This window comes from Peromyscus maniculatus, chromosome 3 (assembly GCF_049852395.1).
Source record: "Peromyscus maniculatus bairdii isolate BWxNUB_F1_BW_parent chromosome 3, HU_Pman_BW_mat_3.1, whole genome shotgun sequence".
Classification (NCBI taxonomy): domain Eukaryota; kingdom Metazoa; phylum Chordata; class Mammalia; order Rodentia; family Cricetidae; genus Peromyscus; species Peromyscus maniculatus.
Window position 1 is genome coordinate 55504354 of NC_134854.1, and position 72089 is coordinate 55576442.

Sequence of the window (72089 nt, forward strand, 5' to 3'; positions counted from 1 at the left end):
GAGAAAATGAACTGATACAGAGGCCATGGAGGGGTGCTTACTAGCTTCTTTCATCATGACTTGCTCAGTCTGTTTCCTTATAGCACTCAGGACCACCAACTCAGGGGTGGTACCACTCACCATGGGCTGGGCCTTCCCCATCAATCATCAATCAATAAAATGCACCACGGGGTTGTCCATAGACCAATCTGGTGGGGACATCTTCTCCATAGAGGATCTCTCTTCCCAATGACACCAGCTTGTATCAAGGTGACATAAAACCAGCCAGCACAGCCCTCAATTTTCCCATCATTCTCAGCAATAGCCCAGTAGGACTTCCTGGGATGACAGGAATGTACAAGAATCAGCACTGTTCTATACAGTGGCCATAAGTCAAGCCACTAGTGGCTACAGAGCTCTCAAAATACAAATACTCTAGCCAAAACACTGAAATTTTTATCTTAATTTATTTTGATTAATTTTTTATTTTAAATAACCATGTGTACATGGTGACAGAACAGCTCTATAACATCACATGTTTAGGCTCCCCAGAACAAAAAATACTACCTGAGGTTATCATGTTCACTTTTGGCATAAGTCCCATGAAGATAAGGACCTGGTCTATTTAGGAAAAGTGGAAGACACATTGAAGGTATTATATAGATCATCCATTTTCTCATAACAGACTACAACAAATTCAGAAGCATAACACAACACATTTGTTACCTTGCAGTTTCTGCGGGTCAAGAATCCTAGGTATAGCTTAGCGGGTGTGCCTCACCCGCTCAATGTGTTGGGCAGACCTGGGGTTTCATCTGAAAGCTTGACTGAGAAAGGACCTGCTTCTATCTCACGTGGTTGTTGGCAGAGTTCAGATCTTCACTTTGTTCCAATGAGTCCTCTACTTTGGGGTGGCTTGGAGCAGTCTTCAGCTCCTTGCTACTCCAACATGGGAGCTCATTTCACGACAGCTTGCTTTATCAACATGTGCAAGAGAGAAAGAAAACAGCTCATTAACAGGATAGAGGTTACCATTTCATGTAAACTAATTATGGAAGTGCATCTCATCACTTTTGCTGCATTGTGTTGGTTACTAAGATGTCATTGGGCCAGCTCCATCTTAAGTGAGAGAACCACTCAAAGGGAGGACTGCCTGGAAGGGAGGCTCATGGGGGTCCATTTTAGGAATCTGCTTAGCAAGGCTATTCTAAAACACATGTTCTAAATGAATAAATGGATGGATTAATTAACGACCACCCTAGTCTATCCTTCATGAACGGTGGTGCCCATGTAGCACTTTAACCCTCCATGCATTCAGAATAACTAAGATAGAGGATCTTTCCCAGTGAAATCTGTCTTAGTTAGGGTTTACATTGCTGTGAAGAGACACCATGACCACAGCAACTCTTATAAAGGAAAACATTTAATTAGGGCTGGCTTGGAGTTTCAGGGGTTTAGTCCATTATTGTCATGGCAGGAAGCGTGGTAACATGCAAGCAGACATGGTGTGGAGAAGGAGCTGAGAGTTCTACATCTTGATCCACAGGCAGCAGAAGGAGACTGTGTGTCCCACACGGGCATAGCTTGAGCATATGATACCTCAAAGCCCACCTCCATAGTGACACACTCCTCCAACAAGGCCACAACCACTCCAACAAGACCACACCTCCTAACAGTGCCATTCCCTTGGGCCAAGCATTCAAACACGTAAGTCTATGGGGGCCATACTTACTCAAACCACCACAAAATCTCAAGAGTTCTAGCAGAACAGGCAGATCTTTACCTGACAACTATTTAGGTGCATGGTCCCTGACGTCAAAATGCTTATTCTCAACCTTGCATTTTTTTTTTTTTTACCAGCTGTATACTTGGTGAGTTAATGAATGTGATAAACACCAGAACCATGCCTCACACAAAGTAGGCCTGCAAGGTGTGTTACCTATTGTTAGTATTACTACTGCTGGGGCTGAATTTAGTGTTGAAAACAAAGTTTCTGATTCTGTTACTGTTAAAGTAACTTTCCCAAACATGATCATATCACTCCGGGTTCTTAGAAGCAGTACAACCTTACTCTAACTTAACTAAAAATTGGAACGTAGTTTTTAAAGGGGGCAGGTCCCAGAATTCCTGTGAGAGCTGGACAGAGGGGTCTGAACTCCCTGCTGTGTCACCATCACCTCTGAACCTCGGGCCTAAGACTTGTCCCACCAACACCCTGGCTCCACAGGGCCAGCGGCCACTGCCTCGCCTTGAAGTTCTCACAGTCCCCGCATCATGGGCTCCATCAGACTGGCTTGTCAAACAGAAGCTGGAATAGGACACAGTTGGCATTTTAGTCTTCTGTGGCTGCAGACCAGCTTGCTTCCTCCAATTTCGAATTTTCAAAAACATAATTTCAAAACATAAAATAGCAAATGTCCACTACAGTGGACAGTAATGATTTCTCCTTAATGGACATTTTTTTAGTATAAGATTAAAAATTCATTAAGTTCCTGTGGAGTTCTCTGAAAGATTCACATCCATCATTATAATCCTTTTTCTAGGTTTAAATGGTAATTATGGAGCTGGAATAAAAGAATGGTCAAAATACTAGTTGTTTGACTGATTTACTGTGTTTTCGTTTTTTTAACGGCTTTTCCTTCACCAGAAAATCACTGTGATAATCTATTTCTCCTCCAAGTGTTCTGCCTTTTCATCAGCCACAGACTCTTTTAAGCTTTACATAATAATTATACATATTTGTGGAACACAGAGTGATGTTCTAATGCATGCATACATTGTGTAATGATATAATCAGAGTATTTGGTGCATCTTTCACCTCAAATGTTTATCCACTACAATAAAGCATCCAAATCCCCTATTCTAGTGATTATGAAATGTACAAGTCGCCTCCCTCTCTGAAGAGGATCAAAATCTTATCATCTGGATGCTTTTCCCTGTCTCTCTTTCCTGAGAGACTGTTCTCATCAGACACTTCTGAATGGGTGGCCCGGCCTTTGTGATGAAGCAGCTGAAGCAGTGACTTCAGATGCCACAGTCAAAGACAGATGGTCTTTCAAAAATATAACACCATTTTACAGGCCTGAGGACAGTGACATTGCTTATAAAAGGTAGGAGGGACTCGAGAAGCTTCTGCTTCAATTACTACTCTATTGCTAGTATTTTAGCAATCTAAGGGCTTCCTCCAAAGTCCTTTTTCTTTAGACCATAATTTCCCCTCATATTTTTTGCTGATGTTCCTCACCTGTAGAAGATGGTTCAATGAGTATATGTTTGGCGGTTGGAGCTCATTGCCTTAAACACATACACTCAGCCTCCACATCGAAGGGTCCTACATCCACAGATTCAACCAACCCTTGATCAAAAATACAATTAAAAAAAAATAGCCAGGTGGTGGTGGCTCACACCTTTAATCCCAGCACTCAGGAGGCAGAGGCAGGTGGATCTCTATGAGTTTGAGCCCAGCCTCATCTACAGATGGAGTTCCAGGACAGCCAAGGCTACACAGAGACATCCTGTCTCAGAAAATAAAAGGTAAGACTGTGCTCAAGGGCCAGGGAAAGAGCTCAGTGTGTAAAACACTTGCTATGAAAACATAAGGAGCAGAGTTCTGATTGCCAGAACCACATGGAAGTCAGCTAGGCACGGTAGCCAGCCTGGAATTCCAGCACAAGGAGCAGAGACAAAAAATCCCCAGAGCAAGCTAGCTAGCCTCGCTGAAACAATGAGTCCAAATTCAAATGAGAGAAGTTGCCTTAAAATATAAAGTAGAGAACAATGGAGGAAGACATCCAAAGTCAACTTTGGGTCTTCATGATATACATGCATATACACCTGCCTACACACATGGGAACACATACACATGACGTGTTCCACACACACATACATGCATACACACACAAAAACTGTACTATATGTGCGCAAATTTTTCTTTTCACTATTCTCATAATAATATGGTCTAAAAACTATTTAGACCACATTTTCATTGTGTTACCTATTATAAGTAATCTAACAGGCATATGAAACCTGTGAACAACAACTGTATGAAGCAGAGGATAACTATCAATGTGGTCCGATGCAAAAAAAAGAAAAATGTAAACTTAGTTAAAATATTATGAGCATGGTTTTGTGCACTTTTTTGAAACCCATTTGTGCATTGTTCTCAAGCATGAACTTCGTAGATGATGATCTCACAGTTAATGTCAAAAGCTTGGGCATGCCTAAAAAAATGTGGGAGGACATGCCTAGGGGAATGTGACTACTATGACATTTTACATAAGGAACTGGAGCATGCATGTATTTTGTTATCTGCAGGAGGTTTTGAAACCAATAACCCACAGTTACAGAATAACTATATTTTAACGGTTGAGGAGGATATTGAGATACAATCTACACATCAGCAGGTAAACTCAAGGCATACTATCTTGGTTACTTAATTCAATTTAGTTTGCTTTAAATAATAGTCCTCAACTGTCAGTAATTCTGCCTCTTGGAGAACAATAGCTAATGTCTGAGGATATGGTACTGGAGATGAGAGGCAATGCCCTAGTAGGTAGAGTAGGTAATACCTAATAGTAACTATTAAACACCATGCAATGTATATGACAGCTCCTTGAAACAAGCAATTTTCTCCCCTAAAATGCTGGTAATGCTTCTATATTCTCTTCCTCAGTCCACAGCTGCTCCCTTTCTTGGTTGAAAGACCTATCTTCCAACTCTCAGGTCCATAAAGATGCAAGATTGATCCTGACTGTTCACCCTCATCCTCCAACCTAGGACTAAAGGAGATGAAAGTGTACTCTGATCCCTTCTGAGAATTCTGAAGCATTTGTACTTGTTATGTGCACTAGAACCTGGAATTTTAACAAACTCAAGTCCTGTTCCCACTACTCCATGCTTGTCTGGCCCACTTTTCGCTACTATAGTATTAAAGCCAAGATGAACATCCACTTCCACCACTTATAGCTTTGCAAAGTGAAGGATCTCCCCATGCTTCATTTCCACACCTACAAGATGACATAACAACACAGGCTACTTCAGGTACTGCAGGCCTGGTGTTCAGGTAAAATACTGTAAGAACATTTGACAGTCTATAAAGCAATAGAATATTTTTATCATTATTCTTTTCATCCCCAACTCCTTTCCATACTTTCCTCCTTTACTGTGTGAATATGTGTCACTGTCATTGGGTTTAGTTTGTTTAAAGAAGCTGACTGGCCAATAGCTGGGCAGGTAAAGTTTAGGTGGGGCTTGCAGAAAAAAAGAGAGTGTGAGGAAGAAGAGGAGGTTTCCTCAGTATGGAGGAGATGCAGAAAGAAGCAAGGTGAACATACCATTTTGAAAAAAAAGGTACTACCACATAGCAGAGTGTAGATAAAAAAAAATATAGATTTTTTAAAAAAAGAAATATGGGTTAACTTAAAATACAAGAGTTAGCTAGTAACCAGCCTGAGCTATTGGCTGAACATTTATAATTAATAATAAGTCTCTGAATGGTTATTTGAGAGCAGCTTCTGAGACACAGAAAAACTCTGCCTATAGGCCTCATGTTCAGGTAAAATGCTATAAGAATATTTGACAGCCTATAAAGCAATAGAATATTTTTATCATTTTTCTTTTCCTCCCCAACTCCTTTCCATACTTTTCTCCCATGTAGTCAATATATCTAAGCCTCTGTAACAAACACATTATACAGCATATAAGTCAGGTATTTGCTTATAATACCATAACCTCCTATTATAACATGCATTATTTATTTCTATGGACAATAAATCTCTTCAGGCATGTCTAGAAGAACATAATAGAGAAACAGTTATTATACAATTGAACCTTCTTCAAATTTACCAGAAAAAAAGACATAGTTAAGAATTTTTCTATATGATGCCTAGGAACAGAAAATAAAATGAATCATCATAAAATAAATTTCTCAGAAGAACAATATTATGGTTTGTGGATGAGGAAATTTTTTATATCAAATTTATCTAAGAAATAATAAACAAAAAGAACAAAATTTTTATAATATTTAAAACATAAATATGTTCCTGACTATATATAATCATTATAAATGTATTATACACACTGATGCATATTTTTCCTGATTTTAATATTTATGAGACATTTGTATTGGTGACTTGGACAGTTTGCTTCATAAAACCAAAACTCATGGAAATTTGAATTGTTACCTTGTTTTTCCATTAATAAATTTCTCTAAAGCTCCTAGAATCATCCAAACTCTTCTACAGAACACTACAGCTCAAAATCTTTCAGTTAGAGTTCACTGCAGAGTCCAAACAATTGAAGATTTCCCAAGGTACTTCATTTTCTCCCTGGTCATTGCTGTATAGCATTGAGTAGGAAAATAAATACTGAAGAAATGTGATATAGTTATGAATGGGGGAGGGGAATCAGAGCACTCTGCTATTGAACACAGGAAGGCATTAATGAGCTGACAGTAAAGCACGAAGCTTCATGGACACCCATTCTTCTCTCTACCTTTTACTCTTTCTTCCCCTGGGTTACCTCCCAGAACAAGAGGCACAAAACACTGCTTTAGAGACTATAGAATGGACTAATCTACTCAGAACAAGATGAATTACAGTATTAATTACCCAGCGACACACATTAGTGTCTATTTATCTACATTTTCTAGTAGCTCACATATTGTTTTTACAAAATATGGTTCCTCTTGCCACACACGTGTTCTTTAGTAAGTTAAAAAAAAAGACATTGCAGAACTATTATGTTCGAGAAAGTTATAGATATAGATAGTTTTCCATGTGTGAACTGAATAGCAAGTCCACTTCCTTCCATCTCGAGGCTTGTTTGGGGGATGTTATTCCTGATTTCTCCAAGCAGCTTTACCCTGTCTCTCTACTGCTGCTGTTATCATGGACTCATGAAGAAAGATGTTGTTGAATAACAGTCACCTGATATTCTAGTTTCTTTAAAAAGACCTTTAGTTGTGCCATAGACTCAATTCAATGTGACAAACTTGGCCAGCTACACCTCAGACTCTTACTCCATCAGTCCAATGTACTTCTTCATGGTCCTTTTCAGTCATCGTTGTCACCGGTGTGAAACAGCTTCACATTTGGCTTTTCAGCTCTAAGTTTGGGAATGCAAATTTAACATTTCAAAGATAATGTGTTCCAACCTAGAATGTACCCAAAACTCAGGCACCAGCAAAGGTTAGTACTGGCACTTCTGTGATTCCACATGGGTGTGGGCTAATAACAGAGAAAGCAGCTTGCTTTCTTGTTTATTCTGTTTTCATCTACAGCAATACATTTGGACCTGAATTACTTACTTTTCTGTTGCTGTGATAAAATACCTGACCATCAGCAACATTTGGAAGATATGGCTTAGGGTTCCAGAGAGGAGGTCCCTAATGATAAAGAAAGCATGGCAGCGGTCCAGCAGGAAATGGAATGATCACGTATGGTCATAAAGGAAGCCAAAAGAATAAACTATAAGTGTAGTGAGGTTATGTACTCTCAAAACTGTCCCCAGTGATGTACTTCTTCCACATCCTAAATGTTCCATAATCACACAAACAGTGCCACCAACACGAGATCAGCTGTTCAAATGCTTAAACCTGTAGGAGACATTTCCCATCCAAACACTACAGCTCTTCCTAAAACATAAAAATTATAAAAATTATAAAAAACGATCAGGATACTATGTCTACATAATAATATATGTGACTTAAAGAGAATTTAAGATAAATGGGGAATTGAAGGCTGTATTCACATAGACTTTCTACGTTGTCTTAGTGTTATTTCAGCATGTTGGAAGGGTATCAATAATACTTTATATGTGTGTTTTTCTTCTTACAACAATTCAGCAGGTCCAAATTACCATCACAATTTGCCTTGACTCTTTGCATACTCATTTCTACTATTAGAGTCAGCCCAATCCCTGATTCTATCAAGTCTATGCTTACCTTGAACTTTGTGATTGCTGTTCCATCTGCCTGGAATATTCTGCTGCAGAAAATTGGGCAAGTTGCTCTTTGTCTCACCTTAGATGTTCCCACTCTGACAAGCCTTCTTTCAATACTCTATATAGCTAATGTTGGCCTCCCACAAACACGCCCTCTCAGGCTTCATCATAACACTTAACCCGAGCTGAATTATCTTACTAATTTATTTGTTTATTCTGTTCCTTCCATGAGAGGGAGGCTTGTTTTAGATACTGTTCTATTGCTGTGAAGAGACACCATGACCAAGGCAACTCTTATAAAAGAAAGCATTTAATTGGAGGCTTTAGAGGGTTAGTCCATGATCATCATGGCAGGAAGCAGACAGGCATGGCACAGGAGCAGTAGCTGAGAGCTCTTATATCCTGATGTGCAAGCAGCAGGCAGGGAGAAAAGCAGGGAGACAGGGTTTGGTGTGGACTTTTGTGAAACCTCAATGCATACTCCCAGTGGCATACCTCTGTCAACAAGGCCACACCTACTCCAATAAAGCCATTCCTCCTAATCCTTCCCAAACATTTCCACTAAGTGGGAGGCAAGCATGCAAACATATGAGCCTAGTGGGGGAAGGTGGAGCTGTACTGGCTAGTTTTATGCCAACTTGACACAAGCTAGTTTCTCAACTGAGAAAGTGGCTCCATAAGACTGGGCTGTAGGTAAGCCTGTAGGACATTTTCTTAATGTGATTAATGAAGGATTAATGTATTAGCCCATTGTCTCTGGGACCACCCCTAGGATGGTAGTACTGGGTTCTATTTTGAAAAGGAGACTGAGCAAGGCAGGGGGAACAAGTCAGTAAGCAGCAGTCTTCCATGGCCTCTGCATCAGCTCCTGCCTCTAGGTTCCTGCCCTCTTTGAGTTCCTGTCTCAACGTCTTTCAATAATCATTGAAGGTGATGAGAAAGCATAAACCAAATAAATTCTTTTCTTCTCAAGTTGCGCTTTTCCCCTCAAGTTGTGTTGTTCATGGTGTTTCATTGCATCAATGATAAGCCTAATTAAGAGATGGTCATTCTCATTTAAACCACTACAGAGCGCTTATTTGAAATCATCACTTTCTTCCTGATTCCCAGCACGGTTTGGGGTACTGGATTAAAGTATATGGAATATTTGTTCTAAGTTTGCATTATGTTGAAGATCAAATAGAACTGGGCCTGTTTCATTGCTCCTTTCAACTCAGTCTTTATAAACTTAATGTAATCATCATAAAGTCCCTCAAGTAACCCTATATAGATATAAAATTATAACTTATTTATAAAAAATTAGAAAGTTTATACAAGTATAAAGAAGAAATCAACTACAAGCCAACAATTTGGGGAATATCATAGTTAATATGATATTAACTCTCCCTTTACCCTCCGTTCCCGGGGAAACCTGAAAATGGACCCTCCCCAGAATTCAATCAAACTATCATCTGATCTTAGGCTTCCTGGCCTTCAAAACTATGAGAAATGTATTTTTTTAATCTTCTTGTGGTGATATATTGTGTACCCTAATAAAGCTTGCATGAGGATCAGAGGACAGAGCCAGCCACTAGATTAGATATAGAGGTCAGGCAGTGGTGGCACACACCCTTAATCCTATCATTCAGCAGGCAGAGATCCGTCTGGATCTCTGTGAGTTCAAGGCCACACTGGAAACAGAGCCAGGCAGTAGTGGCACACATCTTTAATCCCAGTACTAGGAAGAACACTTGCCTCTAATCCCAGGAAGTGATGGCAGGGCAGAGAAAGGTATATATGGCACGAGGAAACAGGTCTAAAGCAGTTCAGCTGAGACCTTTTTGGGTGAAGACTCTGAGGCTTTCAGTCAGAGGAAACAGGATCAGCTGAGGAGTTGGCGAGGTGAGGTTGGCTGTGGCTTGCTCTGCTTCTCTGATCGTTCAGCTTTCCCCCAATATCTGGATCTGGGTTTTTTTATTGTAATGCCATCTAAGATTCAAACAACATCTATTTTATTATTATTATTATTAAGAAAATTTCTATTCATTTTACATACCAACCACAGCTCCCCCTCTCCTCCCTCCTCCTGCTCCCCAGCCTTCCCCCCTTACCCACCTCCTCCAAGGCAAGGTCTCCCATGGGGAGTCAGCAGAGCCTGGTACATTCAGGTCCAAACTGAGGCAGGCCCAAACCTCTCCCCGCTACACCAATGCTGCACGAGGTGTTCCACCCTAGGCAATGGGCTCCAAAAAGCCCACTCATGCACCAGTGATGGATCCTGATCCCACTGCATGGGGGCCCCCTAAACAGTTCAAGCTAAACAACTCTCTCACCTACACAGAGGGCCTAGTCCAGTCCCATGGGGGTTCCACAGCTATTGGTCCACAGTTCATGAGTTTCCACTGGTTTGGCTGGCTGTCTCTGTACGTTTTCCCATCATGACCTCGATGTCCCTTGCTCATAGAATCCCTCTTCTCTGTCATCAATTGCACTCCTGGAGCCCGGCCTAGTGCCCGGCTGTGGATCTCTTCATCTGCTTCCTTAAGTTAGTGGATGAAAGCTCTATGATGACAGTTAGGGTATTCACTAATCTGATTACTGGAATAGGCCAGTTCAGGTACCCTCTAGACTATTGCTAGTAGTCTAAGGTGGGGTCATCCTTGTGGATTTCTGGGAACTTCCCTAGCGCTCTGTCTCTCCATATTCCCATGATGTCTTTATTTATCATAGTATCTCTTCCCTTGCTCTATCACTCTGTCCCTGTTCCAGCTCAAACGTCCAGTTCCCCTTTGTTCTCATATCCCATCCCTTGCCTTCCATTACACCCCTCCTCACCTCCAGTTTGCTCATGTAGATCTCATCTATTTCCTCTTCACTGGGCGATCTATGTGTTCCTCTTAGGGTCCTCCTTGTTAGCTAGCTTCTCTGAAACTGTGGGTTGTAGTCTGGTTATCCTTTTCTTTACATCTAGTATCCACTTATGAGTGAGTACATACCATGTTTGCCCTTCTGAGTCTGAGTTACCTCACTCAAGATGATATTTTCTAGTTTCATCCATTTGCCTGCAAATTTCATGATATCATTGTTTGTTACTGCTGAGTAGTACTCCATTGTGTATATGTACCACATTTTCTTAATCTATTCTTCAGTTGAGGGGCATCTAGGTGGTTTCCAGGTTCTGGCTATTATGAATAATGCTGCTATGAACATAGTTGAACATGTGTCTTTGTGGTATGATTGAGCATTTTTTGGGTATATGCCCAAGAGTGATATAGCTGGGTCTGGAGGTAGGTTGAATCCCAATTTTCTGAGATATTTCCATACTGATTTCCAGAGTGGCTGTACCAGATTGTATTCCAAGAGTGGAGGGGTGTCCCCTTTCTCTACATCCTCTCCAACATAACCTGACATCAGTGTTTTTTGATCATAACCATTCTGACAGGTGTCAGATGGTATTTCAGAGTTGTTTTGATTTGCATTTCCCTGATGACTAAGGATGTTGAGCAATTCCTTAAATGTCTTTCAGCCATTCGAGATTCTTCTGTTGAGAATTCTCTGTTTAGTTCTGTAGCCCTTTTTTAATTGGATTGTTCAGTATTTTGATGTCTAGTTTCTTGAATTTATATATATTTTGGAGATCAGCCCTCTGTCAGATGTGGGGTTGGTGAAGATCTTTTCCCATTCTATAGGCTGTCATTTTGTGTTATTGACCATGTCCTTTGCCCTAGAAAAACTTCTCAATTTCAGGAGGTCCCATTTATTAATTGTTGCTCTCAGTGTCTGTGCTACTGGTGTTATATTTAGGAAGTGGCCTCCTGTGCCAATGCATTCCAGACTACTTCCTACTTTCTCCTCTATCAAGTTCAGTGTAACTGGATTATGTTGAGGTCTTTTATTCACTTGGACTTGAGTTTTGTGCATGGCGACAGATATGGATCTATTTGCAATCTTCTGCATGTTGACATCCAGTTATGCCAGCTTGTTGGAGATGCTTTCTTTTTTCCATTGTACAGTTTTGGTTTCTTTGTCAAAAATCAGGTATTCATAGGTGTGCGGATTTATGTCAGGGTCTTCGATTTGATTCCATTGGTCCACATGTCAGTTTTTATGCCAGTACCAAGCTGTTTTTATTACTATAGCTCTATAGTAGAACTTGAGGTCAGAGATCGTGATGCCTCCAGAGGTTGCTTTATTGTACAGGATTCTTTTAGCTATCCTAGGTTTCTTGTTTTTCCATATGAAGTTGAGTATTGTTCTTTCTAGGTCTGTGAAGAATTGTGTTGGGATTTTGATGGGGATTGCATTGAATCTGTAAATTACTTTTGGTAAGATTGCCATTTTTACTATGTTAATCCTACCAATCCATGAGCATGGGCAATCTTTCCATTTTCTGACATCTTCTTCAATTTCTTTCTTCAGAGACTTAAAGTTCTTATCATACAGGTCTTTCATTTGCTTAGTTAGAGTTACCCCAAGATATTTTATATTATTTGTGGTTATTGTAAAGGGAGATGTTTCTCTGATTTCTTTCCCAGCCCGTTTATCATTTTATATAGGAGGGCTACTGATTTTTTTGAGTTAATCTTGTATCCTGTCACATTACTGAAGGAGTTTATCAACTGTAGGAGTTTCCTGGTAGAATTTTGGGGGTCACTTATGTATACTATCATATCGTCTGCAAATAGGGAAAGTTTGACTTCTTCCTTTCCAATTTCTATCCCCTCGATCTCCTTTTGTTGTCTTATTGCTCTAGCTAGAACTTCAAATACTATATTGAATAAATATGGGGAGGGTGGACAGCCTTGTCTTGTTCCTGATTTTAGTGGAATCACTTTGAGTTTCTTTCCATTTAATTTGATGTTGTCTGTAAGCTTGCTGTAAATTGCCTTTATTATGTTTAGGTATGTTCCTTGTATTCCTGATCTCTCTAGGACCTTTGTCATGAAGGGATGTTGGATTTTGTCAAAGGCTTTTTCAGCATCTAATGAGATGACCATGCGGTTTCTTTTCTTTCAGTTTGTTTACATGGTGTATTACATTGACAGATTTTCGTATGTTGAACCATCCTTGCATCTCTGGGATAAAGCCTACTTGATCATGGTGGATAATTTTTTTGATGTATTCTTGGATTTGGTTTGCTGGTATTTTATTCAGTATTTTTGCATCAATGTTCATGAGGGAGATTGGTCTGCAATTCTCTTTCTTTGTTGCATCTTTGTGTGGTTTGGATATCAGGGTAACTGTAGCCTCATAAAAAGAGTTTGGTAATATTCTTTGTTTCTATTGTATGGAATAATTTGAAGAGTATTGGTATTAGCTCTTTGAAATTCTAGTAGAATTTTGTGCTGAAACCATCTGATCTGGGACTTTTTTTTGGCTGGGAGACTTTTAATGTCTGTTTCTATTTCCTTAGGGGTTATTGGCCTATTTAAATAATTTATCTGGTCTTGATTTAACTTTGGTATGTGGTACCTATCCAGATAATTGTCTATTTCTTTCAGATTTTCCAATTTTGTGGAGTACAGGTTTTTGAAGTATGACCTGATGGTTCTCTGGATTTCCTCATTGTCTATTGTTATATCTCCCTTTTCATTTCTGATTTTGTTAATTTGGATATTCTCCCTGCCTTTTGCTTAGTTTCAGTAAGGGCTTGTCTATCTTGTTGATTTTCTCAAAGAACCAACTCTTTGTTTCATTGATTCTTTGTATTGTTCTCTTTGTTTCTATTTTTTTCATTTCAGCTCTCAGTTTGATTATTTCCTGGCATCTATTCCTCCTGGGTGACTTTGCTTCATTTTGTTCTAGAGCTTTCAGGTATGCTGTTAAGTCACTAGTGTGAGATTTCTCCAACTTCTTTATGTGGGCATTTAGTGCTATGAATTTTCCTCTTAGCACCACTTTCATTGTGTTCCATAAGTTTGGGTATGTTATATATTCATTTTCATTGTATTCTAGGAAATCTTTAAATTTCTTTCTTTATCTCTTCCTTGATCCATTGGTGATTCAGTTGGGCATTATTCAGTTTCCATGAGTTTATAGGCTTTCTGTAATTTGTGTTGTTGAAATATAACTTTAAGCCATGGTGGTCCGATAAAATACAGGAGGTTATTTCAATTTTTTTGTATCTGTTGAGATTTGCTTTGTGAATGAGCATGTGTTGATTTTAGAGAAGTTCCATGGGGTTCTGAGAAGAAAGCATATCCTTTTGTGTTAGGGTGAAATGTTCTGTAGATATCTATTAAGTCCAGTTGAGTCATAATGTCTGTTAGTTCCCTTATTTCTCTGTTAAGTTTCTGTCTGGCAGACCTGTCCATTGGTGAGAGTGGGGTGTTGAAATATCCCACTACTAGTGTGTGGGGTTTGATGTGCGATTTAAGCTTTAGTAATGTTTCTTTTACAAATGTGGGTGCCCTTGTATTTGGAACATAAATGTTCAGAACTGAGACTTCATCTTAGTGAATTTTCCCTGTGATAAATATGTAATGTCCTTCCTGATCTCTTTTGATTGACTTTGGCTTGAAGTATATTTTATTAGATATTAGGATAGCTATACCAGCTTGCTTCTTAAGTTCATTTGATTGGAAAGTCTTTTCCTAGCCTTTTATTCTGAGGTTGTGTCTGTCTTAGAAGTTGAAGTGTGTTTCTTGTATGCAGCTGAAGGATAGATCCTGTTTTCATGTCCATTCTGTCAGCCTATGTCTTTTTATAGGTGAATTGAGACCATGGATATTAATGACCAGTGATTTTTAATTCCTGTTATTTTTTTGTTGGTAGTGTTGTGTGTTTCCCTTCTTTGGTATTTTTGGTGTGGGATTATCAATTGCCTGTGTTTTCATGGGTGTATCTAACTTCCTTAGGTTGGATTTTGCCTTCTAGTGCTTTCTGAAGGGCTGGATTTATGGCTAAGTATTGTTTAAATCTGATTTTATCATGGAATATTTTGTTCACTCTGTCTATGGTGATTGAGAGTTTTGCTGGGTAGAATAGTCTGAGTTGGTATCCATGGTTTCTTAGTGTCTGCATAACGTCTGTCTAGGACCTTCTGGCTTTCAGAGTCTCCACTGAGAAGTCAGGTGTTATTATGATGGGTCTGCCTTTATATGTTACTTGGCCCTTTTTCTTTGCAGCTCTTACTAGTTTTTCTTTATTCTGTAAATCTATGGGTTTGATTATTATATGGTAAGGGGACTTTTTTTGGATCCAGTCTATTTGGTGTTCTGTAAGCTTCTTGTATCTTCATAGGCATTTCCTTCTTTGGGTTGGGAAAGTTTTCTTCTATGATTTTGTTGAATATATATTCTGTGCCTTTGAGTTGGTATTCTTCTCCTTCTTCTATCCCTATTATTCTTATGTTTGGCTTTGTCATGGTATCCCAAATTTCCTGGATGTTTTGTGTTATGACTTTGTTGGCTTTAGTGTTTTCTTTTACTGACAAATCTATTTCCTCTATCGCATCTTCAACTTACATCTCTTGCATTCTGTTGGTTGTGCTTGCATTTGTAGTTCCTGTTCATTTACTCAGATTTTCCATTTCCAGCATTCCCTCAGTTTCTATCTTCTTTATTATCTATATTTCATTTTTCAAATCTTGAACTATTTCCTTCACCTGTTTAATTGCTTTTTCTTGGTTTTCTTTAAGGGATTTGTTGATTTCTTCCAATTTTTTGTTTGTCTTTTCTTTGATTTCTTTAAAGGAAATTTTCATTTCCTCTTTAAAGGCCTCTATCATTTTTTTACAGTCATTTGAAGGTCAATTTCTTTTGCTTCTTCTGCTTTGTAATGTTCAGGTCTTGCTGATGTAGAACTACTAGGTTCTGATGGTGCCATATTGGTCTTTATGTTGTTGACTGTATTTTTGCACTGACGTCTACCCATCTCTGCCTCCACTTGGTGCAAGCAGTGTCTGTGTCTGAGGGAGCCTTTCTTGGTCCAATCGATACTCTTGGTCCAATGGGAAGCTCTTGGTCTAATCAGAGATCTTGGTCCAATCAGTGCTGATGGATTCTGTGTCTCAGGGAACAGCTCTTAGTCCAATCAGCACTGGTGGGCTCTGTCTCAGGGAGCAACTGTAGTCTCAGAGGGTAGGTAGGTTTGGGAGGGGTGGGGCTTGTAGGTTACAGGGTCTGGTGGGGGGGGTGGTAGTCTGACCTGCCTGCAGGATACCTGCCTGCTGGCCTAAAACTGGGACTGCAATGGGTGGTGGTGTGGGGGCACAGGGTTGTGCCCTTGGGCCCAAACCCTAGAGGCTGGGGTGTCGAACAACATCTATCCTGTAGTATATTATGACATCTTTCACTGTAATGCAAGAGATAGATAAGTAGTAGTTTTATTATTCAAGATGAACTGTGTTATTTCACCATGGCATACAATGCCTGAAATTTTAGTGGCATTCAATACAAAACATTCCTCAATGATATTACATGTCTATTATGGGTAACGGAATCTTCTTGACATGGTTACTCCAGAACCTGGGTTGAGGGTTGCCACTGTGTTTAGAAAAGAGTGCTACAAAAACACACAATGCCTATCAAATGCTTGGGTGTTTTCTTAAATGTTAAATGTTCACATCTCACTTGCAAGAACTACTCACAAGTGCCCACTTAAGCCTTAGGGACTAAAAAGTGACCTCCCCAAAGGAGGAAGCAAGATAAAAAACTATTGATAATCAGTTTGCCTTTCTGGTCCTTAGATATTGGGGTTATGCTTTTTCCCACATGCAAAATAAATGTATAATGTCTTTTAAGGAAAATAATCCAAAAATTTTTATGCTATTAGAGCATCAAGCTTGCTGGGTAACATAACTCAGTGGTAGAGTGCTTTGCCAGCATGTGAAAAGACCCTGAATTCAAATCTTCAGAACTACAAAAACACACAGGACAATAGAGTTATAAAGCTCAACTTCCAGGGTCTCACAGTAGGGTTTGTATGCCTCTTGTTGATCTGGAGACATATGAACTGAGTCACAAAGTATCATTCCCCTGTACCTAGTATGCAGACAAATGTGGCAGCATGATAACCACAATAACCACTCCCATTCAGAAAGAGGAAGAGTGAGTGGGGCACAGACACCAATCATAGTCTGTGGCTATTTTGCAACCTTGCACAGGCATTGCAAGGAGCCCCTTGGGGGAGGGGATGGTCTTTGATTAAGCCCCAGTTCGAATCTAAAACACCTTCCTCCTGCAGGTCATGGCTTTGGGCTGTTCTTAGCTATCCCCTTCTGAAAGGCTCTTTTCCCTGATCTCACTTGTCATCTTGAGTAAGTTTCAGAGAATATGTGCTTCTTAGAGTTCAAGCAACTTTCTCAAACTTCCTATACACAGATGAAGAGGTCCCTAGTCATTTCAAGACTATCCACAGTTTCTTATAAATATGACGACAGGTATTCTGGCCTCACTCTCAGAACTTCAGTCAGCTACTTCTACAGTTAATCCAAGTAAGCTCTATGTGTCCTAATCCCAGCCATTGTCATTCCTTGTTTATTTCTTTCTTGTCTTTCAGCCTATTGGGCTAGCAATACATGTGCTATTTTGTACTACTGAGAGGTTTCACTTAAATACTACTTTAATCTAGAATGTGTTCTGTCCTCAAGTTTACATGCTAATCAGCCTTTGTTACCCTCTCTCCCCCCATCTCCTCTCTTTTTTGCTTATTTTTAATAATTAAACGTAAAAATCACTTGTTTCTTCTAGTTGTTCATATTTCCATATTTTTGGACTCCCTATAATCGAATTCATTTTTCAAATATTTTATTTTTAACTATGTGTATATGTCTGTATCTGTGTGTAGGAATGTACACATGAGTGACAGTGACAGTGAAGGACGAAAGAAGGCGCTGGATCACTGGAGCTGGAGTTACAGGCAGTTAGTTACAAGCTGCCCAAACTGGATGTTGGGACCTGAACTCCTTGCTCCAAGGGCAGTACACACCCTTAACTGCTAAGGCATCCCTTAGGCTCACTTGCATTTTTATTTGCAAACTGGACAGTTATTTTCTAAGCTGAACTTTCCCTGCACTGTTTTATGTAATCACTATTTACCAACACAGAGAACTGTGCTCCCAGTGCCAGCTTCCTCCACTACAGCTCCGAGCCTATGGATTACATCATCTGCCTCCAGACTGCACTGTTCTCATGATAGTGCTTCCCAATCTTTTGCTCCTGTGAATGTGAATCCCCATCCTCATGACTTCTATCACTTCCTTTTCTGTGTACTCCCTGGTCCTTAAGTCAGAGTAATTCATTCACTGCTTTTGTTCCAGCCACTTCTTCAAACTGGAAATTAGTTCTGTATTAATCAAGATTGGCTCAGTGCTGCTCCAGGGAAGAATCCAAGTCTCGGTGGTTTAAAGCAACGAATTATTTCGTTCATACTACACATTCAGCATAGGATGGGGCGAGCTCTGTGCATATGCTCCTCCAGGACCCCCAGTTACCTTGTAGTCACTGTCTGAAGTATTGTTCATTGCTACAGCAGAAGGGAAAACTGGGTTCTGAAGAGTCTTGAACCAGCCAGCCTAAAAGTGACTCGTATTACTTGTACTTATAGTAATAGTCCAAAATTAGTTCCATGACCTTGCTCAGCTACAAAGAATCCAGGAAGAGCAATTCTCTCTTGCACCCAGAATGGTATTGACAGATAAAAGGAAGCATTTATTGAATGCTGTAAAGATCTTCCAAAATAGGTAAGTAAAAAGTAATGAAAATCTCTGGGTAAACACTGTGACTTGGCAAAAAGTGGGTGGTGGGGGGAGCTATATGACTGAAGTGAGTAGTTTTAGAAGGCTTGCTTCAAGGTAACATCTGCAAGCGAATTCCAAGCCAGCAAGAATTAGAATCCTAGACAGGAAATAACACACGTGAAGGCCATAGGCTGGAGTGTGCATGGCTTTTCCTGAAAAAGACAAAAGGTGAGATTAAAACCTCAAGAAGCAGTGGTGGGAGGGGTATCATGGGGTCAGGCTTTCCAGGGAAGATCACAGGGGCCCTGATCTGATGGACACAGCAAACAGGATGTACTCTCGGAAGCGGCTCGACACTTAAAACAAGGAGTGAATGCTGTTTGAGCTTTAAAACAGCAATGCTCTGTGTGGGAAAAAAAAAAAAAAAAGATACCTGGAACAGGATGAAAGCAAAACTGAGATCTGCTAGAGCTATCTCTGTAGCAGAGAGATGGCAGCTTGAGTGAACGTATGGGTCAGTACTGAAATCTACAAGTCAACCAATTCTGAAGTATTTTGAGGGACTTCAAAGGCTGGGTTGGGAGAAAGCTGGGAATAACTGGAGGTGTTGTGACTTTCATGTTTCTGGTTTTGGTGACTGGGTGGTTGGTAAGGCCATTTATAGAACCAGGAAGAAAAGAAAGTTATTGAAGTTTATAATCTATCAGACAAGATTCCTTTTAAACATACTAAGCTTGAGACAATCTCATGAAATGCTGGATGTAAAAGTAGATCACATAGAAGTCTTGGTTAGTGATGAACCAAAAGCTGCCATGTCCTGTAACTCAGAGATCACTTGGGAAAGTTTGTGAGGAATCAAATTTTGCCTCACATTGTTTTTACTGAGGTTTCCTTCCAGAGAGGTGTCACTGATGGACATGTGGTTTTGTACTCTCAACCATCAGAGCCAAAATGAAAAGTATAACAACATAAGCAGTTGTCAGTTATTCAGAGGTTTTCTTTGTGGTGGGAAGTCTTTATCGGCTGTTACTAAATGATAGCAAATGCACACATACTCACCAAACAGCCTTGTTCTGCTCCAAAATTTGAGGCAAAAGGGATTAAATAACTTGGAGATGACACAAAATCAGTCAGAGTGCATCTTATATTTAAAAACCTATGCACTTCACTCCACTTTGTGCTTTTAACCTCTGTACTTTGTGGAACAGAAGTAAACTAGTTTGGTTTAATTATTTACTGAATGATAATATTATCTAATATGCATAATGGTTCCAGTAAGATTTTTTCTCAATGCTCCTTGGTATATACTTATGTTTGAATCATTAAGATTATAAGATAGTATCCACCAATTAAAAAGTGAATGCTTTTTAAACCACACAAAATTTTAATGCAAAGTACACTAAACATGTTAGGTGTCATTTGCTGAACAGGAAAATGAGTTAGCTTTCCATCCCTATCACACACTGAGTGTTTCCACCACGGAACGTAATGCATAGTACTAATGTGCTAAAGTTACATGAGTGAGTTGGCAAGATGGGGCAAACAGTAAAGATTCATGCAGCAAAGCCTGATGATGACCTAAGTTCAATCCCCAGGACCCATGTAGTAGAAGCAACAAACTCTTCCCAAAAGTCGACCTCTGACTTCTACATGGATGCTGTAGCACAATCATTCCCATGTCTGTAGATCTGTATATGCACCTAAGTAAACAACTGAAAACATAAACATGATGATATTGTTGTCTTCTTAACTGTGTTGAAGATTTCCTTCTGAGCAAAAACCGCTTTATTCTTTCCTTTTTATTTCCTTCTGGATAGCAGGGTCTTGAGTCCCAAACAATACTGCATAGTTGAGGAAAGGAAGGAGAAAAGGCAGGATGGTAATGGGGAGGGAGAAGAGAAAGGACAGAGCCCTACCCAGCCAAAGATGTCTAAGAACAGGAATTCAGTCTGAGGCCTCAAGGCTAAATAAAGCAGGTCCTGCATGCATGCATGCACACACAGGAAGCACAAAGTGGACCCAGTGGTCTCAGAGAGAGAGAGAGAGAGAGAGAGAGAGAGATGGAGACATGGTTAAGAGCATTTGCTCCTCTTGCAGAGGACCCAGGTTTGGTTTCCAGTATGGTCCATATGGAGGCTCACAACAGTCTGTAACTTCAGCTCCCTGAGATCTGATGCCTCTCCTTGCCTCCTTGGGCAGAAGCACACATGTGATGCACATAAATACAAACATCCAGGAAAAACACAATATATAAATAAAAATAAGTTTTTTTTTAAGAGAGTGGGCATATAATTGGGAAGGAAAAGTGGTGGTGGGATGAGCAGAGAAAGGAGAAGAGAAAATAGGGAGTGGTTTTGATCAAAATACGTTATATGTATAGATGAAATTCTCAATTTTTTTTGAGAGTGGGTTGTTTCGTTTCTCTTTTTGTTAATGATTTAAAGTGGTAAAAAGAGACGGAGACGATCTAAAGTAAACACTTCTTGGCATTATTAGAAAGTGAGCCCTCGAATACTAACATTTTCCCTTCTGTAGTGGAGTGGAAATGTCCTAATCTCACCCAAAACATTGTAACCTTTCCCAGGTTTAACCCCTGACGTTCGTGACCTCCGGGATCTCTGTCACTCAGCCTCCCGGCCCCGCCCACTGGACCACGCCCCTCCTCTGCGCCCGCAAGGCAGGACACTGAGTCTGCGCACAATTGACCCTCCCCGAGGTAAGCCGCCGGGGCGGGGTCCAGAGCCGGGCGTGCCGTGGAGAGGAAGAGGAAGAGGAAGTCGCAGGCGGGTCCTAGCGGGGCGTGAACCGGAAGTGCAAACGTCCTGCTTCTCCCCCAGCCAGGCGGAACCTGTTCGGCTGGGCCCAGCGGCTGCAAAAGAACTTTCTCCCGCCCCAACGGTCGTTGCGGCCCGCAGCCTCGCCCTCGCGGCGGCCTGAGGCGCGTCGGTTCCTCGTGTCCCCTCGTCGCGCGTACCCGCCACTTCGGCCCGGCCTGCCGGCCCACCCGCTGCAGCGATGTGCGACAAGGAGTTCATGTGGGCCCTGAAAAACGGAGACTTGGACGAGGTGAAGGACTATGTGGCCAAGGTGAGCCGGGGATGCGCCGGGGTGGCGTGGCCGCGAAGCCCACGGGGCGCCGGGAGCCAGGCGGGCCGGGGAGACTCCTGGAGGCCGAAGGGCCTGGAACTCTGCGGCCGATCGGTGCCAGGTAACCGGTGCCGCTACGACGGCTGTGGCCTTCCTGACCGCCCGCCTCCTCCGCGGGTAACCGGCGCCCTGGTGGTCTCTGTTCAAGAGACCGGTTACTGGAATCTGCCTTTGAATGAGGCGGTTCTCCATCTTGGGCTTGCGGGTTGCTGAGAAGTAACCTAAGCAGTTAGAATCCGGAACGATTTCGTTCTTGAACTTGGGGGCCTGGTGGGAATGGAAAGAATCCAGAGACGTTCGTTAACCGTGAAAGTTAGCGAGTGCGCTCCCCCCCCCCCCCCCGAAGAGCCGTAGTTCAATTCCTGAAACTTGGTGTCACTTCACTGTGAAGTCTTAACTTTGGGTGTGGCCTTTTCCCTCTCCTCCAACACACAGTATGTATATATATATATATGTGTGTGTATGTGTTTAGGACTCGCTTCGGGTGATAAGGTTGTCATTTGGCATCTGTAGTGGTTAGGTAGTCGGAGGAGTTTTTCAAAAGCATTTTATTTGGGTACTCCATTGATTTCATCTGGAGTCTGTATGTGTGTAGTAAATAGTACTTCAGTCTACTCATGCTGTATTTGAGGGTAAACAAAAAATATAGGATTAAGAAAGCCAAATTCCAGTCGAAACCCAAATTAATAGAAATAAATTCACTTTGTGAGGGACTTGAAAAGTTCTAAGCTAACCTGCCCTTGGACCTTAAAACTGTACCTTTTTAATTATAAAAAGAACTTAATATTACTTAAAATTATTTTCTGAAAGTATAATTTTATGACAACTGTGAGCATCTTGGTCCTCTTCCAAAAGTGTGAGCCTGTGGTCGAGATTTCAATTCTTAAAAGGTGTGAGCAGTGGTGTCCTGCTTCATAGGCCTGTGTTAGGAGGCAAGCAGAAGCAGTTTGGGGGGTTTTGATTGTTTTAAAACAACCACATCATTATACAAGGCTGTAGTCTTTTCTCCACTTAATGGCATCACAATTTAGACTTTTCACATGTATTTGATCTGCTTAGTTGTGGATGTTCACATGTATGTGAACTGCCTTAGCTGGTAGCAGACTGAAACCTGAATCACAACTTCTTTCAATGGAGGGTAAAAGAAGAATACATCAACCAGTAGTGGAGCGCCACACTGCTCTCAAAATGAGTTGCCTTTGTTTTTCCTGTCCTGCTCCAACCTAAGTGATTGGAATACAAAACACTGGTAAGACTAACTGAATGTAGTTACCATAGCATGCTTGAAACCGTCTCTATTGTCTCCCGTTAACTTCATAACCGAACCATTCATCCCAACTGGAAACTGGGGGATTTCCCTCCATATCTGAGGGTTGTCAAGACTACCTGGCTTCACTCTCCAGTCTTAGCACCACTTCAAGTCAGCCCACACTCTGTTTTCTTGCTTTGCCCAGTCCCCATGCTGCTCATCTTAGTTAACTGAAGGGATCAGGGTTTATTTAAGCATGTTCTTTTTCTCAGTGAACTTCCTTCTCTAACTTGATGGTAGAGTCTACGTCTTGTGACTCTGTGTCACTTCTTCCAGCTCCCCTTTCTTTTGGTCTACTGGGCCATTGTGATGTGTTCAGGGATTGTTTTTCTCACCTGTCTGGAAGCTCTCTTCCAGACCCTGACTTGTATTTCTTGCAGTAGTCCATGTGCACTTAAGCCCTGTTTGGCCAAGTCAGCTTCACAAGTTAGTCTTCAAGCTGGTGAATTCATGTTTGTCCTCTTAGCCTATCTATCACCTCTTCCAGGAAACAGTTCAACTTGAAAGGGAACTCAGCTTCTTAATGCTGCTTCATTTGTCAGGTCGCTGTGATTTTGCTGTGTGTTTATCCTTCCTTAGCCCTGAGCCTCTGGGTATTAGATGCTATGTTCTTTTCATCTTCACAGCTCCAGGATAACCCGAAGGAGTTTCACACATTAAAGTCTATGTTCCTAGTAAGAAATTCTTCCCCTTAGCCATGATTTTAATAAACCTCACTAGTTATGTAATAGTAATTACCAGTCACTGGTTAGTTTGTATGTTACACGGTAGTAGAAAGCACTCTGAGATTTTTTTTTAACTAATTTTCAATTTTTTTTTTTTTACCATCCTGTTTCTATATCCTCATTTAAGAATGAGGAAATTAAGATTTGGAGGAGTTAATTCAACAAGGTTTCAGACTACTAGCCCAACTTGGGTTTAAATCAAAGGCTGTCTGAATCTAAAGCATACACATTTTTTTAAAAGCTGTATCAGTCTGCTTTGAAGTAGTTGTGTTTTTTCCATTTTCTTAGCTCACTAAGGCTTAGAGTCAGCCCATTAAGAAAATACGAGGCTTGCTAGAAGAACTTAGTCCTGACAATGAATGTAGACAGAGAGGGCTTTTTATTTACTTGCAACAGTTTAGAAATAATTAGGATAAAGGCAAGTATCTGGTAAACTTAAATTCTCACCAAACTGTCTTGTACAGTATGTGTCTGTAAGATGATTATTTGGTAACTTGTGGAAATTTTTTGTATAATCATAAGCTTGTTATTTATGTTTGTAGTTGTGATCCTGAACAACAATCCAGAAAAAGGTAATATTGTGTGTTAGCCTAGGAAGAAATGGATAACTAAATTACTGAGATTCCTATTCATAATTGCTTAACACTTTAAGAGTATGTTCTTAACATTTTATATATTTGACTATTGTGATGTAATATACAGATATTATTAACACATCAACCCATGAGTAGTAGACATTTTAGGTAAGATAAGTAATTTGTCCAAGATCGTGAAGCTCTCGAGTGGGTAGTAGGACTGAGTCTGAACTCACTTTCACAGGCTATGAAGGGCTTTCAAAATTCCTTGATAGTAACCTCTTCACATGCTCTTGGCCTTCACTTCTAAACAATCTCAGATAGCTAGGGGGATATGTTGCTACTGTGTTGATAAAAATTAAAAAGAGTAGGGCAGGATGGTAATGGTCCCTTGAGGCTATTTAGAGAGATACTCTACCATAGCCTTTGAGGATCCACGGTTCCTTGGGGGAGTGCTTGTGAGTTGTGCTGGTGAGTAGCCCGTAGACGTCAGCAGCTCTACCAGCTCTAATACATGTCCTCTCTTGTTTACGTGTACTTCTGTTTCACCGGCTGTGAAACACTATACACTAGGTCTCTAACTTCCCTTTCTCTGTGGTTTCTCTCCAGCCCCATTCTAATTACATTAGCCTTTGACACTAATAGGCTTGGGAAGCAACAGTTGTGCACCATGTAAAAGATTGGACCCATTGAATCCAAGAAATGTAGCCAATCTAATCTAGATCTTTTTTCACTTTTCTAAAAAAAAAGGAGTACGGGGAGTAGGCAGTTTTAAAGTGGTCCAGATGTAGTCATCTTACATTTGTTGTTTTATGTCATTTTGTTTACTTTTTTAAACGTTTTTAAATTAGCAGAGTGCTTTTCTTTCAACAGCTTGGATGGTGAGCCTGTAAGAAAACTTATTCAGCTCTTCAGAAATAGAATTGCTATCAGTAAAAACAGAAAATTTAGTACAATATAAATATTTATCTTTCTATTATACTTTATCTTTTTTCTCAGATGAAATAATAGCAAAGGATCTTTCAACAAAAATATACAAAAGACAAAAATTAGTTCATAATCCTACTATCCTAATAATCTTAAGAAGTAAAATGAGGGGCTTAGAGAGATGGTCCAGTGGATAAGTACTTCTTGTCCAAGCCTGAGGACTAGCCAGGCCTCTGAACAAAGTTAGCCATCTAAAGCGGTTTGTGTAGTTCATATCAGAAAAACTTTGGAAATTCATTTACTTATCCATTTCCCCCCATTTAAAAGTTTTTTAAACACTCTCTACTTGTTCTCCTTAATTCCTTAATTTATCTTAAAGATGCTATATATTGAAATTAATTAATTACTCTGAAATGGTACATGATATTTTATTGTATGGGTATGTTATAAATATCTATGATAAGCTTTTTATTTCCAGTTTTTGCACTAAACAATATTATAGTGATCATGTTTGTATTTTAACAACTTTTGAGAATAGATCCATATTTTGAGTCTAAAAAGTTTCATGGATTTAGGTGCACATGGACAATGCGCTATGAACAGTCCTGAGTATCACTAAACTTTTTGGTTTTACCATTGGATAGATTTTTTAAAAAAAGGTATGTTGCTTTAATTTATATTTCATTAAAAATTGAACATTTTAGAACATTGTTAACCATTTGTATTCTTTCCCTGCTTGTTTTTCTTTTTCTTTCCTGTCCTGTGCTCTCCCCTTCTTTGGTTTTGGGTCTTGTTTTTTAGTCCATTCTGTCCTGGAACTTGCTCTGTAGTCTAAGCTGGCCTTGAACTTAGGTTCCCCCTGCCTTACTCTTTCTGATCCTACAGTTAAGGTGTGTCCACAACATTTCTTACTGGATTCTCATTTCTTATTTGTACCTGTTGTTCATTTTTTAAAATTAGCTAGTTGGCCTATTTACAGATTGTGTGAGTCCAGTAAATTAAGGAATTTTTTGTCATGTAAATATTGGTCCCAGTGTATCTTGATTTTTAGCTATTTGATCTACAAACATCTTGTGACTTGGCTGTTAGTCCCTTTCTGTTATTTATTTGGACTAGTAAAATAGGAGTGTAGTTTATTGAATTATATAATATTGTGACTGTCATGGTGTCTTAGTTAGGGTTATTATTACTGTGTTGAAACACCATGACCAAAGGCAACTTGAGGAGGAAGAGATTTGGCTTACATATCCCAAGTTACAGTCCATTGACGGAAACCAGTAGCAGGAATCTTAAAGGGTCTTATTAATAAAATCAAACCTGAGGCCAGTTATTGGGGTGAATGCTGGAAGATCAGAGAGACAGAACAAGCCACAGCCACCTCACATTGCCAATTCCTCAGCTGATCCTGTTTCCTCAGACTGGAAGCCTCTCGGTCCTCATCCAGAATGAATCTCAGCTGAACTGTTGCTCAGAACCCAAAAGCTTAACCAGCTCTAGTTCCTTGTCCTCACATCTAAATATCTTTCTGCTTTCTGCCATCACTTCCCAGGATTAAAGGCGTGAGTCACCATGCCTGGCTGTTTCCAGTGTGGCTTTAAACTCACAGAGATCCAGGCGGATCTCTGCCTCCCAAGTGATAGTATTAAAGGCATGTGTGCCACCATTTTCTGGCCTCTGTATCTAGTGGCTGTTCTGTTCTCTGACCCCAGACAATTTTATTAGGGTGCACAATATTTTGGGGAACACAATATCACCACATGTGCATGCTTAGAATAGAATTTATACAGTCATAAAGAAAAGTGCAATTATAACATTTTCGGAGAAGTGAGTGGAACTGTAAATCATTATGTTAAGTAAGCAAATCTTAGAAAGACGAGTACTATTTTTCTCTCACATGTAAAACATTTAAAATTGTGTGTAGGCTGTGGAACCAGAAGGGGGATCTTGAGAAGAAAGGAAGAAATTAGAAGGGGATGGGGGCAAAGATAGGGTAATAGGAGCCATAGGACATGAATGCAAAGGGAGGACATTGGAGAAAGGAGAGGAACCAGTGGGGTGCAATGGAAAAAGGACCAATTAGAACAAAGTTTATTGATAGATATGTGTGAAATTTCATGATAAAGTTCATTACTTTGTATGCTGAATTTTGACATTGTTATTATCATCTAGTCCAACTCTTACATAAGGAAAACTTGGATGTTAATAAAAGCCTTAACTAGGACCTTGCTACTAGAATTGGGACTACAATTCAGTTTTATCTGAAATGAATGAATTTTTTCAAAACCGGCTATTGTGTTTTCTAATGGAGTACTTTATCCTAGCTACTCCTTCTATGGGAATGTTGGGGGTTTGTCCTACTCTATCTGCTTGGTAAATTTCTGCTTTTGTCGATCAGCTTTTTAACATGCTAGAATGAAATACCTAAAGCATCTAACTTAGTATTAAAAGTAGAGGCTGAATTAGTTCACGGTTCTGAAGGTTCAGGGGCATGGAGCCGACTCTGGCTCAGTTCTAGTGAGGTCCCTATTGGCTATGTCACATCATAGTGCATGGCAAGATTAAGAGTTGGGGAAGCGTGGAGAACCAGCCACATAACATTAAGCTAGGTTAGAGAACTGATAGAGGCCAGACTCAGGCTTTGATAGTTGTTCTCTCCAAGAACTACCTAAATCCCTCCCCAGGGGCAGCACGTAGCCTTGTATAATATAGTAGAAACCACACATCCAAAATTCCGTCAGCTTTCACACCACCGTACTGAGAACCAAGCTTTTAGCACATGAACCCTTAGGGAACACAAACTCCTTCCAGATCCTATCACTGTTTATATTCAAGTTTTTGTTCATGTGTTTTGTTCAACAAAGCTCCTGACTTGTGCAGTTATAACAGTGTTACATCTCAGCATACAGAGCTTTCTTGCTGAGTTTGTGTGGTAGAGTTTCTTGAACTTTTGGGAGCCGGAGTTAACTGACACATTGTAACTTTGCAGAATAAATCCTAGTAGACAATAGCCAGAGAAAGGAGAAGGGGAGTAGGAGAGCAATGAGAGTTCAAGTGTTGCTTTAATGGCTGCTTTAAAAAAGAAAAAGGAGACCCAAAAGGTGCCTTTATAGGTGTTGAGTAGTTGGTACTATTTATATGTTTTAGTATATGGTATATGGTTAGTATATTTATATATCTAGATAGTGCTCCTGAGAACTAGGCTGCTTTCCTAACCCCAGAAGGCTTCAGCTAGTCTTCTGAGATACCATGTCCAGTGGAGCATTTGTCTTGTGAGAGGAGCCTCGTAAACAATTGAAGCCCCTTTCTGATCTGGTGGATTCCCTGCTGTACAATATGAATCTTGATGAAATGTGAAGCCTGGCCCACACCACAACAAAATCCAAGAAATAACTTGCTTTCTCCTGCCCACACAGGAAATGGGTGCAAAACCCAAATATGACTAATGGGATGCTTCTGACTAGAGCTGATTATAGAAGCTTAAGCACAGTGAAGGCCAGTAAAGGATGCAGCGGCCACAAGAAAACACTCGGTTTAGAAAAACCACAGTAGTGGCATCTCTTCTTTTGTCCAGGTTGTTCTTATGGTGGATTTTCATTTTTTATTTCTTGACTGTAAGCCTTACTCTTCTGCATGTCGTGGACCTGCTCAGCAGTTCTGTCAGTGTTACACTTCTTAGTCAGTCTGAATGGGCTTTTATTGCTCATTTTTAGTTGCCAACTCCTCTGGGTTTTTGTTTTTCGTTTGTACTTTTTTAAAGATAGAGATAATCTTTTTTTTTAAAAAAAAGGAATTATTGTATTCCCAGTCATTGTCACATTTCTCTTATCTAACATACAGGTCAGCTAAATTTGGTTTGATTGGATTGCTATTTGGAGAAGCTAGCCCTTCCTTTCTTTTTTTCAAGTGGGTTTACCATATATACCTCTAATTGGTATAATGGTATTCTTTCTTTTCTTAGAAATAGCCTGTAGTGTTCAAAATCGTGGTTGTTTTGGTGAACTTTATGCAGTTCTCATGATTTTAGTGACAGTAGTTGTCTACATATCTTGTCCGTTTTGACTTTGTCTTGTGACCATCATTTTGGAATTTTAGTCAAATGTTTCCAAAATCACCCATCATACTTGAAAGTAAAGTTTTGCTCTTGATGCTTTATGAAAATTAAGAATCATTAGTCTTTTTTTTTCCTAATAGTAACATAAAAGCACCTGTTGAAGCCTCAGCATTCTCATCTGAGACAGGATCATGATGTTGCCAACTCATATTTTATGCAATTTTTAAAGAGACAGTAAACATGTCTAAAAAGAGCGACATCTTCACTACATGTTGCAGCTGTGCAGTAATGTTTGCTATTTATGTTGCCTGCAGATTATTTACTAAGTGAAGGCTTAGAGAGAAGTAAGGCAAGAGGCTGGCAAACTTGGCTTTGTTTTCATAAATGACCAGTTAGTACTTATTTCAGGACTTGTCAACCATATGGTCTCTATCTCTGGTGTTGTGCAGAAGCAGGAATAGATAGTATGTAAACAACTGAACAGTTGAATGTGCTATTTGTGTTCCAATAAAACTTTATTTACCAAAAATAGACACTAGGCTTGATTTAACCCATTAGCCATAGATTACTCATCTTTACATAAGACTGAAGTTAAAAAAAAAAAAAGTGAATTCATCCAGTAGACTAAAATTCTTCTTTATCATCAAGATTTTGACATCTAAAATAAGTAGGATACATGATAAAATAGAAGTTTTATTTTGAGGATGTTTCCAAAAATCCATTTCAGAAATCCTTATGGTTGAAAGATGTTGAACTGTAATGAAAACCAAAGCATAGAAAGCCATGTGTGGATAGATGGAAGAGATGTTGAACTAAAATTCTCTAAACGAAAAAGCATAGTCTCTAGTGAATTTGAACCTTAGGCAAGAGATGTGGAATTAGTCTATAAATTGAGCACTAGAAATCTTTATTCACAAATGTGCAAACAAATTAACCTACGTTCTTAAACTGAAAGGAATTTCTAGAGAATCTTTTCAGCTGTCAAAATGTTCAGCAAAATATTCTAGAATTCTCTCCCCAGCTCTGGTGCCAGTCCCATGACCTGGTTTGATTTCTAACTCCAGCAGTGAAAGAGAAGGCTAGTTAACACAGTTTTCACTGGTTCATTCATAATTAATTCAACAAATACCAGTTGAGCACCTACAGTGCCAGCCGGCATATTAGATAAGCATGAACACAACAAAAGTTAATGCTTCTAAGGATATGTGTTCTTCGGGGGTTCATTTGAATGTACAAGGAAACAGCAAATACAGTGATTGTATGAGTTCTAAATAAGTTGTTTTTCTTAAATACATGAACTATGAATAAAACTGAGGAGCTTTACATTTTGTTAATAAAATACAACTCTATAAAAAAAGTAGATGCTATAAAATCCATGATAAATATATATTTGGTTCCAGTAGAAAGAAGAATAAACACTGTAAAATACCAGATTTAAATCAGAATTCCAGGAATGAGAAAAGAATGCCCCTTCTTTGAGTACTGTGTTGTATGTATATAGTCAGCACAGCAATGTACATATAGATAACACATCCTTTAACTACGCAGGTCAGCCTAACCCTCATCTTACACTTAGGGAAGTGGGAATTGAGTAACTTTCCCTAGCTTTCCCAGCTAAGTCACAGCAGGACAGGATTTCAGCTCAGCTCTGAGTCATTCCAGAAGAACATTCCTGTTCTTTCCCACCCTTATTCAGAGAATGTTTGAGAATTACAATGACTGGAGGTGAGACAGTAAAGTCGTCTTCTTTCCCACTTGTTTCCTTCTTGTCAATACGTTTATTTACAAATACAGCTCTTAGATCCATAATCAACTGAATCAAATAGCAGATACTTTCCAGGCTGCCAGAATTTTTTAAGAAGGAATTGTAACTATGGATCACTGAGTTTGTATCTTGTGAATGAAGCTACATTTTGATTTTTTCCCCCCAAACTGAGAACCATAGTATTTTGATTTTGTTTCTTAATTTGGTGAGTTTCTTCATGCCTTTGGCTACTCAACTCTTAGTTATATACCACAAATAAAACTTTTCTTTAAAAACAAATTACTATTTTAGTTGCAAAATGTATGACTAACAACTTTTAGACCTTAGGAGAAAAATTAAGGGTCATTTAGCAAACAAACTAGCTGTATAAAATTTAAGAATTTACCATAATTTGAATCCCTTAACTGGTTTTTTAACAACAACAAAAAAAAAAAATGCTGAGTTGAAGTAAGTGCATAAGTAGGGGAATAAGATTGGGGTCTTAACTTCATGGGTTCTTCTTCAAACCCTTTTTACTGTAGTCAGAAAGATAGATATTTAAAACCTTTTATTGTCTTAAAATACTTAAACAGCTAAGCATTGCATTTCTTTACATCTAAAATTTTTTGTAGCACATTTTATTTTTCACACCATCAATACATATCCTTCTAGAACCTGAATGGTCCTAGGATAAAAATCCCAGAAGTTCTTGGTCACCAGATTTTGTAATCTTCCTTCTTAAATGTGATATTTTGTTTTATTTGTTCCTGTGAATAGTTTCTTTCTTGCAAGATCCACAGCCGTCACTACCCACTCTGGAAGTGTTCCTTAAGTAGTTTGTCAGTCAACTACCTCTCAATTAGGAAGCAACCTGAAATGAGTGCCCTGCTCAACTGTAGAAGGTGATCACTAGCGGCATGATTTTAACTAGGAGTAAGAACTAGCCTTCAAAACACTTGAAGGATTTTAAGAGGCTACGTTACTATATATTACATTAACTGAGCATGTGCCTATTAAGTAAATTATAGTTGTGGGGGTTACTATTCATTACTTTAAATGAACTTTGTTATTAAACTTTAAGTTAATAACATTGAAGATTCATATTTGTTTATATGCCAACTAACTTTTTAGAAAACAGGGAAAGGGTTGGAGTTATATATCATACCTTTTTACTTTTTGCTGTCAGTTTTTCTGTATTAGGCAGTTACAGATAAAGTATCAAAGCTTTTCTCACCTCTTTTGGCTGCTTTACCGTCAAAGGTAAATTTGAACACACTGCTCTGCTGTAATTATCACTCTGGAACTGTGCTGGAACTGCTCTGCACTCTTACCACCGCTGGTACAGTGATGTCAGTCTCTGCAAAATTACATTCTAAGGTAAACGTTTTAGTTAGTGAGGTAGATAGGGTGAGAAAATAAGGTACACATGGGGAAAGGTAGGAAATGATGGGCCAGAATATTCTTCTCAAAAGGACCTTAAGAATTAAGAACTCCCATCTATTCTAAATAGGACAGGAAATACTTAGCACTGACTGAATGGCTAGGAGCATTGGCTCAGCTGTAGAATTTGGTAAATTTAATACATCTGCTGTTTGCTTTCTACTCACTCAGGTGTCCAGTGTTAATTTACATGCTGTCCTACAAAATTGTCACACATAGCCTGCTTTTGAGTAGCTTTGGGGGCCATTCGTCTTTTGTGACAATACAGTATATGAACTCATGCCTTAGATCTTGGTTTCACAAAGTGTGCACATTTGGAAATGAATGGGAGAAAATTATTTGTTTCTTTTCATCTGAAGAAAGGGCCTAAAAAGGCTAACAGCCGGAGTCAGATGGCCATTTAATTTAAAATGTTTTTTCTATCTATATTTCTAACCTAGTGTAGTTTAAGATCCATATAAAAGATCTGGGAGTTAAAGGAGAAACTCTGGCTCTTAAATGTATGCCACACAAGATTTGAGTGGTGTCCTTAAACAAACTGTACGGTGTTCCATTTGTATAAGGATAGTTTCTATACCTGTGCGCGCACGGCACGCGCACACACACACACACCCCAGATTTTTTTTAAGCATGTTTCTATTCCATGTTAAGGCTGGGCGGTGGTGGCGCCTATTCCATGTTAAGACCAATTAGGAATATAGAAGAGACACAGATTGCAGAAGGCTGGGAGAATAAACCTAGTAAGTATTGCTGTCTTTGAATCATGCCTGCCATGCCTTTATCTGCTAGAGAACCAGGGTGCTTCCTTCTCTCATCAGAGCTGTTTCCATGTTATTGTCCACATAAAGACACACGACTAATGTAAACGTGTTTAAAGTACAAAATAAATGTGTCTGCTTTTTTGCTTTGAGTTCTCTTTTATCATTTATTAATATTCTTAGTTTTATAGTGAAATATGCCTAAACTATGTTATCCTAAGCAAAGTCACAGTACCTCTGGTTGAGGTTTGACAATACTGTGAGTCATGGTGGTAGAAGGAAAAGTTGTCCACTCTGACCCCTATAATAGGGCCTTTAAAATCTAACAAGACAGACACACATACCTGAACAGTCCATTCACACAGAAAGGTAAACTGCCAGGGAGGTAAGTTTTTGATCATTCCCTTGGTTGAATTCCTATAATTTTGCTGTTCTTAGGACACAAAACTAAATGGCACTCATTATTTACATGTTAGCCTTCCCCAAAAGGCAGCTAATTCTTTGATTCATTCATAACTTCCTGCTTCTTCTCAAGCAAATAAAACTGTGCCTAACTTAGAGTAAATATTTTAGTTAAATCAAGTTGGGTAGTAGGTCTTTTTCTGATACCAAGTTTCATCTTTTCTAACCTTTGCCTACTTTTATAAGTAAAATTTAGAATAACATTTTAAACAACATTTTTACTTGAAAGTAATTTTTTCCTATTTTATTTGGTGTTTTGTGTTAAATCTGTTTTGTTAAGCCAGTTGATGTCAGGTATTAAGTATATATATATAGGCCATGGCCATTTGTAGCTCTTTGTCTTTCGAGAACTGTTTTCACAGTCGTGTGTGCAGAAAAGTCTTTCCTGGTCTAGGAGGTGAGAAAACAGAGAAGTTGTAGACTGCCAGAATAACTGAGAACCTTTACCCAGGAGAGGAAAAGGGTGGCTGAGATGGTTTGAGTGCAGCCACCAACTAAGGCCGACAAACAAACTTATCGGTGCCCATACAGTAGGTAGTGGCACTTGCCTGACTAGAGGCCTGAAGCGCCTGCACAGAGAGCTCTTTGTTCACGCTTTAATAGCCGTCTCTTCACAGAAAATAGGAAGTAAGCAGATAATGAAAATGTAAGATTTAAATAACCGGGGGAGGGTTCCTAACCTCTCAGATGGTGTGATTCTCAAAGCAGGCTCTTGTAATGTCTTTGTCTTGCTTTAGAAGACTGTGACTGACTTCAGAATTAGTTGAAAATTCTTCCCATCCATTCTGTTTTCTGGAAGTGTATAGAACAGGTCTAAAGACTTGTAAGTATTTAGAAGTTTCCTTGTGAGGTCACCTGTAGAGTCTGGTGCTGGTATTTAATGTGCTTGACCCTTCTCTTCTGTTCATGTTTCAGAATGGTTTAGCAGTTGCATTGATCTCCCTGAATCACCTTTTTATTTATCTCCATGGTGTCCTGTTTTGAATTAATTTGATTTCTACAGTAACCTTTATTCTTTTGTCCTTTTTGCTTTGCTTTAAGTTGCTTTTTCTAATTTGTTTTGGTGAATATAGAAAGGGCATTATCTTTTAATGCTACACATTTCTTCTCAGTGCTGCTTTGCAAAGGACCCATCTAGAGAATCCTTTACTTTTGGTCACTTGTCAGCTAAGACAAGAATTGTAATACAAGTGTGAAGGGATGAAGGAAAAAGTTTAAACATGACTTATTTCATACATATTTTGTAGCCTTATATTAAGAATACAACATCGTGAGCCGGGCCGGGCGGTGGTGGCGCACACCTTTAATCCCAGCACTCGGGAGGTAGAGGCAGGCGGATCTCTGTGAGTTCGAGGCCAGCCTGGTCTACAAAGTGAGTTCCAGGAAAGGTGCAAAACTACAGAGAGAAACCCTATCTTGAAAAACCAAAAAAAAAAAAAAAAAAAAAAAAAACAACAAGAATACAACATTGTGATTCAGAGGAGTGTCTTTTTAACAAAAGCAGCTTACTGGGGACTTACCAAGGCCATTTATTTACTGTATTTCAATACAGTGGTCCATACAGATAATAATAATGGGAGGAAAACTAACTTTATCACTGATTGATCTCATCAGTACCTCTTGTTGACTTGTGTTTCTTCATTTGACTGGAATGTAAGATGATACAGCAAATCACTTTTGTTATTTAAATTTCTTTCTAAGCAGTATATATTAGGTTCAGCCATATGTTTATTTATATTTCAACCATTCTGTAGAAACTTGCTTTAACTCAGCTTTGGATAGTCTTTTAGTTTAAGTGTAAATAACAGGACTGGTTAGTGGAGTGCTTGCCCAGCATCCCCAAAGTCCTATGTGCTGTCTTCAGTTCCACTCAAAACCAGGTGTGTGTGCCTGTGGTTCCGTCATCCTTAACTACATCGTGAGTTCAAGGCCGGTCTGATCTACATGAGACTGACTCATTAATTAATGGATGGGATGGACAGACGGATGGATAGATGGGTTAAACCAACATCAGTGCTCCATAAAAATGATAGTTAACTTTTATTAAATGTTTTTCTCTGTGTTAAACATTTTACAGCATACTCTTCACTTATCACCACAGTTGAAATTTAAGCATTGTGGAGAGTACAGACATTTTTACTCTTCTTACTGTGAAGAAATCTAAGATTTAGGAAGGTGAGAGGTCTCTGGTCCCGTAACTATACAGAAAAGTTGGAACACTACCCATTCTCCTCCACGAGTCTTAAGATTTATGCACCTATCTATATGTGTATATTTCAAGTCCCCATTTTAACAGATGTTAGCATCAGGTGTCATATGTTCCACTCAAGAACAGGTCTATACATGGTGGTTCTGTAACAAAACACCAGTGAGGTTGGTAGCGGTCAGTTTAAGTATACTTTATTTTTTAAAGTCTGTTCTATGATGTGTGCTCAACAACAAAATCATCCAATTACAAAACACTCAAATCACACATTTTTCAGGGAATGTCCTCATAAATAAACTGACAGAATTGACTAAATAAACAGCTGGTTGGAAGTCACTGCTTTCAACTGCCATAGTAGTCTTTTTTTTTTTTTCCTTTTTTTTTTTTTTGGTTTTTCAAGATAGGTTTCTCTATGTAGTCTTGGCTGTCCTAGAACTAGCTCTTGTAGACCAGGATGGCCTCCAACTCACAGAGATCCGCCTGCCTCTGCCTCCCAAGTGCTGGGATTAAAAGTACCACCACTGCAGGGCAATAGTAGTCTTAACTTACAAAAGGGTTGTTTTATCATCCGTTAACTCGGAAGAGGAAATTAATTTCTGGTGAAACCCAGTCTTCTAAAGAGACAGTATATTTGCACTGTATGGGGTTAAGTGCTTTGCTTGGCTCATTCAGTTTAATCTAAAACCCAGTAGTTCTGTGAAAGCTAAGTACTTTGATCTCTCTCCATCTTAAATTATGGAAGCTCATATACACAGAATATAAGTAACTTGCCTAGTGTTTAGTGATAACAAGCATATATTCTTAACCCATACAGCATACTGTAGGGAGAGGTAAAGAAGAAAAATATGACTTCTGCTCCTGGAATTTGCATCCCATTGAGAAAGAAAGCATATACATGTAAAAAGTGGCAAAAGCACTTGATGCCTAAATGATTGCTGCAGGGAGGGAAAGCTTACCATAACCGTAAAAGATGATGTAGATAAGAGAAATCTTGACTTTTCTATAGTACATGCATTAATGGAAGAAAGGAAAGGACTGGGCTGAGTGAAAAGGATGGGAGTTGAGGAACTTGAAGGCATAGCTGGTAATGACTGTGAAGTGGTAAGGCTTTTCCATCTTTATCCAGGGTCTGCTGAATTGACTAAGCTAAGCCAAGTGAATAGCATAGTTACTGAGAAAATAAACTTTTAGGCATTTTGCTACTTTGTAAAATCTGAACTCCTTTAAAAGGAAGCAAATTTGAATTAGAAGCATCTTGGCGCTATAGAAAAAGAATGGCATTCAATCTATACTTTCATTAATTGAACCACATTTGAAAACTATTCTCTTTTAGCTTTACAGTTGATGGATAAAAGGCCCTTGTCCTGGGGTACTTTGCAGATTAGAAATTATGTATATTTTTATTATATAGCATGATACCAAAAATACAGTAGTTGGTCACTAGAAAAGCTAGTGTCTTAACACTACATCCCTGTTATTAAGATTACGTCATAGTCTTCTGGTAACTGTGATGATGAATTTCTTTGTTTTTGTTTATAGAACGCCAATATTTTCAAATTAGGTCATCTCCACACATTAGGTGGTAAGCTACATGCATTGGAAACCATGCCTTTGTTCACCTTTGTCTTCCCAATGCCTGGTGGTATGCCTGTTTTACCACACCACTGTAGTAAATACTGAAAGAATAGAATGGTTGTTAGGTATTACTTCTGATAATGATACATGACATAGAAAATACAAAATCTCAGTACTTGAACTTACCAGTCTCTGTGCCTGCATATGACAGTATGCTGACTGAACTCATTTGAGGTAATAGAACACAGTGATGTATTTCATTGCATTTAGCATTATTACATATTGTTTTCAGTTTGCCTAATCATGACTTGAGTACCATGTGTTATTATGCAGGCTGTGACTTCTTTACATTTTCATTTCACTTTCCAAAAATTGAATTTTCATGAAACTCTTTAAAGTTTTAAAGAAGTTTTAAAAGAAATAGCAGGTGCCTTGTTTTGTTTCCCTCTTCAGTCTCTTATCCATATAAACATTGTTTCATTTGGCTACTCTGACTAGGGAGAAGATGTCAACCGGACACTAGAAGGTGGAAGGAAGCCTCTTCATTATGCAGCAGATTGTGGACAGCTTGAAATCCTGGAATTTCTGCTGCTGAAAGGAGCAGACATTAATGTATGTACTAGACAGACATTAATACTTTATGGTATATGTATAATATATGTGATTCTAGAAAAATATCGATCATATGCTTCGAGGAATTCTTTGCTGTGGGTTTATGAAGTAGTTACTTTAAATAATATAGTCCTCCCAAATTCTTCCTGTTTTTAAATTAATGAACTGTTTGCTGCCCTCCCCCCCCCCCCCCTTGGCTGTTGTTTTTCAAGTTCTAAAGCTTGGCAAGTTAGCACTGTAGGTAGTAGATGCTGTCATGTAATGGAGCATGCAGTGATGGGCTGCACTAACCTGGATCGTGAGACAAGTGTGAGCAAGTCACCAGGCAGGAGTTGTCATCTCCTAACTGGAGCCCTCTGTAATTTCAAGATTTCAGGAAATTGTTTTGATGATCGTAATAGTGAAAGAGAGAACTTTTCACCATGGTAGTTGACCCAATTGGGCTGTCTCTCTTGCCTCCTCATTGGCGTTTTTACCCCTCCTTCCTTTCTGAAGCACACTGGCATTTCTACAATAGTGGGAAAGCCAGCTTCAGAGGAACTAGTCACATCAGGGGGCAGATAAAAGAGTCGCGCTTAGGTCGGATTTCCTCTCCACACTGATTCCCAAGAGAAGACACTTGTGTGCTTGGGCTTCGTGGTAATTTTTAAGTGACTAGAAACTTCTCTCTCGAGTAATTTTTTTACAGAAAGGAAAATGGGTATTAATTTTGAAATAGTCCTAAGAATTCCCTAAATATAAAAGATTTTTTTAAAAGGAAATAAAATTATCTCTTTGATGTCTATAGGCTCCAGATAAACATCATATTACCCCTCTTCTGTCTGCTGTCTATGAAGGTCATGTTTCCTGTGTGAAATTGCTTCTGTCAAAGGTAAGACCAGTGTTCATTTTTATCGTTTATTTTAAAACCCTCATTTCTTTGGAACCATTTAAACTAAGTGTGACTGCAGGGACAGAAATGGAAATCCAGAACAGTGTTAGTTATGATTGCTGGCTACAGACTGTTTGCTTCCAGCTTGTGATGGTTAAAGTCCTTGGCCTAGTTTTCTTCATAAGAAAATCTTAAGTAAAAGAAGTCAGCTAGAGTAAGCAAGTATTAATGGTGTAAGGAATGGCATCATCGTGGATGGGTAGATTTGTGGCCTGGTACAGGGTGATAGAGCACACTTGAAGTCACAGGGGTTTGAAATTTTGCACTTCTTCCTGTAGTCTATACTGACAAAGATTATCAGAAGTGTTTTACCATAAGGGCTCTCTACTTTGTTGATACGCTTGAGATAGTGCTGAGTCTGGGAGTTTTTGAATGTTTTCATCTTTGTTAATGCATGATAGAGTACAGAATCCAGCCTTAAGAGTAACCACTTAGCCGGTTGCTGGTGGCGCACACCGTTAATCCCAGCACTCGGGAGGCAGAGGCAGGTGGATCTCTGTGAGTTCGTGGCCAGCTTGGTCTACAGAGCGAGATCCAGGACAGGCTCCAAAACTACACAGAGAAACCCTGTCTCGAAAAACCAAAAAAGGGGGGGGGGGGGGGGATAACCACTTACTAGGAACCATTCTAGCTGTGTTATATTCTATAAGGGAAGACAGCTCTATAGAGTAAGGCACCAAACTTACATTTTATGTCCATACACTGAAGAGTCTAGACTCATTTCCACTTGGGATCTTAGATTATGGCCTGCTAAAAGAAAGCAGCAAGGAAAAAGAGAAAGAAACTAAATTAGTAAATTGTATATATAAAGATTGGTCAAGTTCCTGGCACAAAATACTCACATGATCAGTGATGAGTCATTTTTAGAACTAAGACTAAAGGTGGGCTTTGCCCTTCTTTGCTAGTTTCAATACAGTAGAAAGAACTGGGGAAGATAAACACTTTTGTCTCATCACTACCTCCTTAGAGCTCTACAATGGGTCCTGTAACACTGATGTTTAATTCTACTCTTAGAGTCATATCAAACAATAACTGGGTATCTGTAAACGTGTGGTTTTCATTCTTTTATAATAAATTCAGTGTGTTCTTTTCTCTTAGCCATTTCTTGAACTATAGATAGAACTTTTTTTCTTTCTGATATACTTGTTTTTCTTCATAAGAAAACAAAACAAGACATAGTTATCTTAGAGGGGCCAGTCACTGTTCTACATTCTTTAGTGTCAAAATATTCATCTTCAATTCGTTTAGACCTGTATTTGTAAGTTTCCATTGTTAAAGAATCCTCTACAATAAAGAATTCTTAAAATTCTTGATTTGTGTATGTATTAGGCCCTCCTGTGGTATCCTAATAAATGTTTTATTATTGAGTTATTGAGTTATTACTGAGTTATGTTAACTAGTTTTTTATTTTATTTATTTTTCCTTTGGCCTGTACCTTGTTTTGTTGTCAAATAAATGACATTAGAGTAGTCTGTATTGGTGGCAGAGTAGTTACAGTTGTGTGGAACTGGTATCTTACGAATTTTTTAAATGGAGAAAATTTAGTTCTACTTTCTCGAAATTAACTACTTTAATTTTAGTACTGTATGACCTTTTTTTAATGAACACACTGTAATATTCTTAGCCAGTCTCTTTTTTTTTAATCAATGATACTCCACCAGAAATTTTTTATTGCTAAAATAGGGACTATTCCAATGTATCCTTTTTTTTTTTTCCGAAACAGGGTTTCTCTGTAGTTTTGCACCTTTCCTGGACCGCACTTTGTAGACCAGGCTGGCCTCGAACTCACAGAGATCCGCCTGCCTCTGCCTCCCGAGTGCTGGGATTAAAGGCATGCGCCACCACTGCCCGGCCCAATGTATCTTTTAAAAGATGAAGTCAGTATTATATTAATTCTAGGTCTGCCTTCCACCAAAGCTAGAATCCTTATAGATTCCTTATAGATTCCAATTGTTCACATTTCTCATTTCTTATGCAACTATTATACTGATAGCATAAGGATAAAATAATAAGCAGCAATTTAGAAACACTCAGTATGATCACACTTAATAGGACACAGAAACAAAGAAAATTGCTAGAATCAAAATTGTGTTGCCAAGTAATAATTTACTCACAAGTCAAATACCATAAGCATCATCTCTTTTTATGGATAAAGAGACCGTTTGTCTCAAGGAGATCTAATTGCCTGAAGGCCTAACAAAATTTAATGGATTCAAAATCTGTCCCAAGATGGAGGTTTAGCAGCCTATGTTCTCTCTACTACTTAAAAATGCTGGAATTTATCAGAGCAGTTGTGAGGCATGGAACATACCCATATCTATAAATAGAAAGACATGCAGACTGATGTTTAATTGCTGAGCTGATAAATTAGAAAAATGCAGAGAGATCCACAGATATCAGACTTCCATTTCAAGACTGAGATCTAACCACATGGCCTTGCCTCCTGGTTTTGGGTAGGCTTTTGTTTTGGGGTTTTTTGTGTGTGTGTGTGTTTGTTTGTTTGCTTTGGTTTTGGGTTTGTTTGTTTTTTATTTTATTTTATTTTATTTTTGTGTGTGCGTGTGTGTGTGTGTTTTCAGCCAAATGACAGAAAAGATTTTTTTTTAATTAATGAACTAATGCCTTGTAGTGAATAATACAAAGGGGATTCATTAGGCATTAGACAAGAAATGGTAGTGAACCCTTAAAACAGAAAGCAGAGAGGGTAGAGTCAAAGAAAACATTTTCAACTATATATATTCTAGATAGGATTTTTACCAAAGGGAGGAGCTGCTCCAAGCCCAAAGGTACTTGGTACCCCTGAGCAAGTGGAATGGAAGTTGGATATGCTTCAGGAAGAAGCATAGTACAAGAAAGAAAAATTAGGGTGGGGGTAAATCTAAGCAGATCTGAAAATTCAAAATGAATATTAGCTAAGACCAGAGAATTGGTAAAGCGAGTGTGCAGTATTGACACCCACGAGAGAAGAATGGTGACTAATGACACATCATTGGGTGAGTAAAAAGGTATAAGGGCCAAGCTCACTGTGCTCATCCTGGTTTTACCAAAGCAAAAATAGACTGGGTAATCATTTGCCATTTAGAATTGTAATTATCCCAGTTGAATAAAAAAATCTTTTCCAGAAAATTCTTTGAAATGTAAGCACTGCATATCAGTGCTATAAAAATACAGGTCAGGCTCCTGTAATCTCAGTACTTGGGTAGAGGAGGCAGGCTAAAGAGTTCAAGACCAGCCTGGGCTGTGTGAGGCCCTAACAAACATGCATACCATGGGGGGTAGGGAGGGAAGGATGCCACATGTTCTATGCCTTGCAAACCATGTTGTCTTCATCATAATTTTGTGATAGCAGCTCCACATATTCCATCAGTGAGTGGGGGGTAAAATGTTATTATAAAAACGAGTACTTAGACTGTAGCTTGCTGTCCAGCCCCTTCTGTAGCTCATAAGTACTTTGGGTTTTATAGTAAGCATCATTTTAAAGCCTTGAGTGGCAGCATGATTCTTCCAAAGTTGAATTGCATCATCTTGGACATGTAGTACTTACTGTTGAAAATGAATGTAGCCAAACAGGAGTTCATAAAACACAAATCTGGATCTTCATGGTTCATTACTAAACTCTTGTGATTCATATTTCAGATGTTGAAGTAATAGCATGAGTACATTATTTGAAGTGTTGATAGTAAAACCTTATTTTTGTTAAATCTATTTTTAGCAAATGAGTTTTTATAAACCCAAAACTCCTTTATTTTCAAGTTACATATAGTATGATGTTACTTTTAAAGTTAAAAAAAATTAGTAGTTTGCCTCTAGCAGGTTTACAATGTCATGTTGAACATTTCTTACATTATTTACCAGCTGCTAAATTTTCTACATTATTACTTTTTTAAAATTCCTTATAATTTATATAATTTCTTATAGTTTATATAAGTGATAATAAAGAATTTTTAAGCAGCCCAGTATCCTTGTTCTTTAATCCTAAGGGGGAGAGGGGAAATTCTAAATCTGTTAGTATATGGTATTATAGAAAAATACCCTTAATAGACCCACCCTAAAAATACCCTACTTCTATTACCAGTCACTTTTAAATGTTATTTTTTTGTGATAAACTGACAGTCAGCAGACTACATTGCTTATGTAGTATACACTGCTGTTAAAACTAATAGGAGCTAGGCATGGTAGTTCATCCCTGTAATCCCAGTACTCAGGATGCAAGACAGGAAGCTCGGGGGCCAGCCTGGGCTATAGCTCAAGACTGTCTCAGCCAAAACAAAGAAATAAGGTAGGACTAGGAATTCTTTTAAATAGACATGTGACATCCCAGTAACGAAGTTTCAAAGCACTGTGTCTTAGATTATAAAAACAGATCGTATATTTAATTTGTTTTTATAAGCCATCATTCTGTTACTAATTATATTTAGCACTCTGAGGGCTTAATAGTCCTCATGCTCTGGGATACTCTGAGGATCAGAGAAAGTAGTGACCGTTGGGTTTTTAGTACAGTACTTGTCCCTCTGATATATTTGTATATCTGATATTTTTCTGTGCCAATCACATTGTGAAGTGGGAGAAATTGTTCCCCTTTCCTCAGTACCCTACAACATAATGACAATTTTCTGTGACGGGCCAGATAGTAAATACTGTAGACTTCTGGTACCCTGTAGTCTCTGTCCTAAACTACTCCTCTCTGCCACCAGACCACCAAAGCAGCCATAACTACTTACAGACAAGTGAGTGGCCGCAAGTTTTCATTAGCAAAACTGCACAGGTGCTGTTAATAGAAGCTTGGTCAGTATTTGTTGAATTAACTTACAAATTGTCTTTAAAATGTTTCTTAAGCACTGATGATGTAGTTCAGTGGTACAGCACTTGCCTTCAATAAGCAGGCCTTTGAGTTTGATTACACACAAACACCGTGTGTGTGTGTGTGTGTGTGTGTGTGTGTGTGTGTGTGTGTGTGTGTGTGTGTGTGTGTGTTTTCTCAGGCTTCAGCAGATGAGATGAGACACCCTGTCTGCATTTTGCAAGGTTCTGCACTTTTTTGTAAGATGCACAATTAAGTTGCGAGTATCTCAAGGGAACTGTCTCATCCTGACATTTTTGCCCAAAAAAGCCACGGGTAGTTTTCAACTAGAGATGGCACAGAATACAACACTTATAATCGGGAGATCTGACTGACCTTAAACAAGTTCCTTATCTCTCTGAACTTAAGAACCCCAATGTATAATAAAGTAGTTAGCTAACAGTACCTTACTTCATAACACTGCTGTGAGAAAAAAGTAAGATTTGTCTATAATATGTTAAAAACCAAAAATTACCAAAATGTAAGGGTCATAATAATGTTTAGTATTAAATTAGAAGTCATGGGGGCTACTGTCTAAACTGTCTTTATATATTGTATCTAGTATAATATGCAAATTAAATGTGCTATCAAGTCCTGTACCAGTAAATAAAATTTTACAATGTATGTGGTTTATGTATTTAGATAGTTTTTCATGTCACTAAATACCAAGTCCATTTTTAGTAGTCTCTGAAATGGAACAGTCTCTGTAAGATCCTTGGCAATGGTAATATTTAAATATACATTCAGTTAAAAGTTTCTCAGGTTTGCACTATCCTAATACAGTAGGAAATGGTGGCACACACTTAGATGGGATGATAGGAAAGCAGGAAGAGACTAACATCACTGAGCATATGTCCAGTAAGGGTGCAGTGTTCCTAAGTATGCAGTTACACCATGAGACAGGAGTATTTTTTTTTTTCATTAAACCATTGTGTAATAAGCATTAGTGAATAGGAGGCACTGTCCGGGGTGTCGGCTTACAAAGACGACTACAGTAAGGACCCTGTGATAATGGAATGCAGCTTAAGTCTGTAAAGTTGTCTGTTACTCCAGTGAGTAATAAGAGGAGTAGAGCTCCGTTGTGAGGAACAGAACCCCCTATTACAGGACTCTACACAAGACTGTGTCTCAAGATAAGCTGCCTAATGGTTTCAGGCCAAGGCTGAGCCACTGGCTGTACTGTATATATAGTTATCATCAGCCCACCTTGTGTGTCCTGTGGTCTCTATGGTTACAGAGTGAGTATCGCACCTGCAGGGAGTATCAGTGTTTGGAAAGGAGGAAGGAAAAAAGGTGAGAATGTTCTTCTGAGCTTTTACTGAAAAAAGAAGGTGAGGCATGAAAGAAGCTGTAGTTATATCTTATATATCATGTATATACATATAGATATAGATGGTGACCTCTAGATTGAAGAGAGCTTGAAAATTCTATTTCTTTTCAGCCTCTATGTATAAAGAAAAAACAGATAAAGAGGTTGTTTTACTGCCTTCAAGAGAGCCAGGAGATAGTGTTCATTCAGCTCAATATGATAGACAACATGCCACGGACAAACAAGCTGGAGCCACCTGCCTGGGATATTCAGAAAGACTTCATAGAATGTAACAACTGAATAGGAGTTAATTGAGTGGAGAACAGACAATGTTTTTGTTCCTTTGCATTTTTCAGTTGGTGGGATATTTAATATCAAATGAAGGAAAATAAATTGTTTTCATTTAAACAACAGGAGTATATAGGAGAACAAAGTGAGTGCATCCTCGGACCTCACAGACCTCATTTTCTAAAGGCAGAAATTTTAATTTCAGATAGTAACAAGAACTTCAGGAAAATAAAATAGAAAATGCCTTTATATTTTAAAAATTTAATTATTTGGATCGGAAATATTTTCAGGGTATATCTTCCTATTAGGCAAAGTACACACAGCATGATTAAACATTTCTTTGAAGATTTATCATCGTTGACATCATCCTGTTTGGGGCCTTTTGTAAAGCCCTGGGAGTGCAAAGACTAATAGGATTGGCTCCTGCTATCAGCATGTTCACTGTGGTAAAGAACAAGTTTGTAAGAAAAGATGTCACATTGACTTTAGGAGATGTTGAATTTGAGGTATTTGTGAGGCTTGATACAGATACATTTCAAAGCGGATAAGTAGGGAGGGAGGGTGAGGCTTAAATAGATGTTCAGGGTAGGGATAAAGGAAACAGACCAGGGAAGGGTAGTACAGGGTAGTGTTACAGTACCATGTACCTCTCACTACTCTCAGGTCAGCCAGCAGGGGCTGGGAAGCTTAGGGACTGTCCTGAGAGTCCATAAGGGAACTGAGGACTCATTCAAGGCAGAAGCATCAATGAAAGAAGGCTCAGGTGGAGGTAGACATCGGGAGATACGATAGGTTTCCTAGAAGCTAAGGTGGGCGAAAAAGCATTTATCAAGAAATAAGATAGGTAATGTTCTTGTTTGCATTCTCTTAACTGTGATGAACACCATGACCAGAAGCCTCTTAGGGGAAGAAATGGTTATTCAGCTTACACTTCAGGTCACTGTCCACCATCAAGAAGTCAGAGCAGGCTCAAAAGCAGGAACTGAAGCAGAAACTGGAGGGAAGAACACCGCTTTCTGCCTGTCTCTCTGGCTCGTGCTCAAGTAGCTTTCATATACGACTCAGGTGCCATCGGCCTAGGGATGATGCCACCCACACCAGTTAAGATAATGTCTCATAGATTTCACCCCAGGCAGTTGAAGTTCCCTCTTCCCTTGGAGGTGACTCCAAGGTAGAGTGTGTCAAGTTGACAAAAATGAAGCAGATAGTAAGCAGATTGCTTGTGGCTTTTTGTTATTTGTCTCCATTCTCATTATGAGGATGCCACTAAAGACTCTTAGGAAAGTGAAGAGAATTGTCAGCGTTGTGTTTGAGAAAAATCACCCACATAGACGTGAGTAGTCCAAACTGCATGCTGCATGATAGAGAAGCAAAACCAAATAGGAAACTATTGCATCTAAAACTTGAGAAGATCCTGAAAGTAAGGACAGCAATAGAGAAGGTAGTTGGGAAACATTAAGATAGTGCAGACTTAATGACTGGTTAGGTGGAAAGTCAACAAGAAAAGCTTCATAGTGTGCTCACCTTCCTTGGCTAAGTTCTTCACCATGAGAGAACACTGAAAAGCAGTTAGTGTGTAGGGGGAAGCTACAGGCTTGTTTTAGGATGTGTGGTTCAGCTAGTGAAAAGCACCTGAGCATGCTTTGCAGCTCTATAATGAATGGGGAATATGTACAGGACAGCCAGAGAGGGTAGAAGAAGGAGAGCAAGAGGAAGGAGGGCCAGGCCAGACAGAGTAGAGAATGTAGCCATACAGTCTTGCAAGTGGACGGACGTATTGAGGTAGGAGTTTGTCCTCACTGCTCAGATACATTAACACCCAGTGAACTCAGCATTTAGAGAACAATACAACTTATTCTGGCTTAGGTCAGTTGCCAGTTGTGTACTGTGTCTATTTTTACTCTCCTTTTAGGGAGGGAAACTGAGTTTACTTTGTCTTCCACTTTTATTTTACCAGTTTACTCTAACTAAGTAACAAAGGTTCAAAAGTTTGTTTGAAAATGAATGAATAAGACTGAGCAGCCTCAGGCTGTTACATAGGTCCAACACTGTACAGCACTATTTACAGCTCCTTCTGTTGTGAGGGCTGCACAGAGTTGCAGCGTTGGAATAACAAAAAGAACTTCGAGAGGAGTCAACATACACACAAGTTTTACAGACCAGAATATAAAAGTTAATCCTAAAGTACATACAGTTTGGCAAAGTTAAAGTTCCCTAGGAGAATCACAGGCAAATCCAGGAGGGTATCTAATAATATTACTTTATGGAAAATGATACACCATCAAAATGTATGAAGAAACCTAGATCCAAATAACTTTAAATTTGCAAAGCAACAATATGATACATTAAGTATAAGAAAGTGGGAGTGTGAGGAAGGAAGAGGGTGTTAGTAAGCTAGGACTCATCTGTCTCTGTAGCAGGAAATCAAGATAAAATCTAAAGCTAGCAACTCAAATAGTAACAGGAATATATTATCTAAAGCTATGGAAATTGTCACATAACTAAAAATGAATGCACAAAAATGACTTGCTTCCTAAAGAAAGGGATGGGGCCAGATACACCCAAATTCTCCAGTAACTTCACTAGTCTTCAAAAACTACTTTCCTTAATATTCTCACTCATTTTATGTTATTATAGGAATTGTCTTTTAATTTCATTTAAAACACTAACATTAGTTGTGTCTGGCCTATAGAATTGTAAATATTTTGTCAGCTAATTGTTGTCATAATAGAAATTCACTCTAATAGGAACTTTTTGAAAAGATTTTGGGCTGCTGAGAATTATTGAGAGCCTGAGAAGTGGAAGCTGGGTAGCTTGGGGCTTTGAGTAGCAGGGATCTTTCAGATGTCTGGTGTAGGTAAAGCCACAGTTAAGTGAGCTCCAACTCCTGTGGTCATCCCCACTCCTCCCTCCTAGCTCCTCTCTGCTGTGTGTGTGTGTGTGTGTGTGTGTCCCTGTCCATCCCACAGTGTCTAATTGTTGCTGACCATACATTCCTAGATAGGAGGCTATCCACTAGAAAGTAGCTGACCTACCAGGAGCCATACCCTTTTAAAAAAGGGATATGTTGTTTTGAAGCTTAGTTAATTGGATAAATATGATAAGTAAAAGCTGATCCACTGTTTTCCGTGCTGATGCTGAGTTGTTGTGGTGGTTTAAATGAGAATGTCCCCAGTAAGCTCATACTTGAATGCTTGGTCCCTTGTTGGTGGAACTGTTTGGGGGAAGGATTGGGAGGTGTGGCCTTGATGGAGGAGGTGTGTCACTGTAGTTGGGCTTGTGGGTCAGAGGTAAGCTCTCAGCTATTGCTCTAGTGCCGTGCCATGATGGTCATGGACAAACACTCTAAAACTGTAAGCAAGCCCCAATTAAATGCTTCCTTTTATAAGTTGCCTTGGTCATGGAGTTTCTTCACAGTAATAGAACAGTACCCATATTGGTGGAAGTATTAAGGCAACTCCACGTAGTTAAAAGGGAAGTTTCTTTTGTGAGGTAACTTAAAAGTAAAGGGATAGGTTACAGGGTCCAGGAAAGGTGTAGTGCAGTCTAGCAGTGTTCTCTGGAGAACTCTGCTTGGTCTACCTCCAGTGTCCAGGGTCCAGGAACCAAGAAAGCCAGCACATCTGGATCTCAGGTCTTCAGGGCTCCTCTCTCCGCCCAGCCTCATAGGCGTGACAGTTACCGAAGCCTCAGTGGGGTAGAACTTCCAGGGCAAAGCTGGAACAGCTACCCACTACATACCCAAGACGGTTGTTTTGTTTGGAAAATGATAATGCACTTTCAATTCTTTATCTTACTTCTGTGTGTATGTGAGTGTGGTCATGGACATGTCATAGCACAGAGTGAAGGACAGAGGACACCTCTCCAGTGTTGGTTCGGTCCTTCACCAGGGTTTCCAGGGATCAGAGTAGAAAAGGCCTATGCCACTTTGCCACCTCTGGCACTCACTGTTCTCTAGTGTGAGTTCAGTTAATGAAGGGTCTCTCCTCTCTTTTCCAGGGTGCTGATAAGACTGTGAAAGGCCCAGATGGACTGACTGCCGTTGAAGCCACTGACAACCAGGCAATCAAAGCTCTTCTCCAGTAATGGATGGATGGATGGACTGATAACTTGGGAAGAATGACTCTCCTGTGGCCTCACACTGCTGCCTGTCTGTCTGTCACTTTCTATCTGCCAGCTTCTTCAGCTAAATACTTTAAGAGGGGTGAGGGGAGAGAGAAATTCATAACAAATCAGACTACCAAGGGAGGGGAAAACATGTTTTGGAGGAGCAGTGAGGAATGTGATCGGCCTTTTATTGGGATTCCTGATCAAACCAGCCTCGTTTCCATTTCTGGTAAAATATACAGCTTATACCCAAGGGAGAGCAAAAATACAGTATATGGGGATCATTGGACCTTCTCAGCTCCCTAGCTAATTATTAATTAGTGTGTTGAAGGTCTGACTGTACAAGGCCAACTTTACTTATTGGGTAGCCCTAGCTGTGAGCAGTAGTGGCTACTGTTATGTCAACTTAGGGTGCTGAGACAAGCAATTAGCTACAGCCTTCTGCCTTAAGAATGCACTCTCCTGGGGGTTCCTGGCTAGGTAAGAGCGCTCGCTGCCTGTGGTTAGTGACCAAAATCTTGAATGACTTTAATCTTTATGTGAAAGCTCAGATAAGCAGCGTACCCCTAAATTGCTGGATGACTAAACTTTGGATTTTCTCTCCCCTTTCACATCAATTTTATGTCTCTTTAGATAAAACTGACTAGTTTTATTTATAAAATGTTAAATTCTAGGAGCCTAAAGGAGGAATCATTCCAGTATGCCTATTTCTTTTTTTCTCCTTTAGACTCAGACATTTATATAACATTGAAACACTTTGAGACTCCTGCTGGTAGTAAAAGGAGATTTAAAAATAAAATCATAGCCATAAGCGTGTTAGTATCTTATAAGGAGAGAACAGTTGTCTTAGTACTTACGGATTTTCTTCATTTGCTATTTGAGTGAATCGGCCTTAGTTGTGTTTGGAGAATGAAGACAATTCTTTGGAATGCCTCTCTAAGACCCACCATGGATGCTGATTTTGTAGTGCACCAAAGCTATCACTGGGGTGAGATGTACTGTTTGGATAGATGGAACCTCATCCCTTCAAAAACATGCTTGTTACTGGGTTTCCCTGAGCTGTCCATTGACTCTTGCTGGGCCAACACCACCCCACCTGCATAGTGTTTTTGTTTATCTTAACAATCATGCATTGCATACATGTAAAATATTCTGTGTTCTTAGAATACAGTGCCCTAAAATGGTGTTCTTCCAACCTTCAGAAAATTTAGACTTACCTCTAAATTTCAATTCATGAACAATAAAATGAGTTAAAACATACAACCTTAAATTTGATATCCTACATTTAAGATTTCTTTGACTTACCATCCATACAGGCTTACAAAAACTATTCCAATCTTTCCTTAGCCAAGTCATGCAATAATTGAATGTACCTCAAATTTTTAAAGGGTGGGTGGGATAGGGACTTATATTCAGATTATGGATATTAAAAAAAAAACTAATAATTTTTTTTAAGGCAATGTAGCATTCTATAGCAGGTTTAAACTATTACCAAGAACAGTCAGCCTGGCTAAATAACTATTGATCAGTTGATGGTTGGTTGGCGTGTGTGTGTGTGTGTGTGTGTGTGTGTGTGTGTGTGTGTGTGTGTGTGTGTTAGTGTTATCCCATGAACTCTTTTTTATCCTGTGGCTTTTTCACTTTCAACTAACCTGACCCTGTAATTTTTCTATGTCCAAGAAAACAATCACAAAACAGTAGTTTAAATACTTTGGTATATTTGGCTAACTCTGCTGTCTTAATGCAACCTACTCGAGTTGGACATCCTACACTTGATCTTAGCCAAAAGGCCAAAAAGCTACAGAGTTGGACATCCTGATAGTAAGTGGAGGGCACTTGATCAGTCTGTAACTATCAATGTAATGCAGCAGGGTGTTTTGAGACCGTTGTTTTCACCTCTTGGCATACTGCTATTTTAAAGGCTTGAATTTTAACCCTTTACACGGTTTTCAGTTTTTCTTTCAAAGTGTTTTGTTACAGTTGGCTATTACAAAGAGTAGATTGTCTTAGCATTCTTAAACTTGGTCTGCTTTCTACAGTCGTGTTATGGTACTGAAACCGTCGGATTCTTTGTACAGTGTATCCTGGTGTTCCTTGTGATGCAGTAGAGGCTGGCCTGCCTTCCTCCCTTTGGTGGCCATTTTGTAAACCATAACTAGGAAGCGATTGCTTGAGAAAATAGCGTATAAACATAGACTAGGATAGACTGACCAGGATGGTTTACAGTTTCTTTAAAAAAATAAATAAATACAAATAAAAAAAAACTAGGTTATTTATAATGTATTTCTGAACCACTTGGCAGAGAAATTCATGACGCTTAATGTTAATATTTTTGAATAAAGGAAGCTAAAATGTCTGCTTTTGGTACTACACGCATTAATAAAAGGTTAAGTTTTGTTCTCCACTGAAGTACTATTTAACATCTCAGAAGAAAACCTGCATGTTCTATAGTTTTATATCAAATCTCATCATTTCATATGCACTGTATCAAATAAAAACAGGTAATTTGCCTTTTGGTGGTTAGTGTACTAACAAATCCCCCATAGCTTCATGCCGGCATCTGTAGATTTAAGTTCTAATACAGCACTTGCACATCCCAGCTCACCTTTCTAGAGCCAGCTGGGCACAGAAGAAAGGCAGTAACTGCAGCATGTGGACGCTCAGACAAGTAGCCTTCTATTCATTTCTTTCTTTCCCAGATAAAGGAGCTTCAGTTTATGTGTACTTGATTTTTTTTTTCAGCTCAGCTGCTGAATTTCTTCCTGTAATATTGTATACTTGGTTGTGTATAGAAGAAGCTGGTAAGAGTGCCCTCCTACATAAATAAGCAATTGCAGTGTTTTGCATGCAAACTTTAAAACTTTAAATTGTCCTGATTTTATTTTGTAAATGGAGAAACAATCAATCTTTCTAAGCAGTATGGAGGAAAACTAGTGCTTTGTGCACTTTTGGTATATTTGAGTTCATGGTTCCACAATGTCATTCCTTTGACACAGTTGGGTTTCTCATAAGTATCCTAGTTCATGTACATCCGAATGCTAACTAATACTGTGTTTAAGTTTCGTGTTGCAAGAACAAATGGAATAAACTTGAATTGTGCTACAGATAACATGTCAGCAACATGTTTATCTCCCAGTCACTGTCACCTTCCTTTCCAGACATCCTTCAACTATACGAAAACCTTGACTGACTTGATCTTTTAATTTGATTTTATCCCACTTCTAGAAGAAATGAGTAGGGAAAGAAACTAAATATTAAAGACATAATGGGAATAGATTATGCTACTTATGGAGAGGCGCTTACTTCAGTGTTAGTCTTCTGATACACACTGTTGCTGTATACAGGTCCAGGAACCCTCCTTACTGACTGAGAATAAGACACTGCCAATAGAGCATTGGAGTTATTGACATTGAAGAAAATAGGGTCATGAGCTGTCTTTGCAGTTCTTCATTGCTCTCTTAAGTTGCTGCTTCTTTCTTGAAGACCTACATTTTCTAAATTAATGACCACCCGTACATTTAGAGTATACTTTTCTGGATGAATGATCTCTTCGAATCTCAAAACTGAACTACATTATATAGGAAATCAGTTTGTTTCTGTTGTGATCTTTGTTGATACCAGAAAACTTTTTAAAGATATCCATTAATAAAAGTGAGGAAACAAAAACATGCCAGTGCTAAGATATAGCAAACCCTGTTGTTGGCTAAAATATAAACGGATATCTGGTATGGCTTTAGCTGAATGTGTTCACAGAAATTTTTTCAGATAATTCTCATTTTAAGGTGTTGGTGGCATACGCCTTTAATCCCAGCACTTGGGAGGCAGAGGCAAGTAGGTCTCTGTGAGTTCAAGGCCAGCCTGGTCTAAGAGCAAGTTCCAGGACAGCCAGGACTACACAGAGAAACTCTGTCTCAAAAAGCATAATAATAATAATAATAATAATAATAATAATAATAATAAAGTCTTTAAGAAGAGGCTTCAGTCTGATTAAATGCTATAAAGGGAATGGAGCCCCTTTATATGACACTTGAAGAGCAAACTAGTAAATATGGGTAGAAGGCATACCTGTAAAGAGGGGTGAACTTAACACCTAACTTACTCTGTCTTAGAGAACAACTGCACAGAACCTTCCTACTGCACAGTGCACACACTGCTCTGACTTCTCTATCTGTCTGCAAGAACAGTGACCTCCGAATGTGGTCTCTAGACCAACTGCATTGCCCCAACTTAGAAAGTTGATATAAATGCAAATTGTCAAATCCCAGCTGAGACCTCTAAGAGTGAAATTCTGGGCTGGGCCTCTGGAGGATTGTGATGCATGCTAAAGGGAAAGAACCATGAAAATAGCCATAGAGAGAGAACATCAAATATCAGGCATGGTTTCCCAGAGATGAGGGAATAGATGTTCACTGTAAAGTGAGGTTCTCAACGCCCAAGAAAATCATCAGATGAGCTTGAGTATGCTTTGGCTGAAAGAAGGTTTAACTGTAAACCTCAGGCTGCAATACTGTTAGAATGATCCTTGATTTTTTTTTTTCTTAATAATGTATGTCATACCAGTTGTTTTAGACAGTATTTCTGTAGTTCACCAGCCCAAAGTTATCATCTCCACAGCTACATTTCTAAGACCTATGCCTTGCCTAAGTTTCGCCCCTCTTTTTAGTCTCTGTAATCCCCCAAAAGGGAGTATACGTGAGTGTTTGGGGACGATCGTGAACCAGTGTCATACTTCCTACCATCGGGTCCAGGTGGGATTGCTCTAGCAGCAAACCTGTATGTCTACCAATTCAAAGAGCACTAAGGCTGAGTTCTACCCTGCAGCATATGAAGTGGAATCCACTACAGTGGATGCACCTCCACTGGCTGAGGAACAGCAGCCTTTGGCCCAGGTCTCCAGGATACAATGTCTTCCTTCGCCCACATTGCAGAATGGCCTTCTGACTTGATGTCACTCACCCAGTGATCTTTCCCAGGTATAAGCTAGATCAGCACACAGAAGCCTCTTCAAGGCTTTTTTTTACTTCATTGAAGTACAGTTGTTGATAAAGAAGAAAGTTATCAGCAACTGGAATAGTGCTTTTGACCATTGCAGACATTCACCCTGTCCTTAGCTAAAGCTATCAAACCATTATACATTAACATATGAGAGACATTTTGATTGACTGAGTCACTGAAGTCAGAACATTTGAACCATGAGACCACCTGAGAGCCAGTGTCCCAGACCCTTGACCAAGGAGCTGCTAAATAAAACCAGTACAAACCCAAATGGATGAGATGGAAATACACAGTTACACAGTCACAATATTTCATTGAAATGCTGACTACTAGGTCAAATGCAGGGAACCCTCTGCTGCTGAGGGATATGCTGAAACAGCTGTAAATGACATAGCAGAACAAAAGATCCATCCAGCCACCCTAGCAACTTCTGTAGGCTCAGCTGCTACAACAGTTCTGGACAGAACACTAGGTCACATGTGACAATATTCATAGCAACAGCATCTTGTATAGAAGAAAATAACTTCTAACTATTGGATACTGGTTTTGGGACTGCTACTAGGTAAACACATTTTTAAAGAATTGCAAATTTTTGAACTGACAAATCTAAAGGGGTACTGTGTATTGCATGTCTTCTTCCTAGTATCTGATAACAATCACCATTTATCCCGGGAACAAGCTACCATGTCTGTGTTGTAGTGGATTGTGACTTGCTGGTCAGATTTCAGTAAACTTGAAAGTAGTGCTCAGATCTGAATGTACTGAGAGTGGAGTATATGCCGACTTGACCCTCCAGGGGAATGAATGGCCTACTCACCACCACCAGCCTCACCAGCCTAGCAGGCAGCAAGGGTGGGAACCCTGGTGAGTTCTGCTCCAGAGCTCTCAAGTAGCTTGTCCTAATGGGAGCCAACAGAAGCTCAGCACTTCTTCAGGGACCTAAAATGCCTCTGGACTCGTGGACAGGACCATGCAGCAAAAAACGTTTTCCAATATTTGCTCCTCAAAACACAGAGGGCATGGAAAATTGATTTTCATCTTTCTTCTCCCTCTTATAACTTGGATAAATCCTGTAGTTCACCTCATCTTCTGTAACTTTAAATGCCCCATGTCACTATAAGTAATTCTTCCCAAAGTAACAATAATTCATAAAAACCTCAATAGAAATGTGGACAGTCGCCACAGGCAACAGAACAGCTCACCAGGGCAGTGTTGGGCTTCAATAGCCCAGAGAGAAAATTCCTCCCCAAGACAACTAGTCCTAATGTGTTTTGGTTGCACAATGCAAGTAGATTATTTTTTAAAATGAGACATTACCTTTAAATTTCAAAAGGCATGGCTTTAAGAGGAAATCTGGCTGCTTAAACATTGGGGAATTTGTTTGGTCTAATCGTTCTCATCCAGAACAATTTCACTTGCTATTTTCTCTCAAGGTGCTCACTAGTTTTATTGGTGAGTCAAAGATATGTCTCAACATGCCTGCTATTAGTACTGAACAAAAAGAAGGTAGCTGTGGTTACTGGTTTTCTCTTGCCGGAGTTGTCAGGGTTTGAATTTGCCCCTTGCTTCCTGACACACTATGTTTAGTTTTGTCGTGCTGTGAAGCAACCCCTGAGATTTTTTTCTAAAACTTACATTCATGTTTTGGCTCCACTCTTCTTCCCCTTTGAAATTGCCTGCTCATGAAGGAGGATATATGTTTTCTTCATAAGTCTGGGCTAATTATGCAGAGGGGGAGGTGTGGAAGCAGATTCCAAATACAGGATTCTGGACCATGCACCTTCAAAGTCAGCCCACAACTATGGAGCTGCACTTCCTGTTACCAGACCCAGAGGAAATCCTGCAGTGACCAAGTTCCGTATGTCCACAAACATATCCATCCAATGAAAATGAAAAAGTTCTCTTTGCTCAGCCCTGCTCTCCTCCCCTAATGATATTCAGTGGGTCTAAGAAAGTACAATTAGATCTTCCAGATCTCCCTGGGATAATACTGCATCTTGAGTGACCCCAATTTCAACTATCTTTACTAAGGGAATCAAAAATGCTAAGAGCACCTGTCCTTGAGCCTGAAGAAAACTGAGAACTGATATCACAAGTTGGGAGCACAAAACAGGAAATTATTTTAAAGCTGTTTACGGTGATAAGTTTTGAGAAGGCAGTTGTGCTAGATTTTCAGAAATCTAAAGGTGTTTTGGTTACAAGATTAAGTAGGATTCTAAAAGTGTGGAAACGGGAACAGTGTTCCAGAAACAAGGATGTTGGACCATCTGGCTGACTCCTAAGGTACTTTTGTTATTTCAGAGAAAGCCCTCAGGATCACATCTCACCCAAGTTCTGGGTCTAAGCTTATACTTGTCTGGAAAATCTTCACCACCCAGCCACCTACACTAAACATTTCTTGCCTTCCAAATAAAGTGCTTATTAAACTTAATATATGTTCACTATTCTTGTAACCACCTAAATTTAAAACCTGTATTTCATCTTGACTACGGTCATAGTTCCTTTTCACTCATTTTCCACAAAAACCACCAACGCCAAGCTGAATGAATGTTCCATTCACGTTGCTGCCCCCGGTGCAGGACATGTCCCAACTCCCAGCAGGAAGTCTTTCCTACTTCAAGGAGTCTCCCATTCAGACTCAATAACACCCTGCTTTTACTAGCTCATCCATTACAGGTTCAGTTGGGTCCTCCAAAAAAAGAAATTGAAGTTCCTGTTTACAGGACCTCAGAATGTGACCCCATTTGTAAACAACTGGGGCCATTGTTATAAGACAACAGGAAGGCACGGAGACAGATATTACCAAGTAAAGATGGAGGCAGACATAGGAGTGACAGCTGTCGGTCAAAGTCAAGGATGGACAGCCACCACAAGAAATGAAGTGGGGAAGGATTCTAGGCTGGGGTCTGAGAGGGAACCCAGCCCTGCCAACATCCTCATTTCTGACTCCCAGCCTTCAGCACCAGGAGACAAATCCTCTGGTGTTAATCCACCCAGTTTCCCGGGCTTCATCTGCCATTGTCTCCACACTTTATTTCTGCCTGCTCATAAGCCCCCTGAGACTGGCCTTTGACATTTTCAGTCTCCGGAAAGCACACGAATTCTCTAAAGTCCTTGTAAGTGAATTGATCTAGTATTCTTCGAACTAACTGTTCCCTGGACCTGAGAATGAACCACTCTTAGGGACCACCACTGTCCTCATTTTGTGTCCCCATGCCTAGCTCGGTGTCTGGCCTTTCATGGGTGCTCAAATACTTCAGTTACTTTAAAACTCTAGTACTCAAGTGTATGTCCTGGGTCCATCCCAGGTAGACAGTATCTCCACCTTCTCTGAAAGAATTTGCTAATGAAATACCTTTAGTTTCTCCAGACAAAAGTGACAAAGGAAAGGGAAAACTACAATTTTCTTCCCTGGTAGCCTCACTAATAAGTCATTAGAGCAGGCCTGGCAGGAAGCTCCAGGGAGCCCATTAGTCCTTGGCGATCCCTCTTGGAAGAGAACCCTCCTCCCATGATCAGCCTTCCTGTTTATTAATACATGACAGGCTCGTCCTTTCACCCATTGTTACCCGGGCTTCCAGAGTCCTTTGAAGGCATAAATAAATGATGGTCAGCTGGTCTGTTTACCCCAGGAGGCTGTCAGTGCTGAGAATTCTGACAGCTCTCCTAGACAGGGTTTGCCACTACCAAGGCCAATTGAGGGAGCCCTGTCCCATTCACAGAGATGCTTGGTGATTCAAAGAAGAAACAGAATCAAACAGGACAAGTCTTCAAGTATGACAGCTGTGCAGGTTGCTTTTGAAATGGTTTCTACTTAGCAGGTCAGAGGACCTGAGCTCATCAGGAAAGTAAGTTCTCCAGAGTTCTGCAGGAACCTCATCAGGAAAGTAAGTTCTCCAGAGTTCTGCAGGAACCACAGTGACTGGGGTATCAAAGTCAGGCAAGGGGCCCAACTGTCTTCCCCCAACCCACCTCAACAACCCTCTTTATTCACTGGTATATCAGTCAGGAAGGGGCCCAGAAGATGTTTGCTCGCCCAGCTGCCTGCCAAAGCCTTTTTCCCCCACCCACCTCCCCTGCCTTTCTCCAACACGGGTATTTCTTCAGCCATAAATAACACTGAATCTTGCAACTTACTGAGCAGAGGAGATAGAGAAAAAGAGGGATAGTATAGGGAAGTCTAACCCTGAAAGAAAGTTAAAAGCCAAAGAAGGACTGGCAAGATGGCTCAGTAGGTGGCAACATACCACCAAGGCTGAAGACCTGAGTTCTATTCCTGGACCCAAATGATGGAAGGAGAGAAACAGCTTCTACAGGTTATCCTCAAACCTCAGCACATTCTCACACATGCATGTACTTACATACAAATACACACACACACACACACACACACACACACACACACACACACACACAGAAGGAAAATGAAGAAATGATTAAAATGAAGGAGAGAGTGCAGTAGAGATCAAGTGATGGCACGGTACGTCAAATCGGTCGGAGTTTTGCAAAGAAACACATTTTTAGAGCAGATTTAGAGATCCATGGTGGCTCAAAAAAAGCTATCAAAGGATTCCCCAGCCTTCCCCCTCCCACCCCCAATATTCTGTCCTTAGAAACTTTCTAACCCAAAACACTCAACACACTTCACTTTCCCAAAAGAAAAAGAGGAATGCACTTGGGAATGTAAAAAGAAGGGATGGGAGATGAGCTCAGCCTTAAGGACATGTGTCATCTCTAACAGCTGCTGCTGACCATCTGCTTCCTCTCCAAAGTCCCTGTGGGCCTCTGAGTCATGGCTGCCAGCTGTGTATACCTCTGAACCTCTGTCGTGGATAACTCACTTTGGGGTAGTGTTAAGTCATTGTATAAGCCAAGAAAGACTTTTAACAAGGGGCTACACAATCTTCCAGGCCTTATAGTCAGTCCATCTATGAGGTGGCTGGAATGTAGTAGGGTGGCTTACTTTTGTTTCTAGGGGACCTCAGAATTTCAGAAACTGACAGTTGAAAGCAAAGAACAAAAATATTGATACTGGGGATGAATCCTAGGGCCTTCGTCATGGCAGGCAAGTATTGTATATACCACAAGGCCACACCTCCAATCCCAGTGTACTGCAGTTACTTTTCCTATCACTATGATAAATTTTCTGATAAAGGCAACTTAAGAGAAAAGGTTATTCAGCTCACAGATCCAGGTTGCAGTCCATCATGGTGGGAAAATCAACTCTCAGCCTAAATCAGAGAAGTCTCTCTTTTCAGTGCATGGCAGTGAATATAGAAACCCATGCTCAAGATGCTGAGAGTGGCAGGTGAATACTCAGTTCTAGAGAGGACATTTGTACCACCCCCTTGAAGGCTCAGAGTACATCGTAGAAGATGAAGCAGAAGAAAATGTAAGAGCTAGCAGATAGGGAGAAAGGCTATGAAACACTGTCTTCAGGATATGGCCCAGCCATTATTAGCATCTCACAGCAGCTGCCCTGGCTTGGACAGGGCCTGCCTAAGACCAAACCTATCAACAGCCAACAGCCAAGTGGTTCATGGGAATCCGCCTCTCCCTGATCAACTAGTGATCGATTCTGGGGAAGGAACTCTCATTGTCTTCAGTTGTATATCAAATAGCAAGCCCACCAGACTCTAACAGATAGTCCAAACCCTTGGCCATCCAGACAGACCTAGTTTAGATCTGTGGGTCCCACAACAAAACAAAAAGACGTGAACATGGGAAACAGACCTGTGGGGAAGGAGGAAGGAGTGGGAGGGAGATAGTAAGGGGCAGTTAGACTAAACGGAATTTACTGTATACATGTATGGAATTGTCAAAGAACAAATTTAATCAAGAAAAAAAAAGTGTGTGTATGTTACATAATTTAATTATATATATATGTGTGTGTGTGTGTGTGTATATATATATATATATATATATATATATATATACACTTTATATAATTTTTAAACATTTCTCTTGGCCCTTGATTATCTGCTAAGGAAGAGAATAATAGTTTCACCTTGCCTTTTTCAAAAGAGTCACTACACAAGTGAACATTTACCAAAGCTGAACATGCAGTTGGTCGTAGAGGATGAAATCATGTGAAATTTAAGAGACTTATATAGCAAGATTGTGCATTTGGCCATAACACAAGTAAATCAGAAACTCGCTCTTAAAAGATAACTGGAATTTGTTTCAAACTTAATGTGCTCATAAATAAGTCAGGATCTAAAGAAATGATGTCTCACTAAACAAAAACATTAAGATACCAATCCACTCCAAAGTTGCCGCCAGTTTTTCACTTCAGGTCTCCCAAGAGATTTAAACACTGTAGAAATTAGAAAATGGAGAGTGTTCTGTAACTAAGGAGAGTTGATGGAGGTCAGTTTGAAAAGCTAACGCCTGAAGAGCCTCCTTCTCCCCTGGAAGCAGGCTGAAGGTGAGTCTGGAGAGAGTAACAGAAGTCCTGTGGACCAGGAATACCAGACAAGGAGGTATTAGCCATACTGAGATTGACAGATTTCTTAGAAACCTGGCAATACTCACAGCTGAGCTTGTGGGCTGCAGGTAAGCCTGGAGGAGCCTGCCCTGGGGTCTCTCAGTACAAGTTTCTGCAGCCTGGGCTCCTTAAGCAAATGGTCTAAACAGAATTCACAGTTGATAAACCCATACACCAGCTCAGGGCTTCTCTGCTCACTCTGTGGTGTTGTTTTACCCTTTGTGGCTATACAGCATAAATATGCCATTTGGATCATTGTTAAGCTTACGCCTCACTGGCATGAAATACATTCGCAAAGTTGTGCAATCATTATTACCACTACCTGTTTCCACAATTTTTCGTCACCCTAAACAGAAACTCTGTAACCTATTAAGCAATAACCCTGCTCCCAGCCCTAGTAACCCCTATTCCACTTCCTGTCTCTAAGACTCTTCCTACACAAGATGCCTATTATAAGTGGAGTCATGCAATACTTGTTCTTTTGTGTCTGGCTTATTTCACTTAGCACGTTTTCTGATCCATCCAGGTTGTAGCATGTATCAGAATTCCATTCCTTTTATGACTGCAAAGAATTATATGTAGATACTATATTTCTACTGTATCTTCATCAGTTGGCAGACTTGTTTCCACTTCTGGCCATTGTGAACTTTCTTACTGCTGTGATAAAATGCATGTCAGAAAGAAGGGCATGTTGTGACTCATGATGGAAGGGGATAAAATCCACCCTGGCAGAGATGGCATGGCAGCAAATGGCTCCGTGGCAGCAGGAAGCTGAGACGCCTCACAGCCCAGGGGCACAGGAAGCAGGAAAGGGAAGAATGGCACTCATCAGGTTTTCTCCTTTTCCTTCTTCTACTAACCCCGGCCCCACAGGACTAAGGGGTGAGCTCGCTATGTCCAGGACAGACCTTCCACCTTCTTAATCCTCTCTGGCAAAGCCCTTGCAGACACTCCCAGAGGTATGTCTCTAGTGACTTAAATCTATCAAGATGACAGGTGAAGATTATCCATCACAGCACCGGAAGAGTCTGAATCCCTCTACAAGGCTTTGGATGTGCTAATCACTTTTTAATTCCTTACAATCCCCTAGTGAAATCCAGGGCTCAATGGACACTTGAGAAATACATGCTTAATGAAAGACAAAACACAAACAGGAAAAAAAAAAAGAGAGAAAACCCTATAGGAAACAAAGACCATCCAGAAAGGGAAATACAACAAAACCAAATACATAAAAAAGCATTCCAAAGAAAAATAAAATACTGCATCCATGAAACAAGAACTGACCCTAAAACAAACAAAATAATAAACATACCTAGAAGAACAACAAAAATGACTTCTATAGAAAATAATATTATGTAAACAAAAGTGAACAGTGTAAGAGATACAAATGTTAAAAGTTGAAAAGGTCACCCAGGAAATATAAAGAAAGAACAAGGTGAGAAATAGGAAAGTAGAGAAGCTGGAGAGAACTGGCACCAGACAGGAAGTGCCCCAGACAGGAGAGAAACAGCAGCATCAAAGAATGAGTAAAATCACAACAGCAGCAACCTCCAGAGGAGGTCCCGGCTGACGCCGCTGAGAAGGTGTGACTGAGCGTCCGCCTCAGAGGGTGCACACTCAGGCATTCTGCCCGAACTCAGAGCACTGGGGTCTGACAGGAGACCCAGCTGACTTCCAGAGAGAGTCCTGACTTCTCCCTACAGCTCTGGAGACTAAAGACGGTAGAGCAGCATCTTCACACTTCTGAGGGACAACAAAGCACTGTACTTGGCAGTTTTTCTAAAACATCCACCATACACACACTACCATCAAGGAATATTTCCACGGAACACTTGGAGTAATTTTCGCCTATTAAACTGAGTCTTATTTTTTTTTCTTCAGTGACAGGAAGCATTTGTTGCTGATCTGCTTTATAGAATATGGTTAGACTGGAGATTACTAATTTTATATAGAACTGAAAAAATTAGACCCACAGACTCTTTAATAACAGATTGACTGATGGTCACTTTCTTTGACATCATACTGAAATAGTCTAAATTTCATGTTTTTATTAAACCAACATTTTTCACTAAAACGACAAGGAAAGTGTTTAATCTCCCTAAAATTGTCTCATTCCTATTTCCATATTTAATATTTATTTGTCTTTCATAAATATTATAATTTTTAAGATGTGGAAATATTCTTTGACTTTTTCTACAAATGTATGGAGGAAAAGAACTATAACATTTACATTTATTAAATAATACATTACATGTAATCAAAAATCATGTCAATTTTTTTAATTATAAATAGGTTTTTTATTCAAACAATATATTCTGATCACACTTCTCCTCCCCAAATCCTCCCAGATCCTCCCTGCCTCCCCACCCACCCAAATCTCCACACCCTTCTTTTTCTCTATCATTAGAAAACAAGCAGGCAACTAAAATGAAGAAAAAAAAGGAAATCCAAGATAGGCCACAGAATGAAACAAACAGGAAAAAAGAAAAAAGAGCCAAAGAAAAAGCACATGAAACATATACAAACACACACAGTTGCACACAGAGAAATCTCATCAAAACACAGAATTGGAACACACAATATATAAACAAAAGACCTGTAATATTTAAAAAGAAAACAAAAACAAAATTTAAACCCTGCCAGACAAAGCATTATGAGACCAAAAAAAAAAAAAACAAAAAAAAATCTGCAAAAATACAATTGAGTGAAGAGGGGCTCCATGTCTCTGTATAGAAAACACTGGAAACTTTACACCTTACCAGCCTCTATGACTAACATCAGACAGGAATACTATAAACCCTGTTTGGATTTTTTTAAAAACTTCCTGTCTCTGTTTGGGTTTTCCTCAGAATTTCTATTCCTTTATTGAATTTTATTTTCATATCCTCAATCATTTTCCTTATTTCATTCAACTGTGGGTTTTGTTGTTTTGTTTTTGTTTGCTTGTTTTTGTTTGTTTTTATGTTTTTTGTTTTGTTTTTGTTTGGTGTCTATTCATGCACTCTGAATTCCTTGAATGTAGTTACAATTGCTACACACAAGATCCAAGCTAGCCAAAGTTCCAGCATGAAAAGGAAGGAGCTATTGGCAATCCATGTTTGCTGGGAAAAGGAGAGTCAGTTTTCTTCGGGGATGCAGCTTCTGGTTGGTGGCCCCAGTTCCAGTGGTTGGCCCTAAGCTTCAGCCAACCCTTTGATAGATCCCAGACCCAGGGTACTACCTTCTCGAGGGGGCGCCCCAAGAACCCAGACTCCAGTCCAGCTGATGCAACAGCAAGAGTTGTTTATTAATGCGGCTGTACAGTCGGGCAAACCCAGCTCCAGAGAGCAAGAGCCGCATCTTACTGCAGCCCCATGGGGGCTTTTAAAGGAAAAACCCACTAAAGCCGTAAGATGACAATTCCCATACAATTTCGTTTCACAAGATCATGGTCTGATCACAGAGTGGGTACAGTCATGTCCACATGTACATTCTTCCTGAAACCTCAAGGTGGGTATCAGGGTGGGAGTGGAGTTTACACAAAGGTCACAGTGGTCCTTCCTGGAACACTTGCAACTATCCCAGTCACAGTTGAGCACATCTCTTAACAGAAATCTTTTTGCATTGTTACATTGTTACAGGGGTGGTTGAGTAATGACTGAGTCAGGTTGCCCTTGGAACTAGATTTTTTTTTTTAGTTCCTTATTCTCCTGGGGGTTGGGGGTGTAAACCTGAAGGGTTAGGGTCTTTCACCTTCACCTACATCTCCAAGCTAACTCAGATCATTCCAACTTGCTACCTCACTGAGTGGAATTGGCCTCTCTCTTCTTGCAGTGTCGAGTTACTTGTACATAAAAGTGTCGTGGTCCTCTGCAGGTTGGTAGTATCGTTTGTGTTTTTCCTGTGTTAACACAGCCACTAGCCTGGGCTGCAGACCGATGACTTGTTTGTCCCTGCATGAAATGTATAATTCCATAATTATTCTTTGTTTAGAGTCCTCTGTTGATGTGAGGCCACTTTTTACTTTATGGTTTCCTTTGCTAGTTATAATAGTACTGGGATTCATTCATATGCACTGCATGGACGTTATTTATTTGTATTTCATTTAATAGATCTAGCATAATTATCCATTCACCCACAAAGGGACATCTGTTTTTTTCCCCTAATTTATGGCTGTTACAAATGAAAAGTTTACAAACATTTATGTACAAGTGTTTTAGTGAGCATATGCCCTCATTTCATGTGGGTAAGCTATAGTCTTCAAGATGATGTACAGCTGTTCTGTGTGCCCTCTGTGACCAACTCCAGGCATGAGTCTCATGGTCAGGGTACCAAAGATAGGTGGCAGGAGAAGTGATTATATTAACTCAACAAGAAATCGCATCATCATTTCTGGCCTGTCTAGCAGGCTAAAGCTTTTAACTGAAGTCCCCAGGGGAAGGTGATTCCCCAAACCCCTTTCAATGGCTATTTTTCTATACATGTTCAAGTGACATCACTAGATGATCTTTCATCTTTCCATTAAGCCATCTCCCTTGTCATGTCTGCCAGTCCTGCGATTTAAGTAACATCTCTATGCTGATGGCTTCCCAAGTATAGGTCCATACTTGAACTTCTCACCCCACATCTGGACTTATATTATCTCTCTGGTTCAGATCACTCCCACCAAAAGTCTTTCTCCTCTGGTTTTCCCATCTCAACAAATGGTGACCCCCGTAATGCCATTTCCTCAAGCCACAAGTCTTGCAGGCATCTCTGGCTTTATTTTCTCTTTCATCCCATTCCAAATCTGGCCTGTAGTAAACCCTATCTGTTTTACCCCCAAACCATCATGTCCCGTTGTGGTAGCCCCTGCTCACCTTTGCCCCATTAAACCTATCTTTGCAACAGAGGAGCCCTGTAAGGAAGACCTGGTCACTCCTCTGACTTTCATGTCACTATGACATACTCCATATGACAGATGCTTTTGCTGCCTCTGGGACTTCCTTTGTCCACTGTTTTCCTTTCCCACTTGCTTCTAACCACGGAACTTCCTTGCTGTTTATAAACAGCAGGCACCTTAAGGCTTCTCAACTGGTGTCTCCTCTCCCTGGACTGCTTTCCCCCCAGATAATTCACACTGGATCTCTCACTTCCTTCAGGTTTGTTTTTTTTTTCACAAGGGATACATCCTGCTATGGGCTTAACCATGCCTTCCCATTCTATATTGACATCTTCGCCCCTAGTGCTTCAGAATATGACTATTTAGAGACAGGATCTATGAAGAGGTAATTAAGGTTAAAGCTAGGATGCACTGCATCCTGATATGGCTGGTATCCTTATAGGAAGAGGAGATTAAAACACAAACAAGGAAAGAGAGAAGGCCACGTGAAGACAGAAGACAAAATACATGAACCTCCAACTCCAAGACAGTCAACCCTGCAGGCACCTCAGCATCTAGAAATGTGAGGAAATAAGTTCCCATGTTTTCACAGCCCCATACTGTGGTATTTTGTCACAGTAGCTGAGCTGACAAACACATCAGCCCTTACAAAGTTCAAATAGCACTCAAATCACTCTCCATGATTTATTATTCTCTCTCTAGAATGTGTTACCTTAAATGTAAGCATTTATTTGTCATATGCCTCCATTACTAGGATACAGTAACTTAGGACAATAGAGATTTTGCCTGTTTCCTGTGGGCCTTTTAACATGATAGGTACTATGTAGCTGTTACTTATGAATGGATTGTTACTGTTGTTTTCTATGGGCATGAGCTTGTGTTTGCTTTGCACATACACATGTGTCTAGATGGTACTGGCTTTGGCCATGCAATATACAAGGTTTGATGAAGATAGGCATTGTAATTGAACACTAAAGTAGAAAATGGACATGATTTAGTGGAGAGAAGGAAGCAGCCTACCCAATAGATAAAACCATTGACATAAACAATAAACAGTGTGTTCCCTAGATTCTGAAGATGTATCCATTACTTTTCACATTGCTGTGGCCAAATGTGTGGCAAGAAGTAACTTAGGGAGGAAGAGTTTATTTTGGTTTACAGTTTGAGGGGGACACAGTGCATTGTGGTGGAGAATTTGTGATAGCAGGAGTGTGAGGTGGCTGGTCACATTGAATCAACAGTAACATTGCAAAGAGATGTGAATGTTGGTGCTCAGTTGGCCAGCCCCTTGTATTCTGTTCTCCATATTGCTTTGCTTTTTTGTTAGTTAAATCATATGGCCAGAGTTGGCCATGCTGCTTCTAAATGAGTAGGTTCTTCTCCCTCCCTCCAGTGTGTGTGTGTGTGTGTGTGTGTGTGTGTGTGTGTGTGTGTGTAGTCTTGCGAGTGTGAATGGAAGTAAGAGAAGGCACTGGGTGTCCTCTTTGACTCTCTACCGTGTTCCTTTGAGGCAGGATCTCTCTCCCGACTTAGGTTAGGTTCCCAGCCAGCAAGCCCTGGTGATCTGTCTTGTCTCTGCTCCACATAGTGCAGGGGTTACAGGTATGTGTGAAGCCATGCCTGGCTTGCTCCATGGAGCTGGGACCTGAACTCGGGTCTCCATGGCTATGCAGCAAGAACACTTATCTGCTTAGCCATCTGTCTAGCCCACTCTAAATGTGTTTCTATGCCAAACTTCCAAAGCTAGCACACCACCCACAAAGCCCAATTTGTTCCTCTGTTGTAGTCTAAGGCTCCATCTAGACCCAAGCAGACACAAGAGGCTACTGCAAAGCAAGATTTAATACAGGCAGCACAAAAGAAGAGGGGAATGTCAGATGATTGATCAGGGCCACAGAACAGACTCGGGAGCTGAACTGGGGACCCTGAATGCTAACTGACACAAGTATTTAAGCATAAAAATAATAAACATTGGTTGCTAAGTTACAGTTACAGTTTTTCACCAATCAGAATTCAAAGATTTTTTTAAGACTTTTCTTAAGTGTTCCATCACTGTCAATCAATGTACAATGCAAGCTTTTCAGTCCAGTCAGTCAGATTCACTTATTCTTTCTGTTGTTAGGAATAGCCATAATGTTTCTAGAGAACTAAAGATGCATAAGGACTATTTCTATGGTTTGAGGAGGAAGTGGGTCGTCTATTGGTAGGTTCCCAGCTCCTCCAGGGCTTGGGAACTTGAATTTTGTTTCACCCTACAGGTAAAGTGGAGTCTGAAGTCAAAATGGCAGCGCTTCGGACAAAGTGCTCTTTGCCTGTTCTCAATATCCCCGTCTTTCAGAATCTTTGGGCAGGTCTTATTGCTTTGTTGATTTAGATCCTGTAAGAAATAAAAACTGAGACCACATTCGATTGGAACATAAAACTACTGAAAGCAAGAGCTATTGGCCTGGATTCTCAGCAAACAGTGATCTCTTTGAGGGGACAATGGCATGCCATGGTCACAGACTTCACCCTAACCCCGGGCTAGCTGTTCCTCAAACATTTATGCACAGCTCATAGGATTGTTTCTTGGGATTGGGGAGATAGCTCAGTTGGCAGAGTGTCTGCCTAGCATGCAAGAAGCTCTGAATTTGATCCTTGGCACTGTATAAACCAGGCGCATGCCTATAATCCCAGCACTCAAGAGTGGAGGCAGGAGGATCAGAACTTCAAGGTCATCTTTGGCTCACAGTGGAGAGTTTGTGGCCAGCCTAAGCTACATAAGACCCCGACTTAAGAAGGAAAAAAAAAAAGAACAAAAAAGAAAGTGGTTCTTCCAGAGTGGCTCACTGCCCAAGAGACTTCTTAGAAATACATGTGACCAGGACTCACTGAAGAACTGCTGGGTTGGGAATTGAGCATGGGTTCTAGAGATGTATGTCATGGGGTTGAGAACCACTGCTTTTTATAACCTGAACTAGCCAGCTTTTTAGAACTATAACAAAACATACAACTTGGGCAACTTAAAAAGAGACATGACGTATTTTGGCCCCAGTCCATGGTGAGATGCGCTTGGCTTTGTAGCTGTGTGTGAGTGAGCAAAACAGCAGAAAAGAGAAAAATAAAATGGGTCCAGCACTCATCATCCCACTGCAGGTCATATCCTCAGTAATTTACAGATCTCCTAGGCCCAGTCTTTGGAAGGTCCTACCACCCTCCCCTGGAGACCAAGCCTTGAATGCGTGGGCTTTGGGGCAACACTCTACAAACAACCACAGCAAAGACCAGCTTTGTTTTTCTGTTTTGAGAACAGACAGAGGCAGAGCTGATGCCGTCCTGTTGTGGGCAAAGAGAAGCAAAGCCCTGTCTGAGGACAATGGATCCTCAGAGTCTTTCTTGACTCTGCGTCCCCTAGGATCGTCTGATCTGGACCTGTCTCCCCCACCACATGCATGACCTTTGCCACAGGATTAGTTGCTGGCTATGAACAAGGAATTTGGTGTGTCTTACCAATCCTCCCCTTCATGGTCCCCTCCTCCTGGCTACCCTGACCACTGAGGTCTTTGGTTCCTGACCCCGGAAATTGCTCAGTTTCCTGAACACAGGTGTGAGCCCACAGTCCCCAGTCAACAGGCTAGTGGTTGGTGTCTATGGTGATGAATCATAGTCCCTCAGCTTTGAAATCTATTTCATCTTCTGCTCCATCACCTGGGGCTTGCTGATGTCTCTGTCAGCTGTGATAGTGATTTCTCTATATAAAGGATGACATATTTGCTTTTGAATATTACACCCTGGACTGCAAATCTCAACTCGGTAAATTGATACATTTAAACCAACTGTCATTACTGTGGTGGAAGAAACCTGAATTGAAAAACAATTCTGTTCCCAGCTCTTTCCGGCACCGAGAGCCCCCTTCAGGCTCACATTTATTTTATATGCTTCCTGTATGGTGGGATTACCACCCAGCTCAGGGGACAGAGGAGAGGACCACATGCATCCCACTCTGGTCACCTCTACTGAGAAGAAAGAGTGGACTCTGCATGGGTTAGTATTATTTTTTGACGTGTTATGGGCTGAATTTATGCTTTCCTCCCCACATTTCTATGATGGATTTCCAAATCCCAGTTCCTCAGTTTGTGACCATAGTTGAGTTAGGGGATTTGAAGAAGTAATCAGAAGTTCACCGGGGCGGGCCCATGATCCAGTGACTGCAAGCTTTGCTGAGTGGCATGCATTTTCTTCAGCAGCCTGTTTCTTACCAGCTTATGTCTTGAAGTCCATGATCATTACCTGTAACTGGAGCCTTTTCTGTATCCAGCCAGGTCCCACAGCTGCTTATAAAATAATTACTCAGAGGCTTGATATTAATTACAAACTGTTGGGCCTATTGCTCAGGCTTATTACTAATTATCTCTTACAACTTAAATTAACCCATTTCTATTAACCTATGTTTTGCCACACGTCTGTAGCATTACCATTCTGCTGGCATGTTGCTCCTTGGGCATCTGGCTGGCTTCTCCCAGACTCTGGCCTTCTTCTTCTGTATCTCTGCTCGGATTTCCCACCTGCCTCTATCTTGCCTTGCCACAGGCCAAAGCAGCTTTATTTATTAACCAATGGGAGCAACACATTTCCACAATGTACAGAAAGACATCCCACATCAATTACCTGCCTTTCCCTACCCACCCCTAAGCCCTTTGTCTCCTTCAGAGAGGCCTTCTCACTGTCTGGTGACTATTGATGTTCATGTACACCTCTGCCCACATCTGTTCACACCATTCTCCCCTCTACTATTGCCATCTGTCTCCAGTTCTGCAAAAGCATTGTTCAGAGATTAAAACAAACAGAAAAAAAAAACAAATATACAGGCTGCTTCCTACATCAATGACATCAGAATATCTTCCATGCTCCTGCATCAACATGTTTTATAGCTCCGGAAATTCAGTGCACAGCCAAGTAGACAGTGACTTGGTCTTCTGTACTGCACTAAGGCTTCTCCAACACTGATGTGTTCACATATCACAGAACTCCGCAGGGCTCTGAATTACTAGCACCTCCACGTGGTACTGCTGGTGCTTGCTCTGGAAATGTGCGTGTGTGTGTGTGTGTGTGTGTGTGTGTGTGTGTGTGTGTGTGTGTGTGTATTTGGGGAAGAAAGGGTTTATTGTATTGTAGTTTACAGGTTCTAGCCTGTCATGGAGGGATGCCAGGGCAGGAAGGAGCTCCAGACAGGAACTGAACTAGAGAACAGAGAGGAATGCTGCTTACTGGCTGGCTCGCTTCCTCTGACTTGCTCAGCTAGCTTTCTTGTACAGCCACTGTCTGAGGATGGCACTGCCCACAGTGAGCTGGGTCCTCCTATATCAATCACGTATATCAAGACATTTCCATAGGCTACTTGGATGGACACAGTTCCTCAACTGAGGTTCCCTCTTCCCAGTGTGGTCAAGTTGACAACTAAAGCTGATTGTGATGATCACTGAGAAAACTGGTCAGCAAAAGGTGTATGATCAAGACAGTATGAGTGACACAGGGGTTAAATAATCATTCTTTTAAAAAAAGTTTTTACTAGAAAATAGATTTTTTTTCTCATATAATATATCCTGATTACAGTTCCTTCTCCCTCTATTCCTCCCAGCTCCTCTCCATCTCCCCCAATCTGGGTCTACCCCCTTTCTGTCTCTTATTAGAAAACAGACAGGCTTCTAAAAGATTATAATATAATATAATATAATATAATATAATATAATATAATATAATATAATATAATATAATATCATAAAATAAGATAAAACAAAAACACATTGGAATTGGACAAAACAAACAGAAAGAAAAGAGTTGAAGAAAAGGCACAAGAAACAGGTATAGACTCAGAGACCCACTTGTCCTCACACTCAGGAATCCCCTAAAAACACTAAACTGGAAGCCATAATATATAGACAGAGGACCTGTGGAGTAAAAAGAGAGAAGAAAAATATAAATAAAAAATAAATATATTAAGATAAAATTTAAAAAAATGAAAAAGTAAAAGCCCCAACATAACATTACGAAATAAAGAACCTCCAAAGATGCCATTGTCTTCATTTTCTGTCGTCCATCTGCTGCTGGGCAAGCAGCCCACCCTTAAGAGTAGTTTGTTTCCCCAGTTACACTCCTTTGCAGAAAACTAAATTTTTTCATT

General features: G+C 39.9%; 1 protein-coding gene across 1 annotated transcript; it reads left to right on the top strand.

Moving 5' to 3' along the window:
- The first annotated feature begins 21288 nt into the window (after nucleotides 1–21288).
- On the top strand, nucleotides 21289–52695 carry Mtpn (myotrophin). Its single transcript, XM_006990398.4, has 4 exons — nucleotides 21289–21667; nucleotides 37998–38111; nucleotides 38899–38982; nucleotides 49479–52695. Exons 1-4 carry the CDS (start codon nucleotides 21596–21598, stop codon nucleotides 49563–49565), a joined length of 357 nt encoding a protein of 118 aa, XP_006990460.1. The 5' UTR covers nucleotides 21289–21595; the 3' UTR covers nucleotides 49566–52695.
- Nucleotides 52696–72089: the final 19394 nt, after the last annotated feature.

Coding starts and splice junctions, on each gene's coding strand:
- Mtpn (XM_006990398.4), top strand. CDS start 21,596: ATGTGCGACAAGGAGTTCATGTGGGCCCTGAAAAACGGAGACTTGGAC. Junction 21,668..37,997: donor TGAAGGACTATGTGGCCAAG/GTGAGCCGGGGA, acceptor TACTCTGACTAG/GGAGAAGATGTCAACCGGAC. Junction 38,112..38,898: donor TGAAAGGAGCAGACATTAAT/GTATGTACTAGA, acceptor TGATGTCTATAG/GCTCCAGATAAACATCATAT.